We start from the raw sequence: 60,948 nt of genomic DNA on the forward strand, positions 1-60,948 counted from the left end.
TGCTGGGAACCCTCAGTTGTGCAGCATTGAACAGGCGCAGCACACTCTGCAGACCCCATCCGTAGAAAAGGGATTCCCATGCTAGTCATTATAGGATTTTCTCACAAGAAAACCATTCTGTCTGTCATTTCTGCTGCCAGACAGAAAGGGTGTTCACATGGGAACCTCTTGCTGCACTTTTAGATAAAGGCAAGGACGCGTGGGTGGTGTAAGCACCAGAACCAAGAGGGAGCTGCCTGCAGACTCCTGTTACAATGAGCCATAATGTTTATCCTGCAGCTAAGGGATATGCACTGCACAAGACAGGTCTGAAGGCCAGGCTGTACGGGCAGCACAGCACAGGCCTCTGTCTAGTTGTTACGGGCGTCACTAGCTGCTCCACGTACAGTGGTCTCCTGGCCAGGATCACTACAGAGCAGGTGGCCAGGAGACAGGACTGCCAGGACAAAAAATCTTAACACGCATTCTGGAAAGAAGGTGGATTTGGATAGGCAGTCTGGAAAGAAACCTGGACCTTGAGAGCAAAGTACATGTCTTCTACTGATGCTCTGTTTTGTGTTCAAAATTGGAGCAGAATTGGCTTATTGATTGTAAATACTGGAATGGTGTTGGAAAGCATTGATTTCTCCTTGTAGTAACTGACAACGTGAAAAATTCTTGATAGCTTAGGTCGCAAGGGTAGTAAGAACTTGGGTAATTTTTTTAATCTGTGTAATTAGAGTCATGCCTGTGATGCTTCTACAGGAAGACACTTTGTGTCAGCCTTCCAAGTCTCCATTTTGCTCTTGTCAAAGTCACTTGCAAGGGCTTTTATTGACCTTAATGGTGCAGGGTCAAGATTTATCCGACAGAAAATGCTTAATGCTAAAAAGGTGGGGGTTATATATAATCACACAGAAAATGTCACTGCCAGCAATGTATTCATGACTTATTGATTCATTTATATTGGAGCTTCTAAACTGACACTTTTTTATGTGTCTTCTATGCTTCATTAAGCATTTTGTATTCCTTGGAACTTCAGTGTGCTAAAAGGGCTGAATAAAATACCAATAGGCATAAACTAAATTCTTTGATTATTTTAAGTAGTATCCCCTGAATGGATGGAATATAAAATTACTCTCTCTGGAATTCTTTTGCATCTACATTAAAAATCGCATTGTTACTTTTAAATGCCCGCTACAACTTTTAATGTGATCTTATGAAAGGCCCATTGTCTAAACTTTGTATAAAATCCCACATGCAATACTGTTGAGCATACTCAAAGCATTATATTCTTTTGAAGCTATTGTGAAGGTCAAACCAAAATATTGTCATTTTGCAACGCGTTGGTATGTCAGGAAGGTTGGAGTTGACAACAGGGATCTGCAGGGGCCGGCGAAGTAGCTTCTGAAGTTAAATTAAGCAAAATGCCGTTTAATGGAACACGTTGTTCCAAACCGCTAGAGTCGTCAACTGGCAAGTGAAGAAAAGGATTTCTTTCCACAACTAAACCCCGTGTGCTACGAAGCACCTCTTCCTCCGAGGTGCTGCTGCTCCCAGAGGGCAGGGGCAGTGCCCTTCCTCCGCGGCCAGCGGCAGAGGAAGCTCATTGTATCCGCGGCTCAGCTCCAGCCTCCCAGACGGACATTTGTGGTGCGTTGTGCAAGTTTCCAGTCACGACGAGCATTCTTAGGAGGATCGGGCGATGAGGGGAGGAAATGACGGAGAGTCACCTCAGAGCCACCCAGCGCTCGCTGCCATGGCCGAAGGGGGCCCGGCGGCCACAGCGGCGGCGGTTACAGCCGGGCCCCCGCCACCACGCGACCGTTAACAGCCCGTTTCCGCGGCGAGGGTGGGCCCCCGCCGCCGGGCGGGAGCCGCAGCGTGCCGTGGCGCCCGAGCGGAGGCGGCGCTGGTCCTGGCGGGGTGGCGAGGGGCGCAGGTGAGGTGGCGGCCGGCCCGGCGCCTGGGGCAGGGTCCGAGTGAAGCGGCCGGCGCTCCGCCCCACCCCGCCCATCTCCTCAGGGCCGCGCTCCGCCCCCTCCTCGCGCCAGCGCTGCGGGCCGGAAGTGAGCGCACGGCGGCGGCGGTTAAGCGGCGGGAGGGGGCTGCCCCAGCCTGGCGTGCGCGTTCCTGGCGGCGGCGGGAGGAGGCAGGAGGGAAGAAGGGAAATGGTCGTTGCCGCGGGGCGGCGGCGCTGCGAGGTAGGCGCGGGGAGCCCGCAGCTGGATGTCGGGATGAAGCTGCACCCTCCCTGCGGTCCTGTCCCTCCCTGCCGATGTCCTCTTGCTCCTTCCCCTCCCCCGTTCCTTCGCTTCGCCTTCTCCTCCGTCAGGGGTCGTGGCGTCGTGTCGCGACCCTCGGCCTGCGGACGCTTCCCTGCTGCGGGCTCGGCCTCGGTGCGGCTTTGGGCCTGGGGACGGCTGGTGTTCCCCGATCTGCCGGGGCGGCACCTGCGAGCGGCGGGGCCCGGGGCTCGGGCCGCGGTGGCGGGGCGGGCAGCGGGGCCGGGTGCAGCGCTGCCCGCACGGGTCGTCGCTGCCGCTTCATGTCTGTCCGGACTCCTGGGAGGCGGCGTCGGGGTCGAGGACGCTGCCTGCTAAAAGTACTTACTTCATCGGGCAGCTGCGTTGTTTGAAGCGCTGGAGCTGTGCCGCTTCTGACACGAAACGGTAATTCCGGGGCGGCTTGAGGAGCTGCTGGCGCTTCATAGCACTCCGGGTTTCGGAGGTGCTTTTTATACCCGAGGGTGAAGGCTTCGCTGGCAGGTGGCTGTCACTGGCGCTGAGCGGGAGGCGCCTGGGAAGGCTCTCGGGGGCCGGAGCGCTCGCCCTGTGTAGGGGGGACCTTGGCTGTCGCTGCAGAGACCCACCAGGTTTACGTTCTCTCTTTATTCGTCTTGTTGGCTTTTCGAGTGGGCTGGCGAACCTCGGGTTGGTGTGCGTTACCGCGGTTCCAGAGAAGCTGGATGTTTACAAAGCTGATCCTTAAAACAGCTCTGCTGATTCCTCCGGGAGCTTTTCAGGTATTAGTAGTAATACTTGGAAGTGTGTAACTGGCTTACTGATCACAACTTGATCGAGTTTATTATTCTGCATCAATGCAATAAAAAAGGTATCCCTGCATCTTTGTTAGCACAAGTAACCTCCCACTACCAGCTGTGCTCTTGTTGGGGAAAGAGAATCTGGTAGAGCAAGATGCACTCAAAAAAAAAAAGAGCTTGGAAGAAAAGGAAGATTCTGATGCTCTTCCTCATCATTGTATTACTTACTACAAGTGTGGTCCTAGATCATAGTGCCATTAAGCTGATACGGGGTAGAGGAGAAATCCAGAGGTTCTAAATAACAGCCTTGCATGTTTAATGCAAATCTTTTTCTGAAGGGAACTGAAAATTCAAGGAAAAAAAAGTGTGATGTTTGTAAAAGATGTTGTGCAACACATACTTGGAATAAAAACTGTGTTCAAGAGTAGTAGCGATGGATGATTTATGAGTAATTGAAAGGGGAAGCAGAAATGGGGTAGGGGGAATGAAATCTGATGGATGAAAGTATTTTTTTAGGTGGTTTTGTTAGCTTTGAAGGCAGTTGTGTCCTTCATTCCCCCAGCACTGAGAGTGGGCCTGGAAAATTTTTTCCAGGGCCTCTGGGAGGAAGAGAAGTTGCTTAAATTGGGCTCGTTTACCGCATTAGAGGGGAGGGGGGGAATGACACTATAATCCCCATGAAGTTAATTTTTTTTTTTTTTTAAACTGAAACCCCGTTGAAGCAAAACTCGTCAGAATAAATGGACAGTGAAATAAAGTTGCATAAAAGATAAAGGCAATGGGAGAAGGCACGGGGAGATGTCAAGTAACAAATACTTGAAGTTAAATGGCCTGGGGGGGGAGGTGACCAAACCAAAAAAGTAATGAAGTATTTAGAGTCCTGTTGTCTTAAATGTGCAGTATTTGAACAGTCTTTTACATAAAGATGCTTGTTTATAAAAAATACATAGGTCTCAAGAAAGATTTAAAATTCTGATTGATTTAATAAAATAGATTTGTCCTACTTAATTACAATGTAGTAGTAATCCTCACTTAGAAGCTTAAGGTTCCTCTTTCTTTTTGGAGTATTACTGTCATTATTAAGAACTCAAATATAAAGGTTCATCAGTACAGATAATCAGTGTATATAAAGTTAAATCGATGATTTAGTTATTTTAATCTTTGAGTAGCTTGCTCTGTAGCAACAAAGAAAATTGAATGCCTTAAATGGGAAATGATGCATTTCAAAATGTCAAGTAAAAAAAATCTTTTCTGAATTTGTGTGCTTCTGTTTCTTGTCAAACTAAGTTAACTTGAAACTGCTGATATTTCCTATCCAGTACTGCTATTATATCTGTTATCTAGCTGAAGAAACTTGAATTAAAACATTGCTTAACAAATAAAAATGCAGAAGTGATTTTTTTCTTTTTTTCTTGTTGTTGTGTTAGGCTTTGATATGGGACCAAAACCAGACCAGTATGGGGCTATGTGGAAAAATGAATGCTAGATTTGAATCTGATTAGAACAGGACTGTATGTTGTTTGTCTTTAAACTCTTAAACTAAGGCTATCTTATGAAAACTTTAAAAATTGCAGTAAATTAACACTGATAGGTAGGGCAGTATAAGTGTAATGCCAACATGACTAGAATTCATAAAATATAGTATGTGTTTTAACGTCAGCTTTAATGACATTCAGATAACGATCTTCCTGTTTTTTATTTTAGTATTGCCTTTTAGTGTCTGCAGTTACTGCAGAAATTACTGTGGTATTTATTTATTTTTAGAATACTACAACAAACAAAAATGAGAGAGTATAGCACAAATGTAAATTGTTTGTGTTGTGGAAGTGTAACTGTAAACACATTCCTCTATTTTAAGTAGAAGATGTGGATGTGTAATTACTTCCCAGAACCAGAGTTCAGTTTTTATCAGCAGTGGTCAATAACATCAGTCATCTAGTAAAGCATTCATCCAGCCCCTTTGTACACAACAAGGTTGCTGTGATGTCAGTTTTTGCGGAAGAATGCAGAAGTTGTTTCCGGACTGGACAAGTAAGCGAAGGAGGAAATATTTCAAAGCATGCCAGTAATGATAAACCTCACTTGATCTATTAAAGATTTAGAATAAAATGTATTCCTGAAAGCTCACATTAAAGAAAGTTATGAGATATATTACTTTGATCTATATCTTAGTAGAAATGCAACCTGAAATTATTTACTTGGAGTAAGTTTACTTTGTTCCAAATGGTGGTCACTTCAGAGTGCTTTTATTGAAGAAACTGAAGTAGAAAGGGAAGGTATGTCTGCATATATCATGCAACTTGTAACTTCAATGTCACACACCTGAAAATTATAAACAAAACATCACTTACAAAAAAAAAAAATGAACCATAACTGGAAACTTGCAGTATATTAGTGTATGGGGACCTCATGGTGTATGTCACTAGTTCAGATCTAGTGGTTGGCTACTGCATGATGACCTAGATGAAATCATTTGGTCCATGCAGAGTTTGTGTAGCTCATAGGTTTCAATATTGTAGTTGATGTTAGTAGTTATAGGAGACGCACTGAGAACAGGTCATGGGTAACTGATACGGTCTTCTACTTGGATTGTAGTCACAGCAGAAAAGCAGAGGGTGGTGACGGTGCTGAGTTGAAGGCGAGTGCTGGAAGTTTACATGAGTTCTGTATGCAGCTGGACAAATTTCCTGAAGGAAAAAAAAATCCATCAGGGTCTTTGTATTAGAGAAGTTGCCTCTGGATTCAGGAAGTCCTTCAGTGGCAAATTAGTGGAGACTAGAAAAGTATTTTGAGGAAGTATCATTACGTGCTTGCCTTGGTTTTGCTTGCTTCCATTTGCATTTCTGAAGCCACCCTTAGAGACAAGTTAAGGATGAGATGAACCTTTGGTCTGACTGAGTATAGCCATCCTGTTCAGTTTTCTACCAGTGTAGTGTTTAAAAAAAAAAAAGTATTCATTGAATCAATACATCTAACAAGCATTTAGTATTTTCTCATGTATAAATCAAAAAGGTACATGTGAACAGTGCATTTGTTCTGTCAATTAATAATAAACAATTCTGCTTAATAATTTCATAAATACTAGGTTTGTGACTAAGAAGCATCTGCTGGTGATAACTGAAACTGAGCAAGTTTCCTGCCTGAGGGGAAATTCATTTGCTGAAGCAAATGATAGAAATAATTTGGCTACTGCAGCAGAACTGCATTTGATTAGACTGGTAGGTTGATACTAATACAGTGATACAGAGTTAAATCTGGGGCAGAGCTGTGGTGACATGGTTTTCTCTCCCTACGCCACTAATGTTTTTGATTACATTTTGGTGAAGGTGTATACTGTGCCCTGCTGCACAGGGAATAGAACAGGATCTTTGTGGGGGAGGGTTGTTTTCATCTCCCTGTGTTAATAGCCACTTCCTGCGTTTTGCTGCATTTTGAATGCTTTGTGACATTAGGAGGATAGTTGCAGGGCTTACTTCAGGCATACAGCTTAAGAAAATTTATGTTTTTACCATGGTCCTCTGTCTATGCTCTAGAACGTTAAAAAAATCTATGGAAGGTGTTTGGATGTCTCTGAGTATTTAAAGCAGATCGCACAAATGCTTCTTTCCTCTTTCTCGGTCCTCCGCACCCTCTAGACATGTTCTATATTTTTGATTGAATTGAATATGTAGTTTAAAATGTTGTCTACCTTCTGCTTAGTACCATTGGTATTGGGATTAGTGGAATATCTATCTATACTAGTACTTCCAGGTAATTTGTTATACTCTGCTGTGATCAGGCCTGTGCTGTAGGAGTAACTAAAACTTCATCTGCAATAGTGCTGCCTGAGCACCCTTGTTACCTTCTCGTAGCTGACCTTCTTTGAGCAGGTAATGGAACTAGAGACCCCCTGAGGCCCCTTCCAGCTTTAATTGTTCCATGAAAGCGGTATTCTAGAATAAAATTATTTTGCAAATCAGAGATTACTGTGCAAATTATTCAGTTGGGGAATCAAAATTCTTGGGGAAATGGCATTACTTAAAAAAATTTAAAAAAACCCAAACAAACCCTAAAATGGTAGCTAACGTTCATCCTGTGTGTAATATGTCGTATTGCATGAGTGTGTTTGAGTAACCTTTGAAAAGAAGGATTGGTGGAAAAGAGTGTGAATCATAGAGAAAAGCACAACTTTAGAGGTGGCTAAAAAACAAGAGAACCAGTAAAAAGTTTTTAAAAGCAAAATTATGAAACAGAAAGAGTGGGTACGAAAGCATTACTCTGTTAGGAGAAACATTGCAACAGAACTAAAATTCTTAGCCTTTGTCAAACAATGCTGGTAATAGGCTTGGCTGTAAGGCATGAAAAAAAAAATCTTGGCCAACTGCATCAGAACGAAACAGCCTGGCATGCCATCACTTTCATTATTGCTTTTTCTGGTATCTGCATCTACAAAATACTGGGCAGGAACAATATTGCAGGTATGCTGTTAGAGAGCTGAGAACAAAACGGAGAAAAGTATGGAGATGCCAAAGTCGGTGAGTAGTTTACAGCTGATGAAACTGGTATCAAGTTTCCTGTTGATGATGTCTTCAGCTGATTGGCTTTAAGGACTTTTCGCCATGATTCAAGCATTTATAAAGATTATCCTGGTAATAAATTTGTGCTGTCCAATAATATGAGTTTATGCTACTGTTTTTCTTTTAGCTGTGACACCAGGTGTTCTTGGTGGTGCCGGGTTCCTTGTTTTTATGAAACTTATATGGAATTTATTTATCTTTAAGACCTCTATCTCTTCAACAGATGTAAATGAACTGGTGATTGGGTTCAAAATTTGAGGGGAGAAGTAAACAGCACACATATGCTCAAGAAGCTTGCAAACATACTGTACCAAATCTGCATGTATTCACATCTACTGGTGGAGTGGCTTGCAGTGGCTAATGGTGCAAACAACTGGTTTGAGAAGGGGAAGAGTACATAGTGGCAATGCAAAACATAGGATCTGTAGGTAGCTGCCTACGCTAAGACTTGTCTGGAACATCATGACAGATGCTTCCACTGTTTGTCTCTATTGGAACATTGATCAAAAAAATAAAGATTCTACAGTTACAAAGTATGTCATATCTAGTAACAGTCTTCTGCACAGTGTCATGGATGAAAACTGATTTAAGTAGAAGAGTTCATAAATGTTTTTATAAGCACTGGAACAGCAGAGGTTGGATTTTTCAAGGGATTTGTTGCCAATATTGAAAGACATTAAAGCATTCCTGGAGGTTTCCTGTTCTAGTACTGGAAACACCCTATTCTTACCTAACTCTCAAGATCAGAGGTTTTGTGGTGAAATTGTGTTTTTTGCATGTAAATGAATTTTCAAAATCAAAGTTAAGAGATGCAGTTGCTGGTCTGGGTACAGCTGCTTAGGTGTTTACGAGCTGAATGATCTCAGCAAAACAGAAATAAGTGCTGGTTCAGATCTGTGCCCAATTAAAAATTGCACCTGTATTTAAGCTAGTGCAATTGTCTTTGAAGATTCTGTAGATATGACCCAAACCGAAATGGATTCAGTCTTTTGGTTAACTGTGTCATCTATAAAGGGGTGCTTTCTAATTTTGCCAAGATGACTTGATTAAAGAAGCTACTAAGTTTTTAGTGGAAAGACAGCGTGATAGAACTATATACCTGAAACACTAAACTTTCAGGACTGCTTACGTACATGTTACTGAAAAACTTCCAATTTAAACCTAACAGTATTTTAAAAAATAAGAGTTGCTTATGGCATGGCCTCTTGGAGTGTCTGTTCAGTTGTTTCTCAGTTTGTAGCAATCTGAATGCATCTGGCAGACCGGGCTTTTGAACATCAAAGTTCTTGTGCTTTTTCTTGCTAAGGAGTTTTCCTGCTGTGGCAAATGTCTTGCTATGAATTCCTTTCCAGATGATTAGTACTTTCCATAGTATATTACTGCTGTCTTATTTCGCTAAGTTTTCCCTGTTATCCCATAAAACTGCTACTGTCTCTAGTATGCAGGCAAGATTTGTTAATCATAAGTTAGCTATCATTCAATGTTAGACAAATGCCTCAAATCTTTCTTTAATTAATGGCAAAATAACCACAGAATTATTGTGAAAATTACACTTGTTTTGAGGAAGCTCTGGCTACCGTATGTGAGGGCATGACTTCATAAGGAATGCAGGAAATGGTCTGACTTGTTATCGTTGCTTCTGTATTTAGTGCTTGGACTCTAGGGAATTTATGTGCACTGACTTCTGATAACTATAAACTATTTCTTAAGAATGTATTACCAAATAATACGTTCTGTGCTTGTTTATCACTGGAACAAATTATAAGTTGAATGTTAAAAGCCTTGGGTTTTTTAATAGAACATTGTTGTGCAACTCATCTTAAGTAGAGAAGAATGTTAACATGTACATGAACAGATGGCGAGATAAATCCTGTTACCTTAAGCAGAGGTAATCTCTGATAAATTCATCCCTTGCTCATTAAGATAGGAAACTAATGCAGATTTTGGGAGCCTTTGTCCTGGTAGACATATAATAGCCTGCATTGATTCTCTTGAAGTTTCGTACTAGAAACCTATAAAATCCTCATTAGAAAAAAGTATCTTCATGGTTCAATTTTTGTGCTAGATTACTGCGTATGTAAAGACCTTTTTTTATGTAAGCCTCTAAGTGAATATCTGGTTTGAAATTAATTTCCATTCCATGTAGAGGCGTTGAACTGAAGGAGATGGTCAGACATATTTCTGTTTCTTGGCTCTTGATATTAATAAAGTTTTGCTGCTGTATTTTTTAAGACCATTTTACTCCTTTGAAATAATGAATAATGAGCAATACTCAAATAAAATTACATAGCAATACGCAGGTACTTGACTGAGCAAATTAACTTTAGACTCTAAACCCATTTATTCAAAATTGCCACCAAGGCAGTGTTGCTCTTAGGGAAACTGTTAGTCTGAAGCCAGAGAAGGAGGTCAGCAGGCTCACGTCTGATTGCATTGATTGAATACTTAAAGAAAATACTGCTTAAAGTTAACTAAGTCTCACTGTAGGAGACAGATTACCTTTCATCAAGGCTGCAAATAAAGCAGTTGGTTGAGATTTTTTAGACATGCTTTTAAATGAAGCAAGCAGTATTGGTGAGTTACTGCTAGGGCAGTGTGAATACGGTGGCATTGTATAAAGTATGAATGTGTCCATTTAATTTCAAATTTAGGGGAGAAATAAGTGGTGTAGGAGATTGTTTTACCACTTTCAAATTTCTGTTATAATCCCTTCACTTGCTTCTAGTTTTTTTTTTTTTTGGTTAAAGAAAAAAGAAGCATTTGACCCATTCTTTAAGTGTTTGTAAAATCAGTGTTCTCTTGAAGGTGAACAGATTGACAGCTGAAAACTTATTATTACTGTTAATTTATTAAAATAGTGTGCAGCAGTTGAGATGAGAACAATCCTGACTCTTTAAGGGTTACTTCTAGGTCTTCCAGTGACTTCCAGTTGTCACGAACTTCTCATGAATTCCTGTGATATGGTCAGTAATGGTTCAGGTATCTGGTTTTCCTGTTTCTGGGGTCTGAATTGAAACCTATTCTTCTGAGTGTTTGAGAGGAGCTCCCTGCTGATAAATGGTCCGCATAGAATTTGCCCTTCTCTTTTTAAATGTTGGAGAAGTTTAAATTCTGCCTCACTCTCTGCCTTTGAACTCGGATGGCTACAAAGTCAGAAGTTCAAAGCGAAGGTCAAGTTCTTAAGTGAAAATGTTAACTGATGCAGTGAGTTAGCATTTGAAAGAAAGTCTATCTTTATTTAAATCATTCTTACACCTAGGGAGCTTTTCTTCTGATGTTTTATCATGTGAATTTACTGCTTGAAAATGGCATGCAAGATCAAGTTTTGCTAAAACTATTGCAATTTTATCAGATTTTTCTGATCAGTTTTTAACTTCAAACTGTTTGAAAACTGCAGTCTGCTTATAAAATGTGACAAATGTATACACTGATTTGGTTTTAGAAGTTTCCCAAGGACAAGACTTAATACAGCAAACAAATTAAATGTATGTACGCTAATGAGACTCTCTTGCAAAAATAAAATTCAACTTTTCAGATAACCACTAATAATAATATTCTTCTTCTGTCTTGAATACTAGAAGTCCCTGAATTTGTTAGTGCAAGTGTGCAATCATACATTGACAAAAATGCAGCACTGTAATGGGAAGTTGTAAAATAAGCAATTATTGAGTGATTTGGATTCTCTAGATGTTACGAATGAATGTGCTACCGTAGCTGGGCACCATATTTGAGTGCTAAGGAATGTTAGATGCATTCTGTTCATCTGCAGTCGTGACTTTGTGGAACAGGGACTTCTTGTGAGTAGGAGACTGCTTGGCGAGTGTGGAGATCAAAGCTGTCAATTTCGGCAGAAAAAAAGGCTGCTTCCTTTTTTAAGGAGCCAGAGTTGTTGTTGTTTGGTTTATATATAGTTACTTTGAAGACCAGATAGTCTTGATACTTTTTCCTTAAGGAAAAATGACTTGCTCCCGCTGCTGTAATTCTCAAGCAGCACCAGAATGCAGTGGTAATCTTCAAAGTTGCAGCCCAAACAGTTCTGAATAGTCTCAGAAAGTATGACCCTATTTTAGTTTTTTGACTAAAATTTAGGGGAAAAAATCCTGCAGCTATGTAGAATCCTTAGGCAATAGCAAGAGTGTGAAAACTGCTCTTACCTTATGCTGCTGCTGCTTCTTGGAAAAGTCAAATAGGAGATACTGAGAGGGCTTCATAAGTCAGAGTGTTCTTGCGTCTGAAAATTTGACGTAGCAATTTTAACCATCCCTAAGTTAATAAAGAGATTAAAGCAAGCTTGGATATCTAGGCAGTCTGAGCAGTCGGTGTAAAGTATTTTAGACTTCTCCTTAGGATGTTATCTGTGGCTAGTAGGCTTAGACCATCTACAAAATATTTAGTACATCCTTAGGAGAAGGTTTAGAATGACTGTCCTGCTAACAGGAAGATAGTAAATAACCGAATGGCACTGAAGGTCACAGCTGTGCTGTAAATGGGACCAGGGACATGCGCTGTCTGTAAAGGAACCCAGCAAACAAGTTTGGAGCTTGTTTTTTGTTTTTTCAATTTTTTGATCAATTCCCTGATCAGGTTCAAAACTCAGCTGTGCAAATAGGCAGTAGATAGGACAGGGCTGCTTTCTAATGGCAGTAGTTATGGCTTTGATGAATGTCAAAGCCTGCAGCTTCTTCTATTGTATCTGAAAGGATCTGGTGTCTGCTTTTTTTCGGTAGACTTCATCTGTGTTGAGTATAAGTATCTAGTGGGGTGGATACATACTAGTAACCTCCAAAGCTCCTCCTTAAGACTTTGTTCCCCAGGACTTTAGTTGTGTGGTTTTCAGGATTTTATAACTGTTAGTCTGTCACTGTTTCAGTCTTTCTGAAGAAACCCTCTTTCATTTAAATCTTGTCTTGGCATCTGTAACATCAGTTCCAGTTTAATTTTGCTTTGTGAAGGGCTTCACGTGAATTTGTTTTCAGGCTTAGCTGAAATGTATAAAAGATCTTACAAAGATGTCTGTCCTTCACAATATAAGCCAGTGAAATGAAGTAGATAAAACAAAAGCTTGGCCAGAGTCTTAAAGAATTTAAAGAATCTGTTAGAAATCTGTTAAGAATCTTGCTGTCTATGTGGCGAGTCCATGGAAGTACAGTCAGTTTGTTTAAAGAACATCTCTGTGGTCTGTTTCAAGGACGGGGGGGGACACACCCCACCCTTCTAGTGGGTGTGAATAGCAAGGGAAAATAAAAAAAAAAGATTTTTGTGTTATGTACAGTATTTGCTGCAGAGAACTTTTTTAATTTCTAGATTGTTACATGACTTAAACCCATGATAATTTACATGTAAAGGGCTCATCTAGTTCAGTGAAACTGTGTTTTAATGAGGATTGCTGTTTATGTAACCCTCCTGGCAGAAACTCATTATTCATGATTTTTATCTTGCTACTTGATATGCATACTAGCTGTTGCTGGAAGACATCTTATTGCCTAGACTCAACTCTAACCTGGCTGTGTGTAAAAGCTGTAGAATAAAGTAGAAGTAATATTGAAAAATAACATGGTTCTTGTGGTAATCTCTTGTAAGACTATTTTAATAAAAAGACATAGATATTGTGGTGAATATGGGAAGTTGTATAATAGTACTGAGCACAAGATTGCAATTGGAGAAATGTAAGATGTCATTTTCTTGGTGGTGGCCTTAAGCAAATGTGACCTTTCAGAGTTTTTTCCCCTTACATAGTAGTGAATGACACTTCCTTTAAGGTGCTGTTCAAGGGAATACTTAAGCAATTTCGGTGATGTTGGGGATGTATAACTTCATAATTCTCCACATGTAACTTTTTTTTATGTGTGTCTGATGTTTCACTTCCTTTTCAGGTCTGCTAAATCTATTCCGAAGGCAAGGGTAGACAACCAGTACAAGGGAAGTGTTCCTTCTTTAAATGGACATCCGCTCTTGCGGTATGGCCCAGATATCCAGTACCAATGGATTTAAACAGCGCTCATCACCTTCTTTGGCAGCTGCAAGGTCAAAAGATGTGGACAAAGAGGAGGCATTGCAGATGGAAGCTGAGGCATTAGCTAAGATGCAGAAAGAAAGAGGTGTTGCTGGTAATAAACAAACTTTTCATTCGTTAAGCAGCACCAGACAAAAAGCACAGACTCGTAACAAGCAGGACCATGATCTCATGGTGTTTCCAGAGTCTGATGCCAAGAGCATGGAAGATAAACTAAGTACCATTGACATAGAGAAGCTTACTCATGCTGAACTAGAGAAACTGCTGCTGGATGACAGTTTTGAATCTAGTAAAGTACCTACGTTACCAGTAAGTCCTATTTTGAGCTCATCTCTGTCTTCGCAATTTTATCTTGGGCCTATGGGTCAGAGACGACAGTGGATGCCTGGGATACCAGCACCTGTGATGTGCACTTTACCTCCTATTTACCCCTCAGCTACTTACACAAAACAGACTGATGTATTTCAAAATGGATTCCATCCAAGTATGTCCTCCTATCACTCTAGAGAACCTATTTATCTTGGTCTTCCAAGACAGTCGCAATACATTTCATACCCATTGGCAGCTACCACACCTTTCCATCCACAAGGAAGCCTACCTATATATCCTCCAGTACTTACACCAGAAATGGCAAAAGTATTTGACAAAATTGCAAGCACCTCAGAATTCCTGAAAAATGGGAGGTCAAGCACGGACCTAGAAGTGAATACTATAAAGTCTGCAGTTTCTAATCTGCCAGCCTCGGAAAGCTGCAGGGATGTTAGTAAATTTGATTGGTTAGATTTGGATCCCCTAAGTAAACCAAAAGTGGATAGTGTGGAGACTTTAAATAAGGCAGAGAATGATGGAGAGAGGGCTTCAAGTATGACTGCTGAAGATCCATGGGATGCTGTGCTGTTAGAAGAAAAGCTGTTAGTAACTTGTCATCTGGAAAGAAAAGTTAATGGGAAATCTTCTGGAGCAACAGTTACAAGGAGCCAGTCCTTAAACATGCGAACAGCTCCACTTGCAAAGTTACAGGGCCAAACGTTACAGGTATGTAAATTAGTATTTTTAAATTGCAGTATAATAGTAAAGATTAATCACAGCATTTAAAGGCACTTTAAGGTCTGGGTTTGTTTGTTAAATATTACGTGGCTTGAGCAGTGTCCAAATAATGTGATGTTACTGTTGTATGTATGGATGGATGATATTCAGAGAATTAAACATTATTGCTGAACTTAATTCCAAAGTAACTCTGGTCTTGTATAATTTTTCCACTTCTGTATTTTTAGTTTTTGGTAGAGAAAGTACAAAGACTAAAGGAGAAGTCTTTAGTGGAAAAGCCAACACTCTGGCAAGGGTGATAACGGCAGGAAGAATTGTAATTGTAGAAACTGGTTAGAGGGGAGAGAGTAAAAGTTTTGTTTGCCTTTGAGACTTTGGATTGCAGCTGTTTTGAATATGTATTGTCTTTCTAGGTGTTTTTAATAGGCTAGGAATATGCCATAAACAACAGTTACTGGTGAAGGATATTTTCCAAGTTGCCTCTTAATTCTTCCCTCCCCCCCAGATTGGGGGAGGTTTTTTTTTCCCCTCAGAAAAAGGAATATTTGCTAGACTCTGGTTTAAAGGCCTGTGTAAATTTCCATTGAAGTGAAATTTTTGGCCCCTTATTTGAAGGATTTCCTGTTTTTTCTGGGCTAGTTGTCAGTGTTCTGGCAAAAGTGTAATAGAAGGCCGGTGGAAAAGGACACCAAAAAAAAAAAAAAATCCCTAAACCCAAAAAACCCCTTTACCTCTGTTTTGCATTTTTAAGTGCATTTTTAGCAAGTGATTGCATTTTTAACATTACATGTGTGAAGATCCTGGGTCTAACTTACTTTTTTTTTTTTCTTCCACTCACTGTTGAGCTGTGATGTGTGAGCTCAGTTATTTCCTAGTATTTAGAGAGGCGTGTAAATTTGGGCTCTTCGGTAGTTTGCTTTTTCAGTTTGTCATGTTATCTAGTGATGTGTTTCTCAGTTTTCCAGAGGTGGTTTTTTGGCTTAACTGTTGACTGGATTATCTAGATTATATTGGATTAGTGCTTCTGAGGTGTTGTCTGTAGAAAGTATTATTTGACTGTTGATGGATGAAATATGTTTTTATTAATACCGGGGTTTTTTCAAGAATGCAGGATTTAAGAGTCTTTCCTGTTCGTCAGGTCCAATCCCATGCTATTTTCAGATCATGTGTTAACTGATTCATAAAATGCACAAGCTCTGCTTTCACAGTGGTCTTTTCCTTCTGCGACTTCTGATTTGAAGGCTGTTCCAGACCCTCACTGTCCTCACCAGTCACCTGATTTTCAGCAGAAATGTTTTCATAGCTACTTTGTAGCAAGTTGTTGTTCTTAGCAGAATGGAATATCAGGTATTTAAGATAAAGGACCATTTTGATGTTTACCTCAACGTAAGAGACAGTGACTTTCTGTCACCTTTTATTGCAAGCTCTGTGCAATAGCTTCTCTTTCCTGTCGCTCTTTTTTTTTTTTAAGGTGACTTAAGAAAATTTTAGTTCTCTATGTGAGAGCCTAGTGTACCATGTGCCTTGTACAGTGGCATGAATAAACCCTCATTACAGGTAGGGGCATCCTGCTTGATACACTTTTATTGCATTTGCTTTATTCATGATGGCATCACAACAGCACATATCCTGTAGTCAACTAATATATGTGATTTTTCGTAAGCCACCATCTTTTTCAAACAAATTCTTAGTTTATAGCAGACTCCTGCAGTGAATGCCCAATTGAAGGTTCGAGATTTACTTTCCACTTGTGTTTCTCCAGTCTGTGGCTAACTAGTTTTGGCATAATATTCCAGTTCTAGTCTGTATTCTAAAGTTAGCTGATGATACAAGAGTGTAAATTATCAACAGGGTTGTTTCTGATGCTTGTGCAGAGTTATTAAAGAAGATAATAAATAGATCTAAAGACAAGTGTCACTCTCCTTTCTGAAAGCTGAGGCAAAATCATCATTTTGTCTTATTTAAGGTGTTGTCTTCTGTACCTTCCCTCTCCACAGAGCTGAAGAGTCTTGTGGCTTTATATATTACTGGAATCCATTTTAACTTGACTTTTGGTAACTTACTGGGGTTTGGGTTTGGTTTTTATGGTTAAGAGTAATTGTATTTGCAGACAGCTTCTATTTTTGCAGGCTGTGTTGATATGAACTATTCATCTAGTTTGGCCCAATGTCCTTTCTTACAAGTTATTTCCTGTTTGATAGCTTTTGCACCTTAGATGTGCTTATCCATAAGTTAAAGAAATTCAAATCCTTGTTGCTTAAAACCCTAATATCTGAGGCCAGTGGATTTTAATTAGATTTCTTAGTTTTTTCGAAGCTTGTCCTCCTGAAATTATCTTCTAAAAAGTGATCAAAAAAATAGTATTGAAATTCAACTAAAATAGCAAGGAGGTATTTAATGTTCTTAATTTTATACCAGGAGGTAATTTCCAGCAATGCATATATAGTTGTAGTAACATTAGGTTTCTCTCCTTAGCCAAATGCAACCCTGAGGTAACAATTAAACCTCTTCTTTTTCCTTTGCTCATTACGTTAGAATTTATTGTTTACTCTGGCTAAGCTTGCATGTGTACCAATGGCTTATAGGTCTCTAAACATCTTTATATAATTCACAGCAAAATTTACAGGTTTTTCTGCTGTAAAAAAAAAATCAAAGTGTCACGTAGTGGCATAAAATGGCAATGTTGCATCACTGGTGTGACTTTATTTTAAGTAATCCCCTTGTGTAGTGCTTTTATATTCTGGTTAGAGTTGCAAAGTGCTTTGAGTACTTATTTGTAGTATTACATAACTTCTTTAAAAAGAGTTCCTCAGTGGAGGAAAACTTAACATTTGTATAGCCAACTTCTTGATTTGAAATGATTGAGTTTTGTGTTGAGCGCTGACCAGCAGTAGTTGAGTCTCGATCAAAGGTGTTTACCTTTCACTTGGTATGTTAACTCCCTGTTTCCTTGTATGATTTTTTTTGTTTTGTTACTGTGTAATTGCCCAAAGAATACATGTAGTATATACAATTGCACAGGGTTGTCAGTAGGTCTTGTGCAGTTGCCAGAAGTATTTTTATGTGACAGAACTTGTCTGAGATGGTAGAATAGAAGAACTTTTTTAAATTTAAGGTATTATACATGCTTCTGAGTCTTGTTCCATGTTTTGTGGCTGTACAGCTTTCCTGCTCCAGGCGCTTCCTGTGGTATGGCTAACCCCCAATTATACAGAATTTATCCTTTTGAACTGATTGGTGTTCGTGAAACTAATAGTTTAGCTGAAATAACTAGGTTTAAATGCAATTCAAGTGCCAGTTTTGGGTTGCATATATTATCCCTTCTAAGTTTGTGCTATACTGCTTAAACAAGTTAATTTGAGCAAAAAAGTTCTAAAAGGCAAAGTCCTGACAGTCCCTAGCTCTGTATGTTACAGATCTGATGCCTTTTCTGAGACAGTCTAATTTGACTGTATTGTCTGATATGCTCTAATGAAATTAGATGCTCAGCTAACTTTGTCAGCTAATAATAAATAACCCACACACTCGTTAAGTAGTTATTCACTAGTTCAAGTATGAATAAATTGTGATGATTTTCAGAAAATCTATAGTGCAGTCTGTGTGGTTTTTTTTCTGGACTTCTGGGTGGATTAAATGTTTCTATAAGCATTGTAAAAGCTCTGGATGTAAAATGTAACTGGTCAGAAGGCTTTATCCTCTGTGTGCAATGACCCTAGGTTGGACAATGAGCAAGCTCTTCAAGATCAACTTATTCCAGGGAGTATCTGGCTGGAGTTTCACGAGTGCTTCAGGCTAGTGGTGGCTTTTAGACTACAGATGATTTAGTTCCACCTCAGCCCCACCACTTGTTCCAGCTGCTCTCTGCTGTTTTCTTACACTAGCATTCGTATGGCTGTGTTCTGAATTGGATCAGAGTAAGATATGGATTAAAAACTGCCACAGCTTTGTGATTTATTTTTCTTTAAGTTTATTAGATTTTGTTGTTTGAAACTGGAGATCTCTTTTAGCAATTATTCTTTAAATTGGATACTTCTAAGATTGTGGTTTACATTTTGCGGAGCTGGGGGGTGCATGTGGTATCAGGGATTAAAATAGTAGTAGCTTGATAACATGAGATTAGTTCTGGGTTTAGTGTTCTGAATGCTACTTCCTTCCAGTGTACAATTTATCTTTTCCAGCTTTGTAGGAAAAGGTAGTCATGGGCAGAACTGATGTATAATGGTTCTTCCTAGGACTGTACTGAAGGCTGAATTGCAGAAGTGGAGGAAAAAAACACTTGTCTCTGTTTTCTTCCTCTGGTTCAGCAAAATCTAGCCAAATTCTAATGCAATGGGTCACTGCTGAGAGCTCGGAAACTGTTATTCTTGCAACTTAATCTTAGCTGGTAATGATACTGTCAAATTACCTCTGTAAAGGAGTCGCTGGTCCAGTGAATCTTTATTTTTCAACTTAGTAATGGTACACATTTTTCTTCTTATAGAAGTAGACATAAAGCTAATAGTAAACCTCAGACTTCTGAAAATCGATCATCTACACATGGCTTTGCTGGCTGTAGGAATATATTTGCAGCTATTTAAACACTGTATTATCTTTGAGTTGCAGAAAGACAATGGGACCACTGGCATGCTGACAGAAAACGTGCTTCTCCAAGAAATTGAAGGGCAGAATCAAGAACTGTCAGCTTTTTCTCAAGCAGTTACAAAGTAAGAAATTATTGAACGCAAATTAGCTTTCAGAAAAGATAAAGCCAAATAACTAATTTTCAGTTAGGTTGATAGGGACAGTCCAACATTTATTTTTGCTTGATGGGGTGGATTTCAGTATGTGTCCTTTTCCTTTTTCTTATCCCAGTTTTTCCTGGTTTTGTCTTGTTTTTTCAAGAATGCAACAGGATTGTTAAGGTGTTCAGTACCAAGGATTTTGGATTATCATATCTCCTCTTTATTCTTTTGGTCCTGTGACTTTCACTTTTCCCCCCTGCTTTTATAATACTTTTTTATCCTCAAACTATTTTTCTGTATTTCCATATCTGTATCTACTTCTTCTATATATTATAAATACAGTTTCTTTTGAAAGAATTTGAAGTCTTTCTTAGTTAATGCACCTCACTGAATCCTGTCACTCAATGGCTTTCTAACCCTTAAATGCTCTCTTTTTTTTATTGCTTCCACAACTGGAATTCTGTAGCAAATAAATCTTTCAAACTTGTTCCTGCTTTGGTCAGGTGGTAAAGTTTCTTAAAGGCCATACCAAAGAACATGGGACTTGATAACCTAGTGTGGTACTCCTATTTTTTTGCTTGCTGCCACAATTTGCTTTTTTCCTACAGAAAATAAACAAGGAGTCATGCCTTTTTTCCTTTCAAGATCAAAATCCAAGAACTAATGGGGGAAATGGAGATCTTTGAAGGATAACAGCTGCTTTTAAAAACAGGCGTGTTTATGAAATGAAAAGCAAACTCAATAAAATCAGTGCAAAGTCATATACCTGTGAAACTTACTGATTAACAACGTTAGGACAAAGCTCGTGTAAAATAGTCTTGTTGCAGCAGTTTCTAGTTAAATCTAATTGCTACCCTTTCTTTCAAGACCCAGTGCTTAAACTGCTGTTGGGCTTCTCACTGGATAACTCTTGCTAGTGGGATTCCCCCCCTTTTTTTTATTCATACTATTGTAAGGAATCAAGGTGATGAAATAGTACTCTTCTTAATCTCCTGTAATACTGCTTCAGTGTTGGCTGAAGGTTAAGGTTAAATACCTATTTAACACAGATAAAATAAAAAGCAGCTATCAAAGTACTGTCTATTCATTACTAGGTGAATGTTTTATACTATTTGTATCCTAAAGAAAAGCTTTTCCCCTACTTCAGGCCTTTTCTCAACTTCCACAACTTGGAATAACTACCTTCTGCATAGTATCTAAGCTCAGATTTGAATTCCAAAAATTAAAACATGTAAAGAGTTTTGTAGTGCTTTGTACATAAAAGAAATTATCCTTTTTATAAACTCATTTTTAGAAAATGCTATGGATTAGCTTTTTTAAAATTGTTTTAGAACTTAGCTTATACAGAAGCTGGATATGTCCTGTAAGCATTGACCTATTAAGTATTTTGAGCTATATGGAAAACCTGCCTAATTATAAGCTAGGTTTTTTCCCATCTAACTACTGCTTGTGTAATTATTGTGGGCAGTGTTCTGTTGAGAGTAGAAAAATTAAATGGTGTTTTGTACATGCAATTTAAGTAAAGAGCAAAAGGTAGTCTTTACTGTTCTGGCTTGTGGTTATTACCATGTGATTTTGCTTTAGTCTTAGACTTAGCCATTGCAATGTTTCATAAACCTTCTCTACTTTCAGATTGAGGACCAAGTTTCCTTATACTAATCAGCAAACAAATCCAGGCTTTGTGCTGAGTCCAGTCATGCTGCAAAGAAATATAAGTGGGGAGAGTGCCAGTATCAAGGTTTCTATAGAAATCGAAGAATTCCAGCAACCAGTAACTTTTACGTGTGATGGTATGTTTCTGCTTTTTAAATTGGAGTTTGCTTGTAAGACTTAGAATGATGGGTTAAGACTGTACACTCAGTCTAGGCCAATGGCTTTCAGTTTTTGTATTCCCTGGGTTTCGGGTGTGTGGATTGCTTGTGGGGAATGTGGAAAAGGTAACTGAAGAAAGAGCCTAATTCTGGGTCAGTGCCTCAATCAGAAAATATTTAGAGGCTGACAAAGTGAAACATCTTTTTAGAAAGGAGAGCCAAGTGAACCCGAAGGGCTTTTCGATCCACAGCTGGGAATGTTAAAACAGCTTTTCAAGAGTTTGACCTACTTTATGGTAACTGAGGGAACGATGACACCAGGCTTGAGATTCTTAACTTTAAATTAATTTTTTTATTTCAACACTCTAACATATGTTTAAATAAATTCTTGCAGGCTATCTAGAAATTCAGACAAATTGTTGTTGGGAATTAAGAGTAAATACTGAAATTATTTATCACTTCAATATATGTTTATGAACACAAACACTAAAATAATACTGTTGTGATGTGCCACAATTAGCTGGTGTACTTTTATGGGTAACCAGGAGTATTAGTTTCGGGTGTAACGTTCAGGTTTACCTTGTTCTTGTACGTAAATTCACGTTCCCTGTGCAGTCTAGACTACACAGCATGTTGTATTAAAGGCTGTAATTCTGGATGCTGTTAGTTTCTGGCAGTTCTTGGTGGTAAAACAACTGAGCAACTTACTTTTTTAGCCTCTATACTGCTGTAGTCTCTTAGCCCTTGCGAGGGTTCCCGTTTCCAGGCCATGTTACCTGGTAGTGGATCTATGTTGTGGTGAGGTTTTTTAGCATTTGGTTCTCTAGCTGTAACAGTGTAGATGCTTTAGAGTTCATTGTTCTCAAACAATATGAAGTTACTCTATTGGGAAACAAGCGTAAGTGTTTTCATTCTATATTAATTTGATGGACCTTATAGTTATTCTCATGTGATTTAATACCCTTTTTGTTAGGAAATGAGGTGGACTGTAAGTGTACCCTAGGAAGGGTTTCTATTCTTCATGCTTAAGACTACACTTGCCTAATATTACAGGCTTAATCCTTTCCTACAAAAGACTTTAGTAGCATAACTAAAATGTTAAGGCGTCAGTCCTTTATTTCTAGAAGTTTTGTGAATACTTTGGAATGTGTTTTGCATTCTAGCCCCAGATATCTTATCATTTACGCTCTCTGCTTGCTTCCTTTTTTCTGATGCTTCAGCATCACAGTTTTACTAGTCACAGTATGAACTAGTTTTAGGTGTATTTAAAGTTCTTCTCTTCCTTCAATTGCTTCTGTTCTTGGTCAGATTGTTGCTTACCTTAGCATCCTAATGCTAGAACTACTTTAGAATAGCTTTCAGTCCTGCTTAGAAGGAACTGCAGCCTTTCAGTGTTCTGATGACCTGATGTGTAAGAAGGGATCCAAGAGGAACACAGTTGAACTTTTAGAGCTTATTTGTGTATACCTATTTATTTTGCACTGGTTTGTTAGACTTTATGTGGAAGTACAAGTCTACCTGCGCAGTCATTGTGTGTCGGCAAGAAATGAACATCTTTCAATAGGATGGTGTGCGGGGAAAAGGCGGTAACATGATCTTTGCATTGCTCCGCTAGGCTTTGCAGGACTGGCAGACCTTCACCAATGCACCCTGTCGCTGTAGCCCATAAGCTGTTACTGCATCTTTTTATTCTCTGTTGACCACCATATTCTCTGCTCATGGTAGTACAACAGTTTCACTCTAGATTAACAATAAGTTAAATAGCCTTAATAATGAGTTAAATAGTGGTTTTGAATTCGTAATTCTTATAATTCGCTGTTCTTGAATTCCGTATGCTCATTCTTCATATGCTATCAAATACCTCTGTGCTTGTAATAACTAGTCATCTGTTAATGAGATTAAGCACTTGCATTATCTTGTGGGAAATACTGTTGTGGCATTACCGCTCTGTATCTGCCATAGTAGTAACATTTCTTAAGAAAAAGAAGATTCAGAAAAATTAGGAAGGTCCCTAGAGGGGGAAAAAACTCCACTCAAGGTACTGATGAAAAACTAAAATGCTTTTATATAGTGTGTTTTTTACAGAATTTTGAGGCACTTGGTGACATTGTTTGCAAATGATTTAAAGGAGAAGATCAGAAACTAGTAGGGAAGTGTAGAGAGCATTTTGTACTTAAGATGTTTGTGTTGTTAAAACATGCCTATGTATTTTTCCTCCGTGACAGCTGGTGGCTGTAGGGCAATGGATTTTGGATTTGACTGGGATTATCTTTTGCTCTGTAGTTGCTGAATGGAAGAGAGACTGTTTTCAAAAAAGCCTTTGGAGCCTGATGTGAAAATACTGGTAGTTAATAGCTGCTTTTTGCAATGGCTTGGTGATGCTTGCTGAGATCTGATCTGTACAATGTGGAAACTGTCCTAGACAAATGGAAAGGAAAAAGAAAAAAGGACTTTCAGTAGGATTTGCATCTGCTGCAGCTGACACTCACTTCCTCAAAAGCAGAACAAATAGAGAAGTTCCATCTCCAACTCTTCAGATAATGATTTTTAAAATTCAGGCAGCTTTGGGATCACTTACCTATTTGAAGTCCCTGTTAAATAAGGCAATTGTATAATTTAAAAAGGTTATCTTCCTATAAAAACTCCTGGAAAACAGATTGCAGACTATTTTTGTACTTTTGGTTAAGTGACTACACTATATCCTAATTTAAAAAAGATTTATTGATTTCTTAAGCTACAGGTCGGTCTTATAAGACACCTTTCCTTGCACAAAAAAGTGAAGATCTTAAACTATGAGATTTAGGAGATGAGAGAAGACTTAAACTTCTATAAAAGTATAAAAATAAATTTCATTAAATAACTACAATTTGAGTGAACAATGGTTAATATCACTTGCTGTAGATTTATCTTTAACTTTTAGATCTAATTTCTTTAAACAGTGAGTTCCCCTGTTGAGCTTATAATAATGCAGGCACTTTGCTGGGTGCATGATGACTTGAATGAAGTGGACATTGGCAGCTATATCCTGAAAGTCTGTGGCCAAGAAGAAGTTTTACAGAAGTAAGCAAACTTTTTTTCATTAATATTAAACTTCATGCTTTTTCATGGCACAGTTACTGGAAACTATATCTTTAATGATTAAATATGCGAAAGCAGAAATCTTAAACGTAGGAGAGTTACACTTTGCACAAAGATCAGAAGTCTTTAGAGTTGCTCTGGGATACAGCAAAGTAGTTCTCAACAGCTTCCTAGAAATCTTTTCTAATCTGCAGTCTGTTGTGTTGAACACAAACAGGTGTTTTTCCAGATGCAGATTTCTAGAGCATTTCTGTAGATGGATGTTGTCGTCTTCAGCTGCTTCTCAAATCCCAGCAACCAGGAAAAAAAAAAATCTACTCTTTTTTTTAAATAATCTGAACTAATCTGTTTTTGTTTTTGTGTTTTTTTTTTCCTCAAAACAAATAGATTATTAGTTCCCATTAGTTTTCTGGGTTAGACTATTTGGTTTCATTGTAAGCCACAGCAGAGCTTTAGCAAAAGTATAGGCATCTGTAATAGTATGCTAAGACTTCTGCAGAAGCAAAAAATCAGATAAAGTAGTGTGATATGGAGGTTGATTCACCATTTCCTTATTGTGAGCCAACAGGTTACCTTAAATGTTCCGTGTGAGTTTTTTGAAAAAACACTGCATATTTTTAGGGTAACTATAGGTTTCTTTTGTTTAACAGTAAGCACTGCATAGGAAGTCATGAATATATTCAGAACTGTCGGAAGTGGGATACAGAAATCAAACTGCAGCTCTTGACCCATAGTGTAATATGCAGAGATCTGGCACGAACAGTAAGTACCTCCTAAACTGCAGCAGCAATATAAGTTGTCAGGAGGTTGGGAGTTTGCAACAGAGTTGATGAATCTGAGGTGTAACCTTTTTGTGTGATTAACAAATTAGTATGTCTGCATGGTGTTGGGAATTGTATTCTTTTATACTAAGAGGAAGTGAAATACATACTGAATTTTCACAAGGCGAATAATATAAGTATGGAAAATCTCCCTTACTAGATGTCCTGGTTTCAGCCAGGATAGAGCTAAACCACGACACTAGACCAAGTACTATAGCTGGGAAAAGTATCCAAGTATTGGACAAAACTTGCTGCCTGAAAGAGAAGCAGCAAATTTCAGAGTTAAAAGTTGAGAACAGTTTGGTTTTTTTTCTAGTTCGATATATGTATCAGACTATCAAAGAGGGAGGAATATTTGATATCTGCATAGTTAGGCACTCAGTTGCTGTTTTTTCCCTCTTTCCTCTGTGCCAATGTATACACGCTTCATAGGCTATTAATTAGTTATCTCTTTTCCACTTTGAAGAGATCACCTTACATCTTCCCACTTCTACTCCACAGGTACTAGTAATGAAACTTGAAAACAGTATTACAAACTACAGAAATGCAAGAACTGGACTTAATATCTAATGTTTTATTGCAGGAAGATGATGACAGAACACCCATACATCTAACCAAACACCTCTACAAAGTAGAAAAGCCTTTCAGAGAACCTATTATAAGGTAATGGTATGTGGTTATTTTAGTAATCAAGCCCGCTGCTGAATTTCTGACCAAGGTTGTTATGTTCTTGCACTTGTGTCCAATAATTACTATTTCTTGCAGGTCTTCTATTGAAGAGCTTCTTGATGTGTATCACAAGCAAGTTAACATAACTCTTAAAAATGAGGTAAGGTCACTGTAAATTACTGCTGAACCAAAAGTAGCATGAGAAAGTTTACTAATGAGATAGCTGGAAAAAAGACTTCCAGGTATTCTTGGGGAAACTGAGATCTGAACAAGCTGTCAAACGTAAATTTGCAGTCATGGATTTTTAGACTGCTTTTCCTCTCTTCTTCCTAGCTTTTCTTGCAAACTAATTATTACCTAATCGTCACAACTAGAAATGTATCTTCCAAGTCCGGGGTGCAAAATGACGTTTTCCTCAAAAATGCTGGAAGAGGTTAATTCAGGGGAATAGGGAGAAGGACTGAATCCTGATTATGTCAGTTGTCAGCCACGAATGATATATTGGTAACAGATAAAAAATTACACAAAAGTGAGCAGTAACAGTTGTGAGCAGTGGGAGTTACAGCTGAAGCATGTTTGGAACATACAAGTAAGTTTTACACAAAGTGTGATAACATCTTATTCTGCACTACAGGATTAATGTAAAATACACTGTCAAAACCATTGTGTATTTCAGTGTAGGATAAGTAGCTTAAAACAGCTTGCATGTGAAGTAGTTTGGAGTAATTTCCTAAATGCAGAAGCTAGCTGAAGATAAGCTGCCTTACTCATTTCTAAAAGGAGAAGCTTAGTTTAACTCCTGATAGAAATGTAACTTGGAGACTTAAATTCTTAAACATTAGGTAACTATGTTTCTTAAGCAGTTCCTATAAGGAACAGTCTTGCAATGAATGACTTAATTACAATACTTTTTGTTTCCATTATGTTTGTTTGCCTCTCCAGGAATGCAGGTCTGAACAAGCTGCTGTCCACTATTTACATATTCCCTTGATGTTGTTTAATTCCCTTGATGGTGATTCACCATGTTCTCAAGGGGAGTTTTGAACACAATCTTTTTTGTAGAATAGTGAGATGTTACTGCTCCTTGATATGGTGGTGTTTTTGTTTCTTTGCTCTTGCAGCTGCTTCAGCTTGCTTGTTTAACTGTGATTTCACAGGCTGAGGGGAGGAATGCAAAACATCTCAATTCAGACTTATGTTCCACCGTTTCCATAGTCTTTTTGAGGATGAGCGATGTAGCTTGTAGGTGATGATGATAAGGTCCAAATATCAGTAGTTGTTGTGTTTGAAATCTTTTACTTCCTGAAGTGAATTCCTGTACATATTCAGTAGCTGAAGCTTGCTAATCAAAGTGAAACAGTGATCTGTAAATAACTTGTACGTAGCCTTTGATTTAACGTCATTGGACACTTAAAAGTTATCTGTTGTCTTTTTATTGAGATTAATTTGAGAACCTTGATAATTTTGCTTTTCATGTGCCAAAACAGCTGTTATCTTCAAAGTGATAGCTTCAAAAGTATGGCTTAATATTTACAATGTCTCTGACTTCTATGGTTATTTTCTTACCAGGACAAAGTTAATTGTTGCCAGGTAGCTCCCAATCCAAAACCCTTTTGATTTAAATGGCTTCTTAACTATCCCTTTGTAGGAAGCTCATGAGAATGTGCCTGGAAGTGTGGGGGTTAGGAATCAGTTTATATTTTACCAAGAGGATATTACACTAACCTCTCTTAGGTAGTTGTAAGTGCTTATAAGTGATTGTGAAGGAAACCTATATGTTAGGTCTTTAAAAAGTAAACAGTTATTTTGAAGCAAATATCTTCATTTTCTACATGTGTTCTTTAAAATCGGATTAAGACTTTGTTTATATTAAAAAAACAAACCCAAGAAACCTAAGATGATTTAGATTTAATCTAAAAAGCTGTCTGAAGAGAAGAAGGAAGGGAATATTAGGAGCATCTTGACTTTGTCTGTGGCCTACTACTAGTACTACTAGTGTTTTCATTCTCTGATAAGAAGGTGATCTGTTCCAGTCAAAAAAGATTCTTGCTAAGTGTGCAATTCCCCTTCCTTTCCTTCTCCAAGATGACAGTTTGCAATTGCTTCGTGTGTAAGAGCCATTTAAGTTAAATAATACGTAAGGCAAAAGTGGCAACAAACTTTTCGCAAAAGTATATTAAAGTGAAATAAAGTTCCATCACAGAAGGTATACTTTAGTGTAAGTGTAATTTGAATCTGTATGTTTGTTTTAAGAGGGCTGAAATTGAAACGCTGCTCGTTAGCATTCCATCCTCACACTAATTGAGTGTCTTTTTTTGAACCACACTTTTTTTAAGCCATAAGGGAATTTTAGCTTAGTATCTCATTAGAAAATACTTGGTCTGCCTACAGTTTAATAGAAAAATGGTTGGAAACCTCCTAACGTTTCCTGGGACACTGTTCTAGAATTTGTACTACTATTTTTTTTTGGCGTTGAGAACATACTTATAGCTCAGTTATCAATGCTGAGGTTTTTGTTACACTGCAGTTTAACTGAGATATGCATCTCATAATGAAATTTTCTTGGCAATTCATTCTAAAAAAAAAAAAATAAAAGCAATATTGAGTTTCACAATTGTGATCAGATCAATCTGTTCTTTCATACATTCCTTATTAGAACCAGCATAAAGCAGTAGATCACGTAATTAAGACTGTCAGAAAAATCTGTTCCACATTGGACTGTGTGGAGACTCCTGCAATAACAGAATCTGTGAAGAAGCTAAGGAGGGCTGTTAATCTTCCAAGGACTAAAAATGCTGAGGTAAACTTTCACGCTATAAATTGCTTTCTGAGGTATGCTTTTTAACACTGATAAATACTATTTCCTAATCTTTGGTAGTTGCAAATACCAGCAACAGTTCAGTCAGGGTTATGTTTTGCTTTTTTTATTTTACCTGATATCTTCCATTTATTTTAATGTCTCTTTTTGCTGTTAATGCATTAATCGCTTGTGGAATCCTTTCCTGTTCTAAATAGTGACTTTTTAAAAAACTAGTTTTAAAATACTGTTTTCTAGTCCTGTAACTACAGACTTGTGTCACAGTACATGCTACTACATCTGACCGAGGGAAACTGATAGCAAGCTCATGCCCTCTGAAGTCAATGCAGTTATGCTTAACAGAGGAATTCACATCCTGTATCTTTGTGCAGTATTTATGGGAGTAGCAATAGCATCTTAACTCTACTAAAAGTGTAAGGAGAGCTTTCACTCTTCTGCAGCAGTTGTAGTAAACTTCTTAGACTTTCTCTGCAGCATTAGTAACTCACTGGGTTTCATTTTTAAATCACAACCGTAGTTTTCATTAAAAGTTCTAGCAGAAGCTGAATTTGGCATGAAACCCTCCTTTATTAGAAGGGAGTAAACTCCCATGGTTTTTTTGTCACCTGTTGGCTTCAAGTGTCCTTGCTGAGACTAGACATTGTTTTAATACTGTATCATGTTTAGACTTCCATTTTAGCAGACCAAGAAGCAAACACAGCAGATAGTGCAAAGTGACAGTACTTACTGTTCGTTTTCTCACTTAACAGGTTTTTTGTTCAGTAAATTTATAGTAACTCTGCCTATAAAAGATACCTTAATAAGCACCACAAACAAAGCAGCTCTTCAGACTTTAATTAGTGGGTAATAGAGCTTCTGCTTTCATCCATAACAGCCCTGACTGAGTTTTATCTCTACTCAGAGAAGTTAGAGTATCCTGAGCAATATTCGGATGTGCTGTGTCTCTTAAGAGTTCATAAAGGGTATGAAAATAGCTGTGACTTGACAAAACATGAGCTTTTGAACTTGGTGAATAGTTGCTGCACGATACAGAAATTGTGATGCCGTCAGTTAACTCTTGAGGAACTTTTAGTAAAAGATGTCTTGCCTAAACCCAAACATGGCCCTAATTCAGATGTTTTGTAATTTCTGTACAAGATACTTAAGAACAATGGTAAATTAATGTGGGTTTCTTAGTATTGAAATTTGCTCTAACTTTACTGTGTAGGTATCCTTAAAATGTGGCGATGACACTAGCAAGAGCTCATCTGGTGAGTGAAGTTCTTCAAGTTTATGTACAAACCTGCTTTCAGGTGGCTGTTTTAGGAAGATATGCATTAAAGATAAATTATTATTTAGGTTCACTGCAGCCTGAAAACCCTCTGAAAGTGAGTATAGACCAATTAACAAGAGCAGTTGAGGCCCTTCTGCGACTCCACGTAAATTCATGTAGCAGTTCTGCAGCAATTTCTTTAAAAGATAGTAGGAGTACCAAGGAAGCGTGGACTGCCACAGAACATCTCCAGTTCACAATATTTGCTGCTCATGGAATTCCTCCTGGTTGGGTATCAAAGTGAGTAATTTATTAATTGTAAAATTCATCCTTTTATAGTTTTTTTTGTTTGTTTAATTTACTTTCTTTTCCTTGTCCAGTTATGAAAAATACTACTTGATTTGTTCTCTGACCCATAATGGAAAAGATCTGTTTAAACCTGTTCAGTCCAAGAAGGTTGGCACATACAAGAACTTCTTCTACTTGATTAAATGGGATGAACTGTAAGTGACTTCAGCATGTTAAAATTCACTGAAATATTTTGTTTTAGCTAGTACCCAGCTAGCGGCTGAATATACTCATTCAAGCAACTCTTGCTTCTGATTCCATTTGAAATGTTGAAAGAACAATGTGTGAGACTTAATGACCAAAATCAGAAATATTTTTCCAAGTGGTATTTCACTACTCTTTTTTTAAATTGGGAATGGAAGTGCTGGATGAGTGCCCTGTGCTAATGTGTTTGTAATATACAGTTGTAAGAAGCTGGGAAGGTCATAGCATTCCTTGTAATGGGAGCAGCTTGTGCTGCTTAAATAAGAATGAACAAAGCTTGCTTATAAGCAGTGCTCAAATTATGTAAATGGAGTGGAAAAGCAACTCTCTTTTACTAACACTATTGCTGAATCGTTTTGGTTTTTTTTTCCCAAGTACATTGAACACCTTTCTATCTGAATTTAAAAATCTAATTTAGGATTATTTCTATAAAGACAGCAGATGCAGAAGTGCTTAAAAGTATCTGTCTATAGCATATGAGAATGGCTGTCTGGTTTCAGCTACTAAACTTCAGTTTCTCTTCATGGCGCAGAGGAAGAGGGTGAGAAAGAAGGGAATGCAGAGAAGAAATAGGGAGAGGATGGCGGGTGACTTCTGACAACTGGGAGGGGGAAAATATTTTTCATTATCTATGCACAGCTTTCTTTTTTCCACTTAATTATCAGGCAGCCTGTCATAACCGGAGCATCAGGTGAGCTCCATGTTGCCCCATATCAATTTTCCTAACTCATTTTGAAGATGAGAGATAGACCCTGAGGAATACCCTGAAAGTCTACACTGACAAATTATTTCAGACCAGGAATGAGAGTTTTGGGTTCTAGAATACCTGCCTTCAGAGGGTACCTGTTTTTTTTCTGATGATGCAAAAGATTAATTGTCGGATCTTTTGCTAGCAAGTATTAGTGTATTACAGTGAAAGATGTATTAGATTGTTTATAAGCTGCTTAATATAGTTGTAGTGTTTTATAGTATAACTGGCTTAGTTATACACTGATAACTTTTAGAATGTTATTTTGGTGTGTTACAGAAAATCAAACTTAAAGAACACTTCAAGCAATAAAAACAGTGTAAACAAAAATCTTGAGTTTGAATTGTTGAGTGAGATGTATACGCCTCAGCTGCTGCTTTATGGGTGCTGGTTTTGTGCCATTTGAATTTAGCTTTCAGTAGTTCTTGACAGGTTCTTTTATTTGGATGGGAAACTATTGTCAGCTGACTCCAAGTCTGAGATACTAGGAGGTGGCTAACGTGGAATTGTATGTGTCCTCATAGTGAGTAGAGTGGGAAGACAGGTTATGCTGGATGATGCGGTTCTGTGTAAGGAATGTGGCTTAATAGACAAAGATTAAAAAGAAAGTTGTTCCAAATCTGACTACAGTGCAGAAGTGTAATTTAGCAGGTTTTGCAAACTATTTGTATGGGAGATAGTGGAGTGAAATATAATTGCATGGAAATATAACACTGTTCAGTGTTAACTAACTTTTTGAAAGCAAGAAACATCTATGGATTATATGGATAAGCCTGTACTTTACTGACAACTGTCCTTCCTCTGACTGACTTATTTTTAATACTTTTATTTTACAGAATAATTTTCCCCATCCAGATTTCACAACTGCCTTTGGAATCAGTCTTATGTTTGACTTTGTTTGGAATACTAAATCAAAGTAGTGGGAGTTCTCCTGACTCAAATAAGCAGAGAAAGGGCCCAGAAATTTTGGGTCAGGTTTCTCTACCTCTTTTTGATTTTAGGCAGTAAGTATCCAAAACATGGGTAAGATTATTAATATGATTTACTCTATATAAAGCTTACTCCACACCCATAACTATAGAAACTGTTTCTCTGCCACTGAATGTAGTAGGCCAAGATAAAGATAAGAATCATAAACTGTATTGTTACAGAAATAATACCCGCAACTAAATAGGGTACAAAACACAGTCTGGTGTTGTAGTATTTCCATCGAACTGGCTGAAAAAACTTACCTGCTGGAGGAAGTTGAATATTGCATGGATGAAAGCGGTTTTATTTGCAGGAAATCTTCACAGTAACGTGGGTCAAAAAGGTCATGTTAGTACTAACTGTTTATAAGTGGGTAGTAGTTGAGTATGTAAGCATAACTGAAGTTGTCTTTTGAAGAATCCACGGACAGTCAGGTATCGCCCTGTAAGTTATATGCAGTTAGACTATCTGCAGGTGTCACTGTCTACTGAAGTGGGATGGTCTTGATAGGTGGCATTTCATGTGTTCTAATACCTTATTAGAAGATCTAAAAGTACATTACATTTGCTAGAGGCAGTTCAGTCAGTATTCACGTATGTTTTAGCAGATGAAGTGCAAACAGCCAGTTCTCAGCCGATTCATGAGCCATGGTGATAGAGAATGCAACTTGTAAAAGAAAGTGTTTGCAGCGAGCCTTCGATTCAGCAGGAATAGTGTCTAGTGCAATACAAAACAGAACAGAATCCTGACAGCAGGTAAACAGTGTGCTATGCTTCCATCACGTCACTGGGAAAAGGGCACTTTTGCCTTAAAACTGTCTTAAGATAGAAAAGAATAGCTCTTATCTATACCCTATCCTGTTTTTAGAGCAAAATATGGTGATGGCTTAAGTTTTTAGGAATAAAAGACCTTTAATTTAAGGTCTGCAGTATTTTTAAGTACTGTTATACTTTAGAGGCATCTTTGCCTTGGCTGCAAAATATTCAGTGCTGCATGTTTCATAAGTTTACACATGCAGGAGCCAAACTGGAGTGGTTTTGATGTATTGATTTTTTTTTTTTTTTCCCTTCAATACTTTTAAAAATTCCTGAATCTGATGACAAAGTGGTAATGTTTAGAGCAGCAAGAGAATCAAAATACTGTTTTAAAATGTAGATATATTTTTTTTAAATACTTTCATAGATAGAAGTAAGCCATTTCTTCCATCAGCCTGTTTCTGAGTAACAGTGATCCCAGGATATTCGGAAATTATTCCTTTTGACTCAGAGCTGGATTTATTTAAAAAATTAAATTAAAGGGATAATTAACAACTGTGTTAAACTTAGCACATATTTCTATGTTCTCCTTGAACTGGCCTTCCTTCAAGTACAGCTGCTGGATCCTGTTACACCTTTTTCACTAAGAATGAAAAGCCTACTGTAACTTCCCTCAGTTAGGTGTTCCTGAATTTGTTTTAAGTTGGCTTGTCCTTGAAACTTTCGTTACAAAGTGTATTCCAAAATGCTTATCACTTTGGTAGCTATTCAATGAAACATTAACCAATAGACTTGAACCGCCGATGCTAGAATTAGGCATGATGATGCAGAAATGATCACACCATTGCAAAATAGTTTCAGGATTTATGCGTAAGATTTCCTATTTATATGTGCTTCTGACTTCTAGGTCTTACTGGAAGCTTAAAGTATCTAATTGTCAACCAAGGCTGCAGAAACACAACCAAATCTTTCCTGGACAGTTAATTCTATGTATTGCTTGTGTCTGTTCATGTGGTTTGCCATCTTCTGATTCTAGATATGGCTCTACTTGTTCCATTTCCCCTTCTGTATGGTGATGATTCCAACAGCTGGGAGGTGCTTAAGAGCATAGGCTTTCTGCGTTGGAAAGATGGCCTGCAGCTGCTTTCAGCCAGCACTGGAACTTGGATTTCTTTTCATAAAATATACTTGTTTCAGCCTTCTGTTTAAATGTTGTCTTTGAGTCTCTTATCTAAATATCACATTTCACAGTATTTGACTGAAAACATAGCTTTTGTTTTGATTTGAGTTGCAAATTTGTCTTGTCTTCATACTGCATGGTGTCATTACAGTAGTTTAGTTTGGAGGGAAAACTGTATTTTCTGTTTATGCAGAGCACTACAATAGAATGTGTTGTGCCAGGGTTCACTGAGTGGCCTGTATATGGCAGCTGTAGAGATGCTAGTGGTCTAATCCACTTGCAGTCTACATAAATTAAATCAACACGTAGGTACTAGCTAAATATTATACCAAAGGTACTAGCTAGATATTCCAGTTACAGTTGAGAATATCATCAATAGCAGGCGAGAGCTGAAACTTGTAGCTAACTAAAACATAGGAAGAATGAAAGGTCTTATATGTATGTGCTTCGGAGGAATCCATAGTCAAGTTAAAATCCCTTCAGATGAAGTGTATGTGGAATGATTTAAAATGTCTTTACTTGTAGATGGGACAGAAGGCTGTGGCAAGTGTATTAAACCGGAGAATTATTAAAAAAAAAAAACCAAGCTGGCATGATTTAGTAATTTTTGTTGGTGTCATAAGCTCCCAGTTAATCAATATTTACACATAAATAACTGTTCTTTCTTTGAAATGTATATAAATCCTAAAAACATCTTTCAAAATACACAAAAGGCTTGGACTTCAAGCAGTCTTTTGAGACTGTGTTTTGATGTTTAAACACTGATAGAAGTTTTCTGTGCCTAACAGTCAGCACTTAACTGATTTATGAAGTTATTCTCAGTTGTGCCTTACTACAGTTGGAAACGTTATTAATATTGGGAATAAACTGACAAATACAAACATCATCTGATATGCGCTTGCAGAATCTAGTAATATGGAAAGTCTAGACAAATGGTGGTGTCTATAATATTCATATGCTTGTGCCTTTCTTCTGAGAAGTTAAGAAGATGCGTGTGTTCAGTTCCTCAGAGGCAAAAGTGTTCCTTTTTCTCCTTTAAGATATAGGGAGCACTTAGTTTAGCTGCATCAGCACTGAACTTTTTCCTTTGCCTTTTCCACCTAAAAGTTGTATGTGGTATTTTAAAGGATTTCAAGTACAGAAGACATCTAGTGAAAAGAAATAAAGTCATTTGACACTTGATGATATTCATTCTCTTTTTTAAGCTCTGAACTGTATTGGCTAGTACAGTTTGAATACCTGTGTTCTTTTCTGAACATCAATATCAAAGTACTTGTCATAAGATAAATTCTTATCTCTGCAGTAGAAACGCATACTCAGTTTGAACTATCCTCCTATAACACACTAATATTTTGGAATCTTTTCCTTGTAGTAACCATTGATCTTCTCCAGGTAGTATTTTAATAACTAGTATCTTGAAGTAAACAGCTTGTGTTACTAATACATGTACTAGTGCATGTTCTTTTTTTTTTTTTCAGATTGTTAACTTGTGGGACAAAGCTCTTGCAACTCTGGACCTCATCACATCCACATCATGTATCAGGGATGGCCAGTAAGAAAGGAAATCTGGAAAGAATAGTACTGCAGGTTATATACAATTCTGACTTGATCTGACTATGTTTTGTTTGAATGTTGTGACTTGTAACTCATGAGTGGTAATAGATCGATTAATGTATTGGGGAGAGTGTAAATATTGCTAAGTCTTATTTGAAAGCCAGTTTAGAATAGCGATTACTAAACATTAATGGCAAAGCATGGAAAGCTGCTGTAAGTGTATACAAGTCAGTTATTGAACCACTATCTTGAAGCAAGAGAAATTGGAGATGCCTTGGTAGTACATGCTATCAGTACTGAGAGGCACCATCTTTGAAAAGCAATCTGTAGAAATGTATGATGAAATGGGAATTGTCTAGACCCAAACAATAGCAACTCCAGTTTCTTTGCAGAACATAAGTAACTCTCATTCTAAATTCAGAGTCCAAATTTCTCTCCGAAGAGAAGGCACCTTGTTAGGCATGGCTTAGCAGTCCCAAAACACAGTGGGAGTTGGTGGTTGGGTTGAAACTGTTAATAGTTCTGTGATTAGTCTCTGCTCTAAGCATTCTTGCCTCACTTCTGAGGAGTACTCCAACTACTAGATTGTGCAACAACACAGTTGTCCTATGTTTAAGGACCATAGTTATGTAGAAGAATTGAAATAGAAAAAAACAGTCAGGAAACAGTATCTGGAAACTGTTACACATGTAGAACTAGAGTTCAGATACCTCAACATCCGAGGCTGCTGAAAGGGGGGAAGCTTTCTGCACTGGTCTTAAGGACTTACATCATCTTTTTTTTTTTTAGATTGACTTCCCATCCCATGCTTTTGATATTGAATATAAAATTCCTCAAGCTGCAAAGACTACTGTTCATCACTCCATAGAAACGTTAGAAAAACCATCTAGAGATCGTCTCCTTGCCATTCTCTCCAAAGATAACACTATTGGGTATGTTCAGCTCTTTCTAGCTATGGTTTCTGTATGTGACAATTTGTGGCTAGGATATGGAACTCTTATTCTTAAATTTCTTTAATATATTTCTAGTATATTTTGAAGACCTGTGGGAACTTAAACAAGAGATTGAATTAAACTTGCAAAATAATGGTGCTGACTTAATGAGTGTACTTGTGCTTTCCATGGCTGGTGTCATAATACTGTCCTGTTATAAGATAGTTACCCTTTTGGCTCCAGTTACAGGGAGCAGTGGCAGTTTCAGCAGTGACTGTTCATATGCTTCTCTGGCAGGCTTTCCCACTCATCTGCACCAAACTAACATTAACATTTTGGTTTAGTTCAGATTATACTAAAAGTTATTTTTGTCCCGCCCAAATTATAACACTGAACAACTGTTTGCATAATGTTTGAGGCTTTATTTTGGGTCTCATTTTGGCTTTTGTGGAGGAAATACCCATATTAATTACATTCCATTTTGTGTGTTAAATTACCTGTATGTATACAGTGACCAGTAGCCTTGGGGTTATTCAGGTGATGGTCTGTAATGTGCGTTATAAACTGAAATGCTTTTGTCTGCAGGCTATCAAAAGAAGATAAAGAATTTTTGTGGGAGAAGAGACATTATTGTCATAGTCATACTAGTAGCCTACCAAAAATACTGGTTAGTGCCCCTCACTGGGACTGGGCAAGTCTTCCAGAAATATATTCATTACTTCAGCAGTGGCCTCCTCTATCACCTTTAGCTGCACTGGAACTACTTGATTCAAAGTAAGAAAAACAATGTAAATATGTTCTCTCTGTGTGTTGTGCATTAAGTGACTTTTCTTCAGTAGAAGACTCTGAATGGCATTCTTGTGGAAAATACTGCTGAATTTCTTGTAGAAAAAGCTAAATTTTCTTAAAATTTTGAAGAACGTGTGCTTACTTTATTCATGTAGGCTTAACCAAGTCGTGCACATCACAAAAATGTTCCATCAGAGGGGTGGAACACCTCTCCTGTGAGGGAACACCTCTCCTGTAAGGACAGGCTGAGAGAGTTGGGGTTGTTCAGCCTGGAGAAGAGAAGGCTCTGGGGAGTCCTTATTGCAGCCTTACAGTACTTAAAGGGGGCTTATAAGAAAAATGGGGACAAACTTTTTAGCAGGGCCTGTTGTGATAGGACAAGGGGTAACGGTTTTGAACGAAAAGAGGGTAGGGTTGGACTAGATACAAGGAAGAAATTTTTTTCCCAATGGGGGTGGTGAAACACTGTAACAGGTTGCCCAAAGAGGTGGTAGATGCCCCATCCCTGGAAACATTGCAGGTCTGAGCAACCTGATATAGTTGAAGATGTGCCTGCTCATTGCAGGTGGGGTTGGACTAGATGACCTTTAAAGGTTCCTTCCAACCCAAACTATTCTATGACTCTATGTAGTGAAAGAACAGCAATAGTGGTTAGGATTCTGAAATCTAATTTGTGACAGGAAAACAAGCTATACAGCCAGGCTATCAAGACTGAAGTTTTGAGGGATTAGTATGCTTGTCCTAAACACTCACGTGTTTGCCTCTTAAATTTGAAGCTCTTCATTACCTTTTGAAGGTCCTTTATTGAGCTATTAAAGATTTTATATTGGTTCTGTTGTATCTAGCTGTTCTCAAAAAAAGAAAGAAAAAATCCTACATCGACAGAATAATCTTAACGTGGATTTGTGGTGACTTTCTAGGTTTGCTGATCAGGAAGTACGAAATACAGCTGTGAATTGGATAGGGACATTAAGTGATGATGAGTTAACAGATTTCCTCCCTCAATTTGTGCAGGTAAGACGACCTGCCAACAGAAAGTTGAAGTTTGAATTTTTTTGCTCTTGAAAGCCTGAAGGAATTGCTGATTACTAGTAGCAGAAGTGCAGTTGCATGCCTCTACACTTAATAACCTTAATGCATGGTGTGGAAAACAATTTGAGTAAATAATCGCTCTGTAACTGTCCCATGGATTTGTGATGATTCTGTCTGTGCATTAGTCATAAAATCTCAGTCTTCAGCTAGAATTAGATCCAGACCCGATTTATTTCATTTTCTTTGTGTTTAGGCATTGAAGTATGAAACCTACCTTGACAGTGCTCTTGTCAAATTTCTCTTGGCTCGGGCACTGGGAAGTATTCGAATAGCACACTACCTATATTGGTAAGACGTTCTTTGTTCCATTGTTCACTTCATGTTTACTATAAGATCAATACTTCCAGGAAAAAATATTCTTTCTTAACATTCTTTGTTCTGAACTATGATATTATGAATGGAGAATATATGAAATGTAGATACTGTTTTTTCCATGAAAAAACACACAGTGCCTCTACGAGGCAGAAACTTCTTCCCTTTTATATCCTATATACCAGTAACTACAGATATAAATAGATAGATATATAGTACTGATTCATTAAAATATTTTTATGTCTTAGTATTGCATTGTTTGCGGTATTTTCCTTGGGAAAATTAACTTAAATCCTTTATTTCAGGCTTCTTAAGGATACGCTGTACGATACAAAGTTTGGTGTAAGGTATGAGCAAATTCTTGGAGCTTTTCTGTCAGTCTGTGGAAAAAGGCTGAGGGAAGAGCTCGAGAAGCAGACCAGACTGGTGCAGCTTTTAGGAATGGTAGCGGAGAAAGTAAAGCAAACAAGTGGATCTGCTCGGCAGGTGTGTATATATATTTAGTATTTTTTAGGAAGATTAGACTGTGTATACCCTTAAAACAATCCACTCAATTGCCTTTTTAGTCTAAGTTCAATAAAATGTTATATATAATATATAGGAAGATCTATGAATCTATTGCTCTGCATTTGAACAAGACAATAGTTCAATGAAGTTGATGTTTTTGTCAAATTTGTTGTCATCTCTAACATAAGATTGATGTTATAGGATAAGAAAGCAGGATGGCTTCTGTGTACAATAAACTGGAATTGGATTTAAACCTATTGCTGCTGAAGAATGACCCCATTATGCAAAAGAATTGGATATCTGTTTATATGCTTATAACAGGACCTTACAGTTTGGTAGTGGGGTTCAGTCAAAAAAAAAAAAAAAAGCCAACCCACAACCCACAAACTTGTGCAACATTAGTGTTATACTGCTAGGCTTATGTATTTTTAGTAGCTAAAAAAGCAGTTATAATTTCTAGCATTCCTTTGGCACTGAGGAGTTAAAACACTGGCCTCAGGATAACTTTGTCCAGAAGTTTTCTGTAGATTTTCCAGTTGGGAGAATGTCAGCTGAGATATTTTTTTTTTTTTTTTTTTTGCCTGCAGGCTGCCTTGCAAAATGGTATGGAACGTGTGCAGTTATTTTTCCTGAAGAACAAATGCCGTTTGCCTCTCAATCCCAGTCTTGTGGCGAAAGAGCTAAATATTAAGGTACTGCACATTCAGAGCTTCAAAACTTTTTTGTAAACATTACATATAGGCAAAGCGTTTACAAAGAGGGAGGAAAAAAAAACAGTTGAGGTGCTTGAAAGCTCCTTATGCTGAGGGGGGAGGACTTAAATTAAAAATTCTGATTGAACAAGGCAGTAAAATTACCCGAGCAGAAAAATTTGTACAATTACTTGTGTAAAACCAATGAAGGTACTTATATTTAAATAGAGAGATATATAGATATATATAAAAAAAATAACTTATTTCTTCAGACGCTGTCTCTTTTGAGACCAGCAATCCTGGTTATAGTAAAGCAGGGGACTATTGAAAGTGCATGAAAACGTCCTGTTTGCAGTAGTAATCAAAAGAAAAAAATTGAGCAAGGCTATGAATTTCAAACAATGAGTAGGTAGCGTGAAATGGGTGAAACTGCCTGTTACTGGTTGTGTCCAAGAGATGCACTGAATCCAGGGAGGCAGACAGTAGCTGTATTTTATTGTGAAGGGTCCAGCAAGTAATAACGTAGGAGAAGGTAAATTATTTTTCCAGAACTCTGCAAGGTTTGACAATATCTGCTTAACTACAGTCTTGATAATATCATCATGCATGACTGAGAACCTCAAGGTCTGTGAACACAGGATTTAATCCTGTGTGGAGAGACAGTTCGTCTTGCTTTCCTTCTCTACTCTAACTATTACATCATGAGTATGTGCCTAAAAGCAGATAAATGAGAAAATACTGTGAAATGTGCAAATACTCATTTTTTTACTAGTATCTTCTAGATCTCAAAAGAAGCTGCTGATAAAATATTTATCCATGTTTTACTCATTCTTCCCTTCAAAATGTATAAAACATCACTGTGCAGCACTATGGGCTTTTGTACAAGAATTCAACAGGAATTCAAAGGGAGCACGTATTTGCCGCAATTGCAATGTTAGAAGTCTGAATAGGCACATTGTGTGTCAAACCTGCTCGTTGTCAGAATGTCTTGTTTTCTGGGCTAGCAGGAAGAGTCCTTTCTGAGCACTAACACTAAATCTACTTGTAGGCATGTTCTTTCTTCAGCTCCAATGCTGTACCACTGAAAGTTGCACTGATAAATGCAGACCCTCTGGGAGAAGAAATTAATGTGATGTTTAAGGTAGGCCTTACATATGTGTTGGAGAAAAAAAAATTGAATGGTAATCACTATTTCATTGGTATTAATTAACTTTAGCATAGACCGATAAGCTTAGTTGTTTTGTGAGTTTGCTCCTGTGTATCTAGAAACGAATGTCTGAACAGGTTTTAAAAAGTGAAAGTAAGTTTACTGCGTGTGAAAGCATAAATGTAGCCTATTTCTCTTTTTTAGTGTGTAGCTATGAGGAATAAAGTACCATAATGTATCACTTCCTGGAAATGTAAAGTAGTTAAAATCTGTGAAGTTTAGTTTTGCTGAAAGCATACTATGTTTCTAGTTAACTTTATTTTTCCATTTAAGGTTGGAGAAGATTTGAGACAAGATATGTTGGCTTTACAAATGATTAAGATTATGGATAAGATCTGGCTGCAGGAGGGACTGGATCTACGGATGGTTATCTTCAAGTGTCTCTCAACTGGAAAAGACCGAGGTGCAAAACCAGATGCTGCCTATAATCTTTGCTCCCTCACTTCAATTTCATGTCACGCTGATAGTGAAAAATTTCTGTGCAGAGGCAGGCCCAAGAAACAGTGGCAGGCCAGAAGCCCTCCGTGCAAGCAACTTCAGTACTCAAGAGTGTAGCAAGTTAAATTGTTCTGAATTTCCTGGTGGCTGAGTTGCTTTTAAATGTTTTTCTTCTCGAGTCCTGAGATTCTTATGTGTTCTGCTGCCTGTGAACAGTGGTGCAAACAAGTAAATATGATGATAAAAGCTAAGGTTTCTCTTGATGCCCTTACTTGTAACAAAAGAAAATAATGGTGCCACAGCGATCCTGATTTTGAAAGTTTAGTTATGGTGAAAGAAAGCATTCGAGTTAAAACTGGAATTCTAAAGTATTTGGAGTCTGCTGCAGTTGAGTCAGAGAGTATCATTCATGTACTAAAATATGCAAAAAGGGGGATTTAAAACGCATCCCACAAACACACTGTCCCCCAGAATTAGTGTCATGTGCTGCTAAAAGTTCCTTGGGAATATGAGGCTGTCTTCTAGGTTTGAAACCAGCTCACAGAATTACAAGTTTGAGTGTAAATACTTCCCTGCACCTTGAACATGCTTTTTGCTGGTTTTCACTAATTCTCTAAAGCTAGCCAACAGGAACTACAAGATCTTTTAAGAGGATAAGCAATAACTTAAATATTTCTGCAGTCAGATGCTAAAACAGCACAATGAAAATTCTTAAATACATGGAAATGTTGGAAATTTAGGTTGGCAAGACTAAGCAAAAAGCCTCTATCTATGTAAGACTTGCTATTTAGAGAAACAGATGGCTTTTCCTCCTTTGAATGATGACTTGATTGCACAGCATGTTACATTTTTTTTATATTCCGAAGTACTTTAGGAATACTAAAGTACTTGGAAGGATTAAAGTGAAGCAGAAAAACTATGTAAATTACAGATTTGCCTTTAGTAGCTCTTGCCAAGATAGAAGTAAAATTCTGTTCATCAAATAAATGTTTTTCTTTTTATGATTTAGCTGTACAAATATTTTTAGTAAATGGTATCTCCAAAATAAGGCCACATCTAAAGCCCACTGCCTTGTTTCTGGAGCAACAGTCTGGCCTGTTTCAATACTTGACAGCAGTTGAAGTTACTAGATTACTTAAGTGTCAGTGTATGAGAAATGTCAGCATAAAAATATTTTGCAGTTACTGCTTATAGACCAATACTAGATTATATACTAGAAAGTAATTATTCAAAGTATAAATTATATATACATTCTAGAAACTGTAACTAATTGTAGTAAAGTAAGCCTAACTTGGAATGCTACGTGTGTTTTACGATATGCTTTGTAATATAGTCTGCAGAAATGCTTAGTAGACTAATAGCACTATTTTTACACCTAACCGGCTTTTGAAAGAAGCTGGTCTAAGATTATAAAAATCCATCCTTGTCAAGAAAGTTTCTCCTGAATAATGAAAATGCAGTATAACTTAGGGAGATGGTTAAATACACTTTGTTATATTTTATGTAAAGGTGTGGTAGAGCTTGTTCCTGCTTCAGATACACTTAGGAAAATTCAAGTGGAATATGGAGTGACAGGTTCTTTTAAAGACAAGCCTCTGGCAGAATGGTTGCGGAAGTATAATCCTACAGAGGAGGAATATGAAAAGGTAACTTTTTTAGTGTTCTTATTTGAAGATCTTTTAAAAGGGATAAATATCATCTTATGAGAGAATTAAATTTTTATTACAGATCTTCCACTGAAATTTTTGTTTTATATCTCTAAGAAACTTAATTTTTTCCTATACTTGAAAAAGAGCAAATGAAAATCCCTTAAATAACTAAAAAGGAGCCAGATGGATTTTCAGGATTCACATTGGAGTTTTTATTGGGTATAGAAAAAATGTACTTAAAATTTAAGATAAGGAGGAATGGTGGCTGCTTTTAATTGTGGCATAGGAGCAGTGACCTCTTCTCATACAAAAGCACATGGGATTAAAAAAACCAAGAAATCTTCTTTTGGCTACAACACTGTTACAACACACTGGAAAAATAAGTCTTGTACCCTTTTCTCTGCTAACATTTATTTCTTTTTGTGATTTATCTTCAACTCCTCTTTTCTCTTTAATTAAAAAAACAAAACAACCATTTTACCTGGAAAGTGCGATATCTAAAGGTTTTTGCAAAGAGTGCTATTTTGGAAAAAAAGCAAATTTTAGGGCCTTGTCTGACTTAGATTTTACCCTTGTCAAGTTTAACTGTTGAGTGCATGAATATGGTTTTCCCACTGGTATTTGATCTCACTTCACTTTTGTCTCTCCCTCCCAGGCTTCAGAAAACTTCATTTACTCTTGTGCAGGATGCTGTGTAGCTACTTATGTATTGGGAATTTGTGACCGCCACAATGATAACATAATGCTCCGAAACACAGGGCACATGTTCCACATTGACTTTGGAAAATTTTTGGGTCATGCACAAATGTTTGGTAGCTTTAAAAGGTATTTTCTGTAGCTAAGCAATGTAGAGAATGAAGTGATTTTTAGTATATTTTTGTAAGCATTATAATTCTAATCATTAACTTTCAAATTGCTGTTATCCGCTGCTCTCATTATGAAGCCGTTATCTTCCAATTTAACCACAGAGTTTCCAGAGTGCATTCAAACTTAACTATATAGAATTAATTTTGAAAAGGCTTCAGCTTCCTATTTCCATATTCTGATGTCTGGAACTGATTTAAGTCAAATCACATAGCCATAGTTTTCATATAAAATTACTGTTCTAGCTACTGGTGGTTTGAAATAAGGAATTTGGTCTCATAAATGTCATTTAATTTTAATGCTTCCAAACGGCATTCATCCCTTAAGAGATTTGTGCTGTAGACACTTGGCAAATCTCAATAGGAATTTCTTTACAGTAGTTAGGAAAGCCAAGTGTTTTGGTGCAGGAAAAGATTGATACAACTTTTTATTGGTATCTGGGAGCCTCTACATCTAACACAAATCTTGGTATCATACTTTTCCAGGAATGTTGGTTAAAACTGTAGTGTAGTTTCACCTTTTTAGCTATATTCATGCAATTATGTATTGCATGCTTGTTAGGTAAACTTTATCAATGAATGAGAAATTGAGTGCCAGAACCTTTACATCATCTGAATATCTCAGTTTGAAACAAATGAGAACAGACTCTGGCTTAAAATCAGTAGTGAACATCAATGTTATAGAAAAGAGTGAACAGCAAGTTTGTATTTACTACCCCTCTGTGTAGGGGAAGATGACCTATATCCAGTATAGGGGAGTTAGGTTTTAGTCTGGTGACAATACAGTCATGACATTTGTTGTAATGCGCTATGGCTTCCAGAAATGAGGGGTGGAAGGCATTGTAAGGTAACCTGTCCTCCAGGTGTTGCTGCAGGAGATCTGCTGTCGGTCCAGTACTATGTCCATGTACTAGGACTCTGAGATTGCGCTAAGCAGCTGAACCCAACCCAAAAAAGTAAAGTGGCATTAATGGATTATTTAATATCATTATCTCAGGGTTGGGGTGGAGGGGAAGAGGAAGTGCATGACAGAGTGAATAGACCTTATAGTTAACTTACAAATTCTTTGCTTTTTGAACAGGGATCGAGCTCCTTTTGTGCTAACATCAGATATGGCTTATGTCATTAATGGTGGCGAAAAACCCACTATTCGCTTTCAGTTGTTTGTGGATCTGTGTTGTCAAGCTTACAATTTGATAAGAAAACATGCAAACCTCTTCCTTAACCTACTTTCATTGGTAATAATTTTATTAAATTCAATTGAAACTTGTTAGATCTCTCATGTTGGATTGTATTGAATGCTATGCTTTGTATGCTGCAGAAACACATAATGCATGCTCTTGTAATGCTGATGTTTCTGGCTTTTATTTTGGGAAGGTTGTATTTGTGTTTTTTTTCTTTTAAGGCTTTTTTACTATCTACCTGTTTCCTGAGAGTTTAAAACTAAGATGATACTATAAATTACACTGCTAAGTGGTGTAATTGCTTTTAACTCAGCAGAAATGGTGAAGGGAATAACTGCTGATTTTAATTGTTGGCCATTGCTGTAGAACATTACTGCAGCTTCAAATGAATTTGATGGCCTAAGACTTTTAATAATTTCCATGTAAAATTATATTGGTTTTATTGCATTAAAACTGTACATTCCTGCAGATGCTTTCTTCTGGCTTACCAGAACTAAGTGGGGTTCAGGACTTGAAGTATGTCCAGGATGCTCTCCAGCCCCAAACAACAGATGCAGAAGCTACCATTTTCTTTACAAGGTACTAGATAAGTGAAAACTAAAATATCTACCAGCATCATCCCCTTAACGGGAGCTTTCTGGTATGCAAAAATGTACTAAGTATGTTCACAAACATGTTTGTAGAAGTTGGATAGTTACTCTGTACAATCTTAAAATATCAGTTAACCAGTGAACTACATAAATAGGATCAGTTTCATATAAGATTATTGCTTGTGATAAAATAACTTTTGCCTTTAGGAGTAGCATTGTGCAAAAATTTTGTTTGAAATACTGAGAGCGGATAATTCCATTCAGCTGCTTGAGACTTGCATTTTGAATGCATCTTAAATTGCTTAATAGCAGTGTGTATGATGGGAACCTTGTTAATGCATGAAAGGACTTCTCTTTTTGAAGAAGTGCTTTTTTTGCACACTGGGGAGGGAGCGATGATGCTCCAGTGTAGCGGGGCTGTGTATATACTGTAACTGAGTTGTTGCTACGTGTTACAAATTGTGTTATTGTACTTTGTTTTAAATATATAGGGAAAACTGCAGTAGTATGCATGTAACGTTTTTACCAACTCTAGAAAAACTTCACTTTTTGGATAAGAACCGATTCCAAAGTTTGGCTACTGAATGTTCTATTAAATGCTGATATGATGCTATTTATGTAGCCCATTGATCACTTTTAGTTTAAAAACTGTTTCTGTGTCAGTAAGAAACTGGTTTTTATTTTCCTTAGGCTTAAGTTTGATTCATTGATAGAACTACTTTTGTGTGTTCTGACATGTCCTGTAGTATCTGATGTTACTTTTTTCCCTAGGTTGATTGAATCCAGTCTGGGAAGTGTTGCCACAAAGTTTAATTTCTTCATTCACAATTTGGCTCAGCTGCGTTTCTCAGGTCTACCTTCTAATGATGAACCCATCCTCTCATTTTCTGCTAAAACATATTCTCTTAAACAAGATGGCCGAATCAAACAAGTGTCTGTGTTTACATATCAGAAGAGATATAACCCAGATAAACATTATGTAAGTATGTGGATTCTGTTTCCACTCAGGGAAGATACTGTACTTTTTCTTCCAACAAGATACATTCTCCTCCTTGCCATAAGTTTGGTATCTAATAACAGAGAATTAGTCCAGGGGAAGCTTGCCTTGTTTAGCCTTAAGTAGCTAGCTTTGAGGTAGACAACTAGGTTCCCTTTATTGACAGTTAGTAAATACAGCTATAGATACTCACTTGTTCAGTTGGGCACTGATGTCAGATTTAGGATGAGCTGTAGAGTTTTCTGAAGTCTGACTGTATTGTCTATAATTGGAGCCTAGAAACCCAGATCAGTGTTGACACCCAGAGCTAAGCCCCACTGTGGATGACTGGAAAGTTAAAACAAAACCCATAACTGAAATCTAGGTGGGAATGGGCCTGTTTGCTTGCTTCCTGGATAAGAACAGAGTTGTATTGGCTCTGGCTGGGGGGGAGTTACCTGTCTTCATAGCAGCCCACACAGTGCTGTGTTTTGGATGTTTAACTAAAACTGGGTTGGTAACACACCATTGGTTTGGCTGTTGCTGAACGGTGCTTGTGCAGTGTCAAGGCTTTCTCTTTCTTCTACTTTGCCGCTTCCCCCCCTGCAGTGAGTAGGCTGTAGGTGGGACAGAAGTTGGGAGGAGAGACAGCCAGGACAGCTGACACAAACTGGCCAAAGAGATACTCCATAGCATACAATGTCATGCTCAGCAATAAAAACTGCGGGTAGAGGAAGAAAGTGGGGGGCAGGAAGATATCTTCCAGGGTGGCTGTTGCCTGGGGACTAGCTGGGCACGGGTCTGCTTGTTGGAGGTGGTGAGAGATTGTCTTTGCGTCACCTCCCCTGTCAAGGACTGTCTTCATCTCAACCCACGGGTCTTCTCGCTTTTGCTCTGATTCTCTCCCCTGTCCCATCAGTGAGAGAGTGGGAGTGAGCGAGCAGCTGTGTGGGTGCTTAGCTGCTGGCCAGGGTAAACCAACCACAGGAGTGCTAGAATACAGACTGGTATTTTTAGCATCCAGTCATCTTCTTCAAAATGAAGACACTTCTTGAAAAGGATCTGGAAGGAAGCAGAAAGAGCAGAAGTAGTGTTGGTGGAGATGATTTAAAAAATGAGGATTTGAGTCATGTTTGTGCTCATGTAGCTGCCTTCTATAAAATGGCTCCTTCCTGAATAAGAGACATTGTCACGCGCTTTCTGCTTTGTTCTGACCTTCAATTACAGTTGGATTTGTAAAGTAAAAACATGTACCTGCACTCCTAGTCAGTTGTACTAGAGGCAGCAAGCATTACAGTTTGCCTTCAAGATTGTGATAGATCTGGGTTACACTTTAAGAATTGTAATAATATTCATATTCCCATGCAGATGTGCGACCATCTTCAATTTATTTACTTCTCTACTGCTGTTTGCTGTCCTAGAATAGGCAGCTCAAGTTACGTTCTCCTCAACTTTTTTTAGGAAGTGAGCTATATTGATATATACAAATGTACATCTCTTCAATTTGTGTTTGCTGTAAATGTTTTAATCTGGTAAGACACCAGCTAGGGAATGTAGAACAAAGCTGAATAATGTTAGAAGTGAAGAAGAGCTTTGTACTGAATCACTGTATTATAAATGTATTTGAGCACTCCTAGTCTAAGAAGCCAAAACAGCCTCTTATCTTCCAGGAAACTGGTAAGATGATGTAGTCCCCTTCTGTCTAGGTTTTTAAACCTCTTCCCAGTTGCACATTTTTAAAATATACATACAATTCATCTGCCCATAAAATGAGTCCATTGAACTGAATTTTCTGTGCAGTTTCTCAGCCTTTTTTTTGCCTTTCATAATGCTGTGAATAACTGCATACTGGGAATGTACCCCCAGTATTTTTAAGAATCTCTTTTATATAAACGCACTACACTTGCATCTGCCCACCAAACAATCACTTCAAAAGTGGAATCCTCTAGAATCACCATATCCACACATGAAAAGTTTTGTGGTAGTTTTGGCACAGTTCAAAGATACGTGTCTGGATATAATCCTGCAGTGATGTTTTAAAATTTTGTGCACCTGCTATACAGTATGAACTTTATGAGGCTTAAAAGGGAGAATGCAGACAGCTTAGCCTTAACTATCTTTATCCCCATGTCAGATGTGGATCTACACTGTGGGAAGATCGTGTGATGTTACTTTGCATTCCAGTAGGAATAATTTTGTAATTCTAACTCTAGTACAAAATGCAAACACTGTTACTAGGATACGTATGTAGGAAAAGGATTACCATAATAGAAAGAATTAGTTGTTAAGAAAATTACGTTAAGTCAGCTCTCTAATGTTGTTACTACTTCTATCTTTGGGTTTTTTTGTGTTTTGGGCAGATCTATGTAGTGAGAGTCTTGAGAGAAGGGCAAGTTGAGCCAACGTTTGTCTTCCGAACATTTGATGAGTTCCAGGAGCTCCACAACAAACTTGGCATTCTCTTTCCTCTTTGGAAGCTACCAGGGTATGTTCCTAACTCACACATCGCTATTATAACGGAAGCAACAAAACTGTTACCAGCTGGGCAGAGGAAGAAATAGCCTGAAATGGAAACAAAATTGCTGAGGGGCAAACTAGACCTCACAATTGTCAAGTAAGGGAGAAAACTGTTGTCTCCAAACTTTAAGGAGGAGAGCCAGAGGAGCAATTCAGTGTCTTTAATCTGCGCATTGTATCGCTATAAATGTGTCCTTGCTTTTCTGTAGTGTTGTTACCTATTACTGTGCTGTTTCCACTCATGAGTGACATAAAAAAAAATTCGATGTCAGCACTTCAGGGTGGAAATGACCATGGAATCTAACTGCACTTACTTCAGAGAAATTAACTGAAAACTCTGTTTTGTTCTTCCCATGTAGCTTTCCTAATAAGATGGTTCTGGGAAGAACGCATATAAAAGATGTAGCAGCTAAAAGAAAAGTGGAGCTCAACAGCTACATACAGAGTCTGATGAATAGTTCTTCAGAGGTGGCAGAAGTGAGTTCAAATAATTTAAGTAAATCCAATGCAAGTCTTCAGATCTTGGTGCTTGTTACCACTTAAACTAATATGTAATGTTTCTTCCAAATATAGTGTGATCTTGTTTATACTTTTTTCCATCCATTACTTCGTGATGACAAAGTGGAAGGAATAGATGGAATAGCCAGACCTACAGGTAGGTAATGTTTTTGGGGGGTGTTTATAAATTGGATTACTATAGTATGACCCCTTTACAATGTGCTTTTAGGTTTTGGTTTTAAATCTTTTTTTAATTAACTGTAGTTTTCCCTCATTGAAAACTTTGCATCACTGTCTTTCTAAATGTGCTGGCATACAGTTTCAAGGAAACAAAAACATACCAAAAACTGCACCAATATTTGTGATCACTTGGGCTTGCTTATGGCTTGACTAAATTATTCAAGATTTTACTCTAAGCCTCCAAGCTGGTTCTTACAAGAAAATGCAAAAAAATCTTTTAAAATCTATGGCCTTGCCCCGTTATTAGAGAGTGAGAAATAAAATCAGAAACTGAACTTGGTCTAAGGCTTGTATTTTTCTCCCATATATAATTAGTATACTACTAATGAAAATGTACAAATACTACAGAAAAAATAATTGTATATTTTTTTCAGATGCAAGTCCATCAAGTCCTACCTCAGGCAAAGTGGGAGGAGAAGTAAAACTATCCATATCGTATAGAAATAGCACTCTATTTATCATGGTGATGCACATTAAAGACCTGGTAAGTAGAGATACGGAGCTCACTGTCAAAAACTGTTTCCATTTTTGTCAATTATCTTCTTGACTTAGGTTGGTGCAGGAATGGTGGAACTTGCTCTCTTCCTCCAAATTTTACAACTGCCAACTTAACTGCTGCTTTTGGTTAGCTTGATTTGCAAAGTCTACATACTTGAAAACGAATATTTACATAGGTGTGCACTAACTAGTTTTCTAACTTGTCTTGGTTCTGGATTGTAGGTTACAGAAGATGGTGCAGATCCAAATCCCTATGTAAAAACATACTTACTTCCAGATACGCACAAAACATCCAAACGCAAAACCAAAATCTCTCGGAAGACAAGAAATCCAACTTTCAATGAAATGGCAAGTTAAAATTATGTAGTAACTACCTATGGTTTGCTATTGTCTCTTATTCTAAGCTGTTGTCTAAGAAAAATCTGTGAAGGTGTATAAATGGAAAAGGAACTTGTTTGAAAAACTTTGTGCTCTGTTTAAAAAACAAACAAATAAAACAACCAAAACCAATCCCCCAAAAAAGCAAAGCAATGGAATAGGTAAACATACTATTTTAAGTAAGCAGAAATTTCTCAGACTGACTCTGAGGAATGATGGGGAGAAGGAAAGGAATCTTAAAACTAGAGATGCCCCTCCCCTGGATTCACTGATTCATAATGTGGAGAAGAATGAATTCAGAAGTTTTGGCATGTAACCAGTACTTCTATCTAAAAACACTGGTCCTTTTAAACAATATGGGGAGCACAAAATAAAATACAGATGTACTTCAGCCCATCCTTTGAGAAACTGCCATACTGAATGGTCATAATGTGCAGTTAAGACATGTATCAGTGGCTAGGCATTCAGAAGACAGGGCAATCTGTGTAACTTCATTTGGATAACCAAAAAATTATTGACTTCTTACCTTCTAGCTTGTGTACAGTGGCTATAGCATGGAGACTCTGAAACAGAGAGAACTTCAGTTAAGTGTGCTCAGTGCAGAATCATTACGTGAGAACTTTTTCTTGGGTGGAATTACACTCTCACTAAAGGACTTCAACTTGAGCAAAGAGACTGTTAACTGGTATCGACTAACTGCTGTACCCTATCTGTGAACTCATTTCTACACCTGAGCAAGACCAGAACAACTGTATTCACTTGTGCTTTGTGCATCTTCCTACTTGAAGGTAACTTGTACATCTTCAAGACTGCATTTCAACAGATACGTTGGACCAACGTTCATGTAGCGTAATTTGGAGGATCTCTAGAAAACCTGGTTTAGGTTTATGCGATGCTATATCCAAGCATCGTTGTAAATGTGTGAGAGTTGTGGGTAAAGGAAGGGGTTTTAAAACCACCCATGAAAGCAAGACAAACAGTTTGACCATGCTGGCTGGCTAAACCATAACTTGATTATTAGGCCTGTGGATATAATGTATTTTTTTTTTCTTTTAATCTTTGTTACCTATGTTGTGTCATCCATGGCATGATGCTGGAGAACATCAAAGAAATTACATATTTTTGGGATTACATTCCTACTACGAACTAGACATCATAGAAGTAGCAATGGGTAAAACTTCGGCTTCACACACACCTGTAGAAATGAAGGTTGAAGGGCTGGAAAAATTCCCTAGCGTTGCATTTAATCCCAGATTCATGCTTCTCTTAAGACTTACTGGAGTGAGTGCCAATAATGGAAGTTGTAAATAAGGGTGCCTTATAATTCAAATGCTTCTCTTTTACCTCATTTCTGGTATTTAAATACTTTCAGCCCCTTAAAAAGGGGAAACGTTCTCATATCTGCAGGTCCTACTTGGATGTCTTTTCCTGAGATACATTATTTACAGGTAACATCACTTACACTCATTTTCATAGTGCAACGTGTATAAATTTTTTTTCTACCCATGATCTACAAAAATTGAATGAAGACGGGCTGAATGTGGTGCCGTAGGAAATGTGCCTAGCTTCTCAGTGTTTTGAAATGTCTTAATTGCTAGAACTTTTAAATACTGCAGTGATTAAATGTGGAACAGATTTAAACACTAAATCCAAAGTGGCATGTGCACCTGAATTACTTATCCTATACCTGGAGGTACAAGTGGCCTCTGGTTAAAAAGCACAACTGCTGGGTGAATGGCAGGCCAGAAATGAGTTGCAGTAACACAGCTTTGAGAAATGAACTTGGTCACTTTTTTTTAACAGTTCACAGCAACACTTTCTCACTCTCAGAAAAATTAATTCCACTAAAAATACTTAATTCCAAGGAACATTAGATTTGAACTATACTGTGACAGTGGGGTACAAATGTGACTTACTGTCTGCTGTTAATACCACTGGTTACTTAATTAGGTATTTCTGTGCTACAGGTGTAGCCTTTTTATTCCCTACTCAGTGTTTTGAATGGTCATGTTCTGTCTAAACAAAGCTATAGGGTAGAAATGCACACTTTTCTTGCAGTACTAAATCTTGAAGCAAGACAGACTGTCACTGCTGACTATGACTAGAGGGAAATTTTAAAGTAAAATATGCAACTGAACGCAGACACAATATGGGCAAAGCCTTCTATATACCCAAAAATCTATTTCATCATCTGATTTTTTTTTTTTCTTCCCCTGCTACTGACCAATCTCCCTTCACTACAGAAGAGAGAAGTAAACTTGAATCTCCTGGTGCCTAAAATAGTCATGGTCCAATTTTGTAGGAGTTCTTACAATTAAAAAGCTAAGAATGTCTTGAATGTTAGAAACTGGGTTGATACTAGTGGGTGCTAACAAATCCCATAATCCCAGTTTTATTAGGCATCTTCTGCATATTTTTCATTTAGTATATAGCCTGTAAATAATAAACTATATAACTAACTAGATATATTTCCTGCTCACTTGATGCTTTTGAGACTTACTCCATTCCATCATTAGAATCACAAGTCACTTAAACACAGGAAAGTAGACTACTGTTTTTGTGAAACGTTCCATTGTGAAATAAAATGAAAGCAATATGTACTGCCTTTTTTGCAGTTTGCTATTAAAGCACAGTGTCTTACAGCACAAAATACAAATAAACTAAAATCATTTTAAAAAATGATTTGCAGTTTTAACAGTTGGCTGGACTCTGGAGGAGGGAAAAAAAAAATAGTACTGTATTATTGTTAGCACTTGTCCTGACTTCTGATTTAATCTTCTTCATAGCTCAGCTCATTTTGTGCCTTTCCCTTCCTTTTCAAAATGGATACTGGCTGAAGCTTTTTATGGTCATGGTTTGTATTTTGTCTGTGGGATATGGCCATGGCCTCTCATATGTAAAGGAATAGCACCAAGCTTGCACCTCTTTGCACTATTCTCAATTAAGAAAAAAGTGATTGTTGCAGTAAGACTTTAATGTACTGCATTTAAAAAAAAAAAAAAGTGTAAGAGGAAAATATTCACTTGGGGTGGAATTTACCAGTATGCTAAGTAGCTTGAAAACGTAGTTTTAACAGTTTTTTATATCTTGTCTAATGAAAGGAGAAAACCCTTTATGCACCATCTGACCTGCAGCCAGAACTACACTTCTCTCTACAGACTTTGTTTTGGTATTTCGGAGTAACAGCTTGCGCGAAGACCTCTTCCTTTTCTCTACTAACCTAGAACTTTGCACTGAGATTTTTATTACTGCCTTTTTACGATCTGCAGCTACCTGGCTCTGGAAGCATGTGCGATCCTTGATAAAAGCTCTTTATTTTTACAGCTAGGGTTGTGTAGAATCCCCGTCACCTGCCTTAAAGCGAGGGCTCTGCCCCGGGTCTGCCGCCGGGCGCCGGGCCGGGCCGCCACCTTCCCCTCCCTTGTGCTCCTTACTCGGACACTGTGACTTAAGATAGTGCTATAGGTGACGAAATTCAGTGAGAGCAAATAGTTTGCCTCCCTTTGTCTATATATCTGTAAGAACCAAATACTTTAATTAAACGAGCTCGTTAATAAAGATGTACAATGTTGCTCTCCGTCGTGCCCGTAGTGAACGGATTAAATATGACTCCGTAACTGTCCTCTAAGTACATTAAACACTATTCTTGGGGGGCGGGGGGGGGGGGGGCGGAAATATAAGTGTTCTGGTCTTCACTGTCCGTTGGGAGCCGGGTGAGGGCGGGCACCCGCCGCCAGCAGCCGCCCTCACCTCTTCCCCCGCTCGCCAACTGCCCGCTGCGCTCGCGGGCGGGGCGCGGGAGTGCAGTGTAAGTCGGACCCTCGTGTGGCGGCGCGCGCAGCGCAGCTCCAGCGCCACTCATTGGCTGGCGTGCGGGCGCGGGGCGGGGCTAGGGGCGGGGTCGCCCTTTCCGGCGGAAGTGGGGCGGGAAGGGCCGCTGCCTCGCGTCGCTCCTTCTTTTCGGCCGCCGCCATCATGGGTCGCATGCACGCTCCCGGGTAAGTGGCGGTGTGGGGGCCAGGGCTGGGGTATGGGGCGGTTTCGGGCTCTTACGGGAGCTGAAAGGGTGTTGTGGACGGGCGTGGGAACAGAAAGACTGTTCTGGGAGCAGCGCGGCGTGTGTGCAGGGGAGGGTGGCGGCTGTGACGATATGGCGGCAGGGTGGGGAAAGGCTTGGGCTAGTGCTGAGGTGCCCATTGCCTTCGCCGGCCCCGAGCAGGGGCATGCTTGTGATGCTTGGGCTCCTGTTCCCGGTGCTGTCTCGGCGCGGCCTGTACTGATGGCGGCACCGTTTCCAGGCGAGTGGGGAGGCCGCAGGCCTCGGCCGTGCAGGCTGGATACGGCTTTACAGGAAACGCTTGTGGCAGGGTGCCTTGTAGCGGGGTCGGGGCGGCAGTCTAGCTTGTCCGGCTCCGCTTACCGTGTGATCTGCTTCTTCCCCACAGAAAGGGCTTGTCCCAGTCAGCCTTGCCCTACAGACGCAGCGTGCCTACGGTAAGTAACTTACCTACTCCGTGTGTGCTTCGGCAGGCCCGGGCGGCTGCCGGGTGGCTTTCAGTGTAGGGTCCGGTTCCCATAGCGCAGCTTAGCAGTGCCCAGGAAAAGAAACAAAACTAAGACAGCTGAAATATTTTGTGTCATAATTTTTGAAATATGGCCTGATAAAATGCAGTTTTAGCCTATGGTCTTTAGGATCCTGAGAAAGCAAATATCGTTTCCTGGCCAGATGATTTGTTGGCCAAAAAAGTATCTTTTCTTCTTTGTACGTCCCTTTATTTAAGTGTTACTTCAATTATTTTCAGTCTGTACGCTGATAATTCCTAGGGATTAAATCACTCTGTTTGCATTCGAGTTTGGCCTTTGTCATTGTGGAATAAACCAACTTTTTTCTAAACAATTTACAGCAGTTTGCTGGTCAGAGCACTAACTTGAATAATTTCAGCATCCCCTTAATTCTTTCAGGATACTTCCACTTAAAAAGCTGATCTGTCAGCTGAACGAGCAGCTGCTTAATCTGTCTTGCTTTGCAAGACTATGTCTTGGAGGATCCATTTGTTGGCAGAAAGACTAATTTGTGGCGTATATAGAAAAGCATGTACTGAAAAACAGTTAAAAGGAAACGTGAAATTACAAAACATGAAAATAAAGGGATGCAATTTAAAGTAAGATAATGTGACGTTGCTTGAAGTACTGCTGGTGGTTAAACAGTTCAATAATGATGAAGATGCTCAAATGCAATACTTATTTAAAAAAACCCTGTGGGTTCTTTTGCTTAGTTTTACTTGTATTCTGTTTTGATTTGTAACTTATAGAGCAATTCCAAATATATTTTTCACTGTGGTTTTCTATTTCATAATGGGACAGTATTAAAAGGGGAAAAAAATTAGGAGCTTTAGTAGCTTGGTGAAAGAGCAAGGATCACCTAGCTTGTTGATGTTGTCTTCTCTTTAGTAATTATGGAAGCAGTGACTATCAACACCTTCTAACCTTGGACTGTGCCTCTTCTAGTACTTCTATCTTGAGTAAATCTATTTCCTTTTTTAATTAGTGTTCTTAAAGTCTAATTTTGATGAATTGCAAAGCCTGATTTTCATTAATCGCCATAGGTGCTTTACTAAGAGATAGCTAAATGGTTCTCAATTCTGTGTTTCTGTCAGAAGCCCGATTAAAAAGTTCCTTCCCAATGGCAGTGATATTTTCCCCTCTGTAAATTTGCGTTTGTGCTTCTGGTGTAGCTGTTAAAGTAAATTGATGATAAAGCAGCTGGTTGGAGGCTATATGGGGTGTTCTATTAAACAGGTACTTTCTTCCTTCATCTCCATATTTCACTAGTGCTATGGGTTCATAATATGTAAAAAAAAAAAAAAAAAAAAAATCTATATTGTTAGAAGTACAATTTCTGTTCTTGATTATTTTTTCAAGCATTACAAAGCATCTATTATAAAAAGCTTTCATACAGCTAGCCTGTGCCACTGCATTAAGCAGTGTTCATCAGTTGGGTTTTCTTTCTAATTTTCTTTAGTGGCTGAAACTTACTTCTGATGATGTAAAGGAACAGATCTACAAGCTGGCTAAAAAAGGCCTGACTCCCTCGCAAATCGGTAAGGGTTATGAAACTCCTAAATGGAGAAAAATCACGTTTTTCTGACTGTAATAGTGTCATTGTTCTTTCAACCTATATTGAATAACATGCTAAGAAAATACAGGCTTTCTGGTGTACCTGTGTATTCGCTGTGTGGATGCCACTAAAAATGTAGTACGTTTAATTTTTGCAAGAAGCATATTTGGTGAAGTAGTTGATTTTGGGGGTTTTTTCCAAGCAGGAAACGTGAAGCATCTGTTCAATCTTGTAACCTGTCCTTAGGAATGGCCACTAATAGATGTTACAGGGAAGTTTAGTCTGCCTAGTTTCTTGAAGAAAAACTTGACATCTCATCTGAAATATCAGCAGCCCTCTATTTAGGAGCTTACTGAGCCAGGCACTGTGGCTGCATAGTAGACTAGCTCTCAGTAGTTTGGACCCCTCTAGAGCTCTGCTTAAGTGTATGCGTGCTACAGCTTTATATAGTCATGAGTTCTGTGGGGTAATTATGTGCTATGTGATTTATTTATTTATTTTATGGTAATCCTGAGAGTATTAGTGATCCCTATGGTACAGTACTTTTTTTTTTTTAGATATCTGTGATATCTTTATTAACCACAGAGTAAAGGGTGATTGAATAGCTAGCTTTAATAAGTCCTGTTAAAAACTTCTGAATAGTATTGTGGTACATAAAGTGTTACCTGCATAAATGTGATGGGTGGGTTGTCTGTTAAGTCCTACCTGATGCAGTGCTTCAGCTTCTCTAAGTTGTATATTGCTCACTCGTTGTCTACCATTTGTTTACAGTTTCCACCAGAAAGGTTTTTAATTCAGAGAAGACCTTTTTTGGATATCTTGTGAAATCAACCTTAGAGTTGTAAGATTTGTTTGTGTAAGGTTTTTTTTCTTCAGTGTGAGATGTAAATCTTTGTTTCAGGTGTGATCCTGAGGGATTCCCATGGTGTTGCCCAGGTTCGCTTTGTTACTGGCAACAAAATTTTGAGAATCCTTAAATCAAAGGGACTGGCGCCAGACCTTCCAGAGGATCTTTATCACTTGATCAAGAAAGCTGTTGCTGTTCGCAAACATCTTGAGAGAAACAGAAAGGTGAATGCTAGTTTAAGTAGATACTCTCCATATTTGTGGGTGGTGGGTTTTTTTTTTCACCCCCACAAATAATACAGTTTCTTTATAATTTCTGTTAGATCGAATTGTAAAACTACGTAACTGGTTCTAATAGTATGTGTATATGAGGACACCTCCCTCTCTGCTGTCCTATAAAACATACATCTGCCTTACTAGCTATCGCTGTCAGCTTAAACATTTTCTAATCTTGAAATACAGTGTTAAGTAGGGGATTGTGGGTGTTCTTTTATTTGAAGACCTCAATGTTACAGAGGAATTGGGTATTTTTCTATTTTGTAGTTGGGAAAAGAGGAAAGTAAGGAGCCACTGTTGACAAAGCAAACACTTCTTCTGCAATTCCTGTTAGCCACCCTTTTTGAGTAACCTTAGGGATTTGGGGTGGCATTTTGATAAAGGAGAACGGTCTTTGTCATGAAAAGGTGTCTTTGTTGTGAAAAAGATCTAAAAACTAAGATTAGCATTGCTTAAACTACGTATTTTTGATTCTGTTCTGATTTTACCGGACTCATCACACTTTAATAGTGGGAGTGTCGTGTTTGTAGAAGTAGGTACGGATTTTTTTACTTTACCAAAGCTCATCCGAAGCATACATTATTGAGAAGGCAAAGTAGTGCTTGATTGTAATGCAGCTTTCTTTTCAAGGATAAAGATGCCAAGTTCCGCCTGATTCTGATTGAAAGCAGAATCCATAGGTTGGCTCGCTACTACAAAACTAAGAGGGTGCTGCCACCCAATTGGAAGTAGTAAGTCTTCTCTATTACTGTTTTCACCGAGGTCACGTAGGTTTTGTAAGCCATGTGCTGGGGCTGTTATTCAAAGGGTGCAGAGTGCATTATGATCAGGTATATAGGTAAAGTAGCCAGCAAAGAATAGGTATTTTCATAAATATTAACTGATAGTGTGATGGAATTTATTGCTGAGTGAAATGACTGTCACAACACTCGGAAAAAATCAATGAGTGAAGTCACTATAGATAATTTTTATAACGCTTCATACAAACTGCAGTCTCTGTTCTCACTCAGATACTTTTATATTTTGTGTTACTTCAAAAACGTACTGAGAAATGTCTTAGTAGCTGTGGCAAAAATGAAAGTAATTTGTAGTTTTTCCTCTAGCAAAACTTAGCCAGGTAGGAGAATTCCCATAGATGTCAGGGTGAGCTTGTCTTTTCCTGAAAAGACTCAAGTGTGACTAGCCAGGTTTTTTAATATGTGAGTTTGTGCTGTTATTCTAGTATTTGTGTTTTAAAAGGAAGGGTAAAATATTTCTTTATGCCATAAAGAATTTTAAATGGCTAGTGATGAAACTCAGGACTGGTAGTTAAAGCTTTGAACTGGAGCAATATTTTTGGCAACTAGTTTGAAAAAACTGCCGCTGCAATTAATATTTCTCTCTCTTTCTCCCCTCTCTTTGTAGTGAATCGTCGACAGCTTCTGCCCTGGTCGCATAAGAGTGGGCTATGACTTACTGAAAAAATAAATTTTCATTAACTACGTTTGTGTTGTCTCTAAATTGTTGGTGGGTTACAAACTTTTGCCCATTTCAGGAAGCTGCATGTGAATGGACAGTTTTCAAGGTGGAGCAGACATGTGGCCATATTTTCCATATTGCTATTCTGCAGTATCATATTGCTGTTGTAGACCAGCTGTATGGTTTGTATCTGTGTTTAAACTGTGTTTTTGATTTGATAGCCTCAAGTTAGTAAAGTGACCTAGTCATTCACAGCAAATGCATTTGATTTATGTGGGGTCATGCCTCTGTGTGTCCTGCAGGAAGAACTGAGGAAGAAAATAATGACAGGAGAAAGAATTGGAAATTTAGAAAATGAAGAAAGGACTAGGCGGGGGGTGGGGGTGGGGAAGCGAAACAAAATTGGAGAGGCTGATTAATTCATTGCAGGTAATGTGGATCTGTTCCTTGTGCAGAAGGCTTAAGCAGACCTCAGACAGTTCCTGACAGTAACTCTTGCTGTCATTTGTAAGTAATTTTAAGAATAATCCTCGGGTAGTGTTTGGGATTTGGGTAAATACAGACACAGTTTAGCTCTCAGATGTTATGTCTTTACTGAAGTAGTTTTCCCTAAACCCAAAGGGCTGTTATATAGTCACTTGCTGAAGTTGCGCCTTCAGGTTCTAAACAGCTTTGACCTTAAGAATCATCTTTCTGCTGGAGAAATGTGAAGAACAGACTGACAGCTTTTTCCTTTTTTAGTAGAAAATTATAAATGGAGTTATTCTGAGCTGTTTTAACTGTTGCTTCTAAGTCTTTGTACATTACTTAGTTTTGCCATATTAGAAAGTTAATTTAAGTAAATGTAAATAAGCCCTAACATTTTTGTGAAGTGTAATAGCTACTTTCTAGTTCATAACCAGTGGAACCTGGTAACTTCTGGATTTAATTTTGCAGAAAGACAGGACAGTTCTGCCCTGATTATGAAGCTAAATATAGACTTGTGAAGACTGTTTTAAAGAAAGGCACTGCACTCCAGTTGAACTGTACTGTCTCATCCATCTTGAAAGGGAATTTACCAGCTTCCATATGCTGTCAAAATCCTTGCTTTTGTTTCTGAAAGCTTCTGGTGATTGCTTGCCAGATTCTCACAATGATAATTAAGTGTTCTGGGACAGAGATGTAAGTTGCTGTGAGTCTTTGGGGTTGGTGGTACTGCTGACTGAAAAGTACATGGACGCTTTCACTGATCGTTGTTCTGAAGTAGCTATATGTAAATAATAAAAGTACCGGCAGGTGGCACTTTGAAACATCAGTGTGTTTAAAAAGTTACATATTGCAAA

General features: G+C 38.2%; 2 protein-coding genes across 3 annotated transcripts; both read left to right on the forward strand.

Moving 5' to 3' along the window:
• Positions 1-13,516: 13,516 nt before the first annotated feature.
• Positions 13,517-52,425, forward strand: PIK3C2A (phosphatidylinositol-4-phosphate 3-kinase catalytic subunit type 2 alpha; the record flags this gene model as incomplete). 2 transcript variants are annotated; one of them, XM_082000119.1, is made up of 32 exons in its annotated part: positions 13,517-14,626; positions 19,235-19,341; positions 20,992-21,149; positions 24,110-24,230; positions 24,899-25,010; positions 25,653-25,732; positions 25,835-25,898; positions 28,395-28,538; positions 29,764-29,806; positions 29,895-30,108; positions 30,189-30,311; positions 31,945-32,112; positions 35,491-35,599; positions 36,356-36,498; positions 37,084-37,272; positions 38,208-38,301; positions 38,573-38,667; positions 38,997-39,177; positions 39,786-39,890; positions 40,939-41,031; positions 41,371-41,500; positions 43,045-43,181; positions 43,840-44,009; positions 45,129-45,285; positions 45,701-45,810; positions 46,593-46,800; positions 49,158-49,282; positions 49,674-49,791; positions 49,888-49,969; positions 50,427-50,536; positions 50,773-50,898; positions 51,462-52,425. In XM_082000119.1, the coding sequence occupies 32 exons, from the start codon at positions 13,517-13,519 to the stop codon at positions 51,642-51,644; spliced, it is 5,109 nt and encodes a 1,702-aa protein (XP_081856245.1). In that variant the 3' UTR covers positions 51,645-52,425. The 2 variants fall into 2 exon arrangements, with proteins under 2 accessions (XP_081856245.1, XP_081856246.1); XM_082000120.1 differs by having other exon boundaries at positions 19,241-19,341.
• A 2,478-nt stretch (positions 52,426-54,903) lies between these two features.
• RPS13 (ribosomal protein S13) lies at positions 54,904-59,649 on the forward strand (the record flags this gene model as incomplete). The annotated part of the gene is made up of 6 exons (XM_082000397.1): positions 54,904-54,926; positions 55,374-55,422; positions 56,951-57,029; positions 57,948-58,117; positions 58,799-58,899; positions 59,573-59,649. 6 exons carry the CDS (start codon positions 54,904-54,906, stop codon positions 59,604-59,606), a joined length of 456 nt encoding a protein of 151 aa, XP_081856523.1. The 3' UTR covers positions 59,607-59,649.
• Between the last annotated feature and the right edge of the window lie 1,299 nt (positions 59,650-60,948).

Source organism: Phaethon aethereus (genome assembly GCF_964289735.1).
Source record: "Phaethon aethereus genome assembly, chromosome: 5".
NCBI classification, from domain to species: Eukaryota; Metazoa; Chordata; class Aves; order Phaethontiformes; family Phaethontidae; genus Phaethon; species Phaethon aethereus.